We start from the raw sequence: 72,089 nt of genomic DNA, 5'->3' as shown, positions 1-72,089 counted from the left end.
GAGAGGTTAGTATCTATGTATATTAGGTTTATCCATCCTCATAATCACAAGGATATTGTAGATGCATAATGATAAGCTAAAATTGATCGATGATTCATTATTGAAGTTGATATAGTAGAAGATATCAGAGGTTGGGTGGCAGACATTGGGAATACTAGGAGTAGATGTGAAAACTATTGCAATTAACTGGTAATTATTCTCCTATCATTTTAAAGATAATTTGTCCCAACAAAGTAATTTACTACAAATAATGAATTCCAACACTATTGCAATATTCACCAATTTAATTACACAAGGACTAAGAAAACCACACACATAAAAATAAACACCGAGATTTTTTGAAAAATGTCCATGGAAAAACCTCAATGTGTGGAAAACTAGTTTTGTAGATGAGTTTTATATTATTCTTCAAAAAAATTGTAATTGAATTTTTTTACAATTACTTGCCTTAAACTGGAAAATCTTCAACAAATATATGTCTTCACTTCCACTCACTAAATCGAACCTTTGTAAATAAACTCGAACTCCAACTAGCAATTCCAACTTCCTTCCAAAATTCGCATTAGCCAACTAGAAATTCACACTGTCCTTTCCAGCAACTCGCACTACTTCCTGAAATTTGTTTTGGCCAGTTAGTATACCTACAATAACTCTCACATTCCATTCACACTAGCCCCAACAAATTTCTCTGGCAACTGTCAACACAATCTATAACTTTGGCAACTCGCACCAGCAAACTCGACCTCCCTCTCGAAAAATAATTTGGTTTCCTTTTGATTCTCAGAATTTGGAAATCACTGTGAAGAAATCTCTCCAACAAGCATCTCCTCAGTCACTGTTGAACCCTATGTTGGTGTTAACCCACACTATTGCTATGCCCGTTCTCATTCTCTATGATCTCCAACGTGCCCATCGACTTCCTCTTATAATCTCTTATTGAGAAATCAACGACCAAGCTCTAATCTCGATCGATGTATAATACCATCTTGACTCCATCAAAAACTTTATTAACTTGTCTTAATTAATATTGATTAATTAACATATTTTCCTAAGTTATACTTAGGAAAATAATTAATAATCTAATTAAGATATCTTCCAATAGAAAAATAAATCAGGCTTGGAGACAATTAGTTCTCTTGTGCTCTTAGCCTCATTGACACCTCCTAAGACTAGAACACATGTCCAAACTACAAAATATAACACTCCCTCTTAGCAAGGAAGGTGTTATGCATAACACCCAACTTATCTCTAAGAAGACGAATCTCTCCTTCCCCTGGGCCTTTGTTAGAATGTATACTACATGTTGATCTATAGGCACATATGCAGTTGAACTATCCCACGTTGTACACAATATCTTATGAAATGATATATGATGTCTATATGCTTTGACCCGTCATGAAACACCAGGTTCTTATATATCCTGATGCAACTCTGATTGTAATAGTGTATCACTGTCATATCCACCTTCTGACCAAACAAGGCTACTAACAAATTTCGAAGCCAAATGGTCTTACATGTCTCCATGCCCTCTCCTATATGCTCCATTTTTGTAGAGCTCAGTGCCACAGATTTCTGCTTCCTGTTGTACCAAGAGACAACTCCCAATCCTATGTTGAAGCAACACCATGAAGTGATATTTTTGTCCATTGTACGACCTACCCAGTTTGCATCAGTATAGCCCATCAACCTAACACTATCACCTCTAGTATATCTAATCCCATACTCGATTGTACCTCGTAATAATGCAACACATGATGCATTGTTGTCTAGTGCACCCTCTTCAATTCAATCATGAACTGATTCAGAGAGTTTACTACAAAGGATATATTTGGCTTAGTGTTGACTAAATACATAAGAGATCAAATCAATTGCCTATATAATGTGGGGTCCACATCCTTCTCCTTAGATGTATCTACCTTCCTATAATTGTTTATCATGCATGTAGACATGGACCTGCAATCTTCCATCATGAATCTCCTCAAGATATTGATGAAGTATTTCCCTTGTCCAAAGAAAATCTCCCCATCTATTTGCCACATCTTATGACCTCGAAAGTAGTGAATTAACCCCAAGTATTTCATCTCGAACTCCACTACAAGATCCCTCTTGCATTATTCTATGATCCCTAATGAACTTATCAAGAACAAGTCATCCACATACAGAATTAGAATGAGTACCTCATGCCCAACCATCAAATAATAGAGTTTTGCATTTTCCTGACTCTTAACAAATCCCATTCCCTTCAAGTATCTATCGATGCATTCATACCACATGTGGGTCTCATTGTTATGTGCTACAAATCCTTTTGGTTGTTCAATTTACACATCCTCTTCCAACTCACCATTAAGGAACTTCGTCTTGAAATCCATGTGGTGGATATTTCATCCCATTTGTGTTGTAAGTGAGATCATGGCCCTGATGGAAGTATATCTGGGCATGGTAGCAAATGTCTCCTCATATTCTATTTCTTCCTTCTTAGAGAACCCCTTGGCTACAAATCTTTCCTTGTATTTCTCGAAGCTACCATCTATGCCATGCTTGATCTTATAGATCCAACATGATCCAACCACTACCCTATCTGTCAGTCTAGGTACCACCTACCAAACATCGTTATGTATGATTGAGGTCTACTCCTCAAACATAACATCCTGCCTCCTGATAACTGGAGGGCTTGCTATCCATGATTTGAATCACCAATGCCATGTTGCTAGTGTACCTGTCTGGTTCTCTCCGCTATCTCATGCCTATCCTAGGAGTCCCCACAAATTCCCAAGAATCCTTGAGTGTCTTTTGAACCTATTGGTTCCTCCTACCAACTGTATATGGTGGAATTTGAACTTCCACATCCTCTTGATCCATCTCATGTATCTGTTGCATTTGCTACTCCATGCTTTGTGAACTATTTGGAACATCTGTACCTGAGCCTATGCTCATACTAGTAATAATAATCGTACTATCTTGTCGCTAATTTTTCTATTCCACCCTTGGAGCTTCTGTTGGTTGCTCATTATGATCAATTGCCACTGGAAAATCTATGACCTACGATATGCCTTGTCATTCATGAATAAAAAATCTCTCTTGACAATTATCCTCCTGATCCATGGAATAAATATCATATATGCGTCATAAGTCTTATTATACTTGACAAAGTATCCCCTCTTTGTAGTCTGATCCAACTTGGAACATGTTTCTATGGAATGTGGCAATAATCCAAGATGCCAAATATCTTGAAGTTGTTGACATCTATCTTTTTCCCTGTAAACACTTCCTTTGGTGTCATCTTTCCCAACGCCTTATGCGGGACCTTTTTCTAACTATATACCACAATGTTGCATGCCTCTGCCCATTAGTATCTCAACATATCCTGATCATACAACATATCCATTGTTGCCTCTGATATGGCATGATTCTCTCTCAATAATCACATTCTCCCGAGGGTTGTAAGGAACCATCCACTCTCTATCAATACCCTCCTTGGTACATAACTCTTGGAATTCTTTCCCCGTGCACTCATCTCCATTATCTAACCGAAGAATCCTTATCTTCCTACATGCCGAATTCTCCACAAGAGCTTTGAACTCTTGGAAGCAAGTGAAAACCTCATCCTTAGTCTTCAGAAAGTAAATTCAAGTCTCCCTGGAGTGATCATCAATACAAGTAGCAAACTATCCATACTTTATGAGAGACTGAGTCGACATCGAACCACATAATACAAAATTAATCAAATCAAGAATACCTTTGGATATGGTGTCACTGCTTGGAAAAGTTTCCCTAGCAAACTTCCCTAATATACATCTCTCACACACATCATTGTGTTATCTGCTCACCTATGGAACACTGTCATTATCTCCCTAAGCAACTTAAGTGCCCCATGATGGATGTGGCTCATCCTCCTATGCCAAAGTTCTCACTGATCTCTTGGATTGTAGTTGCTTATTAGTGCCTTTCGAGTATCCATCTATAACCTATAAATTTTGTCGCTCCTAACTCTAATTACTATCGGTGACTTCCACTCATGGCACTTAATCAATACCTTCTACCCTCTAAATAGTACATTATACCCCTTATCCCGAAGAATAGAAATGGAAATAAAATTCATCCCCATTCCTGGCACATGCAACACAACCTAGATTCAAATAGGCGTGCTAAACTCCCTCTGAAATAAGTCTGTACCCCTCCTAACTGGATTACACTTGAACTTATTACCCATCTCAATATGGAATCTTATTTACTCCTCCTTGTAGCTAGACAAGTACTCTCTAACTCTTTTCATATGTAATGACGCCCCACTATCTATATACCGTACACTCTGTGAGGTTGAGCTAGTCAGGAAAGCTATGAGTGTGAACTTATATTCCATCCTACTTGAAAACTCATTTTCATTCATTGAAGATTTTGTCTGCTTCTTTCCCTTCTTTTCACCATTATTTATTTGCAGGTAATTGCTGACATAGTGGGAAAATTCTTGATAGCCATAGCACTTAACCTTTGAAAGGTCCTTCTTACTATCTCCTTTGGAGTTGGACCCTTGGTTGGATCCCTTTTTCACTTTTTTCTTTATTCCAAGAGCCACGTTCTTCTGTTCTCCCTCACCCTTCTAGTGGCTACTATTGGTGCCACTGATGAGACTCTTCCTAAGTTCTTCTTGGGTAAAATATAACCATAGTCTTTCCTAATTTGGAATATCCTTCCTTTCTATAATAACTTGTACGAAGATATCCCACTCCTTAGTAGACCCATTTAGGGCTATCGTGACGAGTTCATTGTCATCAATTTTCTCACCAACACTTGCCAATTCTTCCTTGACACATTTCATGCTGGCAAGGTAAGATACAATAGTTTTTCCCTTGTTTTGTTTCATACTTAAAAGTTTCTACCTCAGGATCAACTTCATGTTTACACTGTAATATTGATAGAGTTTACAAACTTCATCCCGCACCTTCTTCCCTATATCTTCGTCTGTTATATGAGGAAAGATGTGATCCTTGACCCCATCCAAAATAATGCATTTAGTTTCAGCATCTTCCTTCCTATAAGTGAGGAGATGTGATGCATCTGCCAGTATGGCTAAAACATTAGTCACATATTCCTTTAGACCATTCTCCTCCAATATTAATAGGGTTTTGCATTTCCATATCCCAAAATTAGATGCTCCCAATGATCTATCCTAATCCTGTAAACCAACTAAAGCCATTTTTCTGAAACCCTCATAATAATATAAGAAATATCTAAGTAAATCTAGAACAAATCGATATGGGTTTTACAAAGCCTCGGCTTTCTCTCCTACACCGTGCATTGAGATTCTCAAATAATCTTATGTGCTTTAGATATGCTCTGATACCATGTGAAAACTATTGTAGTTAATTGATAATTGTTCTCATATCCTTTTAAATATTATTTTTCCCAGCAAATTAATTTACTACACATACTGAATAAAAACACTACTACAATATTCACCAATTAAAATACACTGGAACTAAGAAAACCACACATACAAAAATAGACACCAAGAATTTTGGACAAATATCCTTGGAAAATCCCTAATGTGGGGAAAACCATTTATGTAGATGAGTGTTTATATTATTCTTCTACAAATCGATAATTGAAAATTATTACAATTTCTTTCCTTAAACTAAAAATAATCTGGAAAATATTTTTCTTCACTTCTACTGACCAAATTTAACCACTACAAATAAACTCAGCCTCTAACTAGAAATTCCAACTTCCTTCCAGAATTTGCACTGGCTAACTGGAAATGTACATTGTCCTTTCCACAACTCATAGTGCCTCTATAAATTCATTCTGGCAAGTTATTCTTCATCCAATAACTTGCACAGGCCACTCACACTACCTCCAGTGAATCACTCTAGCAAATGGAAAATCGATCTATTCCTTCAACAACTTGCACTGATAAATTGAACTTGCACGAGAAAACTCAACCTCCCTCTGCAAAAATAATTCAACCTCCTTTTGTCTCTTAGGAACTGGAAATCACTATGAAGAAATCTATCTGGAAAATCTCTCCTTAATAATTTTTGAACCCTTTAATGGTGTCAAGCCACGTTATCACTATGCCTTTTCTCATTTTTTATGATCTTTAAGATTTCCATCGTCTTCCTCTTATAATCTCTCGTTGAAAAATCAATGGCCAAGATCTAATCCTGATCGATGGCTAAGATAATTTTAACTCCATCAAACACTTTTTCTAGAAGTCACTAGAGAGAAATCAACTTGTCTCAATTAACACTAATTAATTAACCTATTTCCCTAAGTTAGACTTAGGAAAATCTTTAAAAAATGGTTAATAATATAACTAAGACATATTTTCTTAGAAAAATAAACTGGGCTTGAAGATAATTAATTCTCTTATGCTCTTAGCCTCATCGACACATCCTAATACTAAAACACCTGTCTGAGCTACAAAATCTAATAGTATACATACAAGATAGATGCACACTATGGACATTTAGTGGTAGCTAAAAGCCATTATGGGAATTTTTTTAGTATAGTGTTCAAAAACCTAATAGGAAATCCTCTTGTGCATTGATGAAATGAAAAAGTAACAACCCTAGTTAAAAATCTATGTAATAAAGTTAATAAAGGAAAAATAATAACCAAGGTCATGGGACACATATTCCAAGCTGAATGTTGGGCAAAACATCCTAGTGGGTGTTCATTTGGTTTATTATGGCTAAAGGAAATTGGCAAAGGCATTGGAAAAGGCAACAACAAAGGAAAAGTGGTATTAATTAAAAATTATTTATGAAAATAATGGACATTAGGAGAAAAGGAAGGTGAAAGGTCATAGGTTGCATGTGAGGAGGAAAATGAAGGAAAATAATGGAAATAGAAGAAAATAGAGGCCTCACTAATAAAAAGGCTTATGAGGTAACAAAATTTTCACTTCAGTTTTGGATCTCTCTCTCTATTCTCTCTCTCATACTCTTGGACACAATATTCTTGGAGAACTCTAGCATTGGAGGAAGGAAGGCAAAGGAAGGAAAACAAATAAGAAGCGAAGCAAAGATCAAGCAAGGAAGAGTTGGATCAAGCAACTACAACGGGATTACTTGTAGGTATTGAGTTGCATGTATGATTTACTTGCTAGTTTTTGCATGCATGGTACATGCATGTGTGTTTTTGGTCCTCTTGTTGTCATTGGCATGGGTTTTGCCAGATGTGACAATGGTTTTCAGCGTTGCCTTACTATTTCTAGATAGCCATGGTGTGATGGGGTTTCTCTTATTTGGTTGAGCTGGATTGCTGGATGGTTTCAAATCGAGTGGGGTGGTCTCAGTGGAGAAACAAAAGACCTAGGAATCCCTGGACCAGTGAAGGTGGGATTGTGGTAAATTCTAATTGTGTATGCCCTTGTTAGGCCTAGGAATCCTCAACCAGTGAATGGCGGGATATACGACAAAGCCTAGATGGTGAAGCCTCGTTGGGCCTAGGAATCCTCAACTGGTGAATGATGAGATATACGATAAAGCCTGGAGGTGGAGATAGACAAATTCCTCACATTTTAGGTTGAGGGATCCAGAGGCATCCATGCTCGTATAGGCATAGTGATCCCTGGACAATGGGATTGTGGTAAAGCTTGGTTGTATAGATGATGATTTTGGGCCTAGGAATCACTTGGTTGGATATACGGTAAAGCCTGAGGAAGCCTTGATTGGTTTTTTTGTAAGTCCCACATTCATGCTTGGAATATGGCATGGGGGTGATTGGCTGAAAGAAATATTTGGTTCAACCCAATCTATGGTTGGGTGGTATGTGGAAGTCCCTGAATTGGTTGGCTTTTTCATATATTAATAAGATATATTTTCTTCTTGTGTTCTATTTGCAAACATACTTGTTATTATGTGGTTTTAATGGTTGTTCTATCATTGTTATTCTGTTGGTTATATGTTGGTTATGAACATGGTTTCATGATAGATTTTAGTTATGGCTCTTATCATGTTTGATTAGTAAACGAATGACTATTGAATGAATGACCTAATAGATGTTATTTCAACTATTATGAGAAGGAACTAGACCTTCTTGGTGACTTTCATATAAGTATTAGACCCTTATGTTGAGATATGCATTTATAGCCCATAGATTACATGTTCATAATGTGTTCAACGAAATGTCTGTCATGGTTAGGTTTGGTAATCAGGTTAAGTTCTTGATCAATTTTTTTACTAGAGGCTTGTCTTGGTGTCCTTTATTGTCTTGGAAAGTTTCGTCAAGTTTTGGGCATTGGTTTGAAGACTAGCCTTGAAAAAGTGCCTTAAATCTCGCAGTCTCTGGCACATAACTGGCTGAAAAAGACTGCAGTCTCTCCCTTACAGGCTTGTGGGAGAAACTGGAGCGTTTCAGTCACATGGAGGCCTTGTCATGGGAGCATCTAGGGGTTTAGTTGAGTTATAAACTAGGTTAACTCAGGGGTTGGGAACTTGGGGTGGTGGATTAGCTCATGGGGGTCATGTAGCACCCAAGGGAGGTATGCAAAGTGTTTGTTCGTTGGTTCCACTTCCTTAACTGCACTTAGGGAGTTGAACCATATCATAGTAACTATTCATCACATGTTTACTTTGGTGGACCGATTAGCTTGGGTAAATGTGGGAGGAGGGAGTTACAAAGTGGTATCAGAGCATGATTCAACCCTTGGACTTGATGGGCAGAATTTGTTTGTCATGCATGCGTGAAGCTTGTATATGTGCTTGATGTGTATGCATGGTGGTGATCATTGTTACAGTTGTGTAGACCTGTAGAAGTCGATGTTGTTGTTGTTGGGATGTCTTTGTTGTGAATACATGTCAATTGTATATGAATGTTAGTTGTCTATGTGATTGTTATGCATGCATTGTCACAATTATGGTTATGCATGTATAGTAGGTCAAAGATGCACCGTGAGGTCATTGTATGAAATTTAGGTCATCATGATGCTATTGGTATGTTATGATGCTGGCCGAGATAGAGTAGGAGATGCAGACCATTAGAGTGAGGTTGCGGCACTAGACTTCGGGTAAGAGGAGATCATCATATATGTATTGTATATTTGGAATGCAAGTATGTTAGTTAATGGATTGTTATATGCATTAGGGTTATATACGTGTCTACCATTGTATTGTTGTTGTGGTTACATGCATGATAGACGCTAGTTGATTAGTGTAGCCATATGCACATGTGTTGGATAGTCATGAATGATAGTAACCTATTGTTGTATGCATTGTGGTCATATTCCTGATGATTATGGTCATTGCAGTTGAGGTATTGATGTTATTATGTTTTGTGCTAATTTGGATTGACATATGTAGATGATTATAGTTATGAAATTCAGGTATGAGTTAATATATTGTGATATTATGTCATACTAATCTAGACTAATTTGTGTAGATGTGATAGCCTCCCCTAATACATTAAGGTATGAATTTTATTATGTTGTCTATTTGGTGTTTTAGTGTTGATTATGTTGTCTATTTGGTGTTTGAGTGTTTGATTATGACATCTATTTGGTTATTAAGAGTTTGGTGTCTATTATGTCGTCTATCTGTTGTTTGAATTTTTGATTAATTGCATGATATGAGTATGTGTCTATAAGATTGCATGAAGGAATGATCTTGTTTTAAGATGCTTGTACTAACATAATATGTTCTGAGACAATTGATATGTACTTTAGTTTAAGTGGGTGATAGTTGTAGTATTATGACTAGAGACTATGAGTTGACTGTTGATTATGACATGGTTGTTAGTCTTAGTAAAGGTTGATTTCAAATTCATAGACATGATGCCTTGATTTTTGGAACATGTGACTGACATGTGTGAATAGTTGCAAGGAAACATGCTTGGTATTAGCATGACAAGGTAATAGTTGATGTGTTTATATAACTAACAATTTGGTGATGTGACAATACATAGTAAGACTCGATTGAAACAAGGTAAAAGGTAAAAGAATAGAATTGAGTGAGAATTCCTCTAGCTATGTTTGGAGACCACAATTCCAAACGAATGCGTGATTTTCATACAGGAAGTATTCTTAACCTTGATTTTGTCTGACATTATGTGGATATGTGCTATAACCATGAATAAGTATTTGATAGGTATATTAGCTAGTTTCTAGTTGTAGTTGGATTTGTCAAGGGAATTGGAGTCCCTTAAGAGATGACATGGATGTGTTTAGTTATAAGGCAGTGTGCTTGGCAATGTGACTGGTATATTGCTATGTTTATTTATTCACTGACAACTATGTGTTTATGACAACATGATGCAGGGGATTGCACGACAAAGAGACTTCCATGGAATTTTGGAGAAGGCTTAGGTTGAGATTTCCCTTGGAAGCATTGGGAACACATGGGGATTGATTCATGGTTTCTGTTAAGAGTTTTGTGTTTTCGATTCTTTGTGATTTATTTGCGCTTGATTGTAGTTTTGTTTATGTCTGGTGCAAGGCCCTGCCAATTTATTTTTGGTGTTGTTTTGTTGTTGGTTTTTCATGGTTTTTTTCTTGTTGTTTCTTGATCTTGCCTTTTATGTTTTGAGTCTCGGGAATTGCTTTTGGAAAGAGGAAAGTTAATGGAGCTTGGGGAGAGTTGCGTGGAACCTAACAAGTAATGTAAGACTCGGATGAAGCTCGGTGCATGTATAAGAGTAGTTGAAGGCAAGAATATGATAGCCAGTTGGATTGGATTCGGTCCATTGGGGTAAATGGACGGTGGAAGGATAATGATGAGAAAGGTAACATGAAAGGTAAAGTGAATGGATTTGAGGCATCAGATGCCTTGGCTATGTTGGGAATTGTTTTTCTCAATGTTGTGCATGTTGTGCATGGATAAAGGGAGTTCTCTTAACCTTGAATTTATGATATATGGTAATTATGTTATGATCATGATTATGTTGATGTATATATATGTATATAAATGTATGTATGAATGTCATTGTCTAACAGGGTTTTCAAGGATCATGATTGTTTTATGCAGATGTTTATATGTATATATGTATGTATGTATGTCGTTGTCTGACAGGGTCGTTAGGAATCATTCTTGTGGAGGAATGATTGCTTATGTAGGTGAATGGCATGAAGGGGTTCCTGGTTTATGAGAATCAAGTGGGAAGAGTAGCCTTGACAGATCTATGAGGTTAGTATCATGTGGATATGAATTAATATTATGTGTTTATACTATGCCTATGTTTATGTTATGGACATCCTATGTTGAGGGATACATCAGCTGAATGAAAGTAGTCCCATCTATGGCATGTTGTGACAAACACAGATAGTGGAAAGACACTAGAAGTAAGGTTGCTTAGTCGAGACAATGCAGTTATGGATGTGTAGTACTATTGTTGTGTATATGTTGTACATGTTGTACCTGTGATGTTGTGTACATTTGGTGTTTTGTATATATGATGATGTCTACATGTTGTTTATGTAGTTTTGGTATTAGATGGTGTTGTGTATATGTTGTTTATGTAGTCCCGTGTACAAATGGTGTTGTGGGCATATTGGATATGCAGTGTTGTGTACATATTTTGTTGTGCACATGCTGGATATGCTGTGTTGTGTACATATGGTGCTTTGTGCATGTTTAATATGTGGTGTTGTGTACATATGGCATGGTGTGCATGTTGTACATATGGTGCTATGTACATGTGGTATTGTGTGCATGATTGTACATGTGGTGTTGAGTGCATGCAATGTTGTGTACATGTTGTACATGGGGTGTTATGTGCAGGTGGTGTTGTATACATGTCGTGCATGTGGTGTTGTGTACACGTCGTGCATGTAGTTTTGTGTACATGTGGTCTTGTGTACACATTGTGCAGGTGGTGTCATGTACATGTGGTGTTGTGTACATGTTGTGCAGGTGGGGTTGTGTACACGTTGTGTAGGTGGTGTCATGTACATGTGGTGTTGTGTGCATGTTGTGCATGTGGTGTCATGTACATGTGGTGTTGTGTACACGTTGTGCAGGTGGTGTTGTGTACATGTTGTACACGAGGTGTTGTTGTACATATGGTATTGTGTACATATCATACACGATTGTGTTGTATACATGTGGTATTATGTTATGTGTAGTCCTTGTATCGTGACGTGTGTATTCATTGTATTTTACTATGTGTATGTATATGTATTGTGTTGTAAACCGGGTGTAGGTGTATGTATTGTGTGGTGTCGTACACCGAGTGTAGGTGTATTTGTTGCATTGTACACTAGGTGTAGGTGTATGTATGTGTTGTGTTGTACAACGAGTGTAGGTGTCTGTATTGTATTGTGCTATACACTAGGTGTAGGTACATGTGTTGTGTTTCCGATCGGGTGTAGGTCTATGTATTGTCTTGTGTTATACATCAGATGTAGGTGCATGTGTTGTGTTGCCCATTGGGTGTAGGTGTATGTATTGTGTGGTAAAATTGTGTGTGGATGTATACATGTGATTTACACTGTGTGTATGTGTATGTGGTTGAAGAGAATAAAAGGCATTGGGTGTTTGCTGGGTGTGGCAACTGATTCGGTGTTTACATGAAAAGAAGAAAGGTAGAAGAAAGGACCAATTAAAGGATAAGTGTAAATATTTTATTTCAATTTTATTATGCATGTGAGCTATGATTCTGATTTATGATGGTTACAATGATCTATGTTTCTGTTTTATGATGATTGCATGCGATTCATGATTTTGATCTATGATGGTTGTGTTTTGAGCTAACTAGATGTGATGTGTTTATACATTATGATTTGATCAAAGAGTTAGTTTGTCTTGTTGTGACAAGAAGTAAATAAGATTGTAGGTGTACCTTGTTGTCGAGATACCAATGAGGTATGATTTGAATTTATTTTGAATCTAAAGGAAGTTATGTGATTGGTACAAGAAATCATGTAATAGTCAATTTGGGGTGGTTGAAACTGACTGCAAGAATTAGCAGCAACAACAAAAGGAATTGGAACAAGTAATATTACGATGGTAAAGCACTCCAGGAGTAGGGCCATTGTGGGACACTAGTACCCAATAGTGTCCATTGATTTCCATGAGCATGTTATGACCAATATGATGGTTTTGGGGAAGGGATATGTCTTGGTTTTTAGGTCTTCCTATGCGAGGAAGCCTTGCCAAGGGATGGATCGCCCAGTTTAGGGGATGTTGGGGAACTTGAAAGGTGAGAGACTACGTGAAAGGGGGTGACCAGATTGCCCGAGGGGCTGTGAAACAGAGAAGGGAAAGCTGAGGAGTACATTTTTTTTGGTCATTAGCATTTACAGATGGAATCAGATACACATTGGGATTGTGTCCTGAAACAATGAGACGATAGCTATTCACTGAGAGGACAAGTGGCGCAAGATTGTAGCATTGGAAATTGGATGCAACTGTGAATTTGGTAGTGGATTCTAGACTTCCTGGGAAGGAGGTGAATCTTGGTACTACTTTTGAGGGTGGAGGTGTGAGCCTCTGGATTCCCTTGTTACAGATGCAGGCATTGTATAATTTTATTTGTCGATTGAGCAAATGTGCATATGTGTATATTATTGAAAATATTGTATCGCGATGGATTTGTAAAGCTCCATGAACAATATGGTTATTTGATGGTTGAAGCAAATGTGCATAAGTATATGTGGTTGTTATTGTAAATACAGTAATGAGTTGTGTTATAAAGCTCCAGCAAACGACATGTTTGTCATTTTTTCCAGCAGTGATTCATTGTAAATATTGCAACGAGCTATGTTATAAAGCTCCATGGCAAGTATGTTTTGTTTTTAGCAGTTTTCGAGTTTATAGATTTCATTGAAAAACGAGGATGGTGTTCCCCCAAGGGGGAGGGTTCTATAACAACCCTGGTTAAAAATCCATGTAATAAAGTTAATAAAGGCGAAATAATAACCAAGGTCATGGGACACGTATTCCAAGTTGAATGTTGGGCAAAACATCATAGTGGGTGTTCATTTGGTTTATTATGGCTAAAGGAAATTGGAAAAGGCATTGGCAAAGGCAACAAAAAAGGAAAAGTGGCATTAATTGGGATTTTATTTATGAAAATAATGGAAATTAGGAGAAAATGAAGGAGAAAGGTCACATGTTGCATGTGAGGAGGAAAATGAAGGAAAATATTGGAAATTGAAGAAAATAGAGTCCTCATTGATAAAAAGGCTTCTGAGAATTAGTTCACAGACTTTTGTTGGTTCAATTTTGAAGCTCTCTCCATTATCTCTCTCTCATGCTCTTGGACAATTAGAGTATTCTTGGAGGACTCTAGCATTGGAGGAAGGAAGGAAAAGGAAGGACAAGAAAGCAAAAGGGAAGCAAAAATCAAGCAAGGAAGAGTTGGATCAAGTGGCTACAATGGCATTACTTGCAGGTATCAAGTTGCATGTATGATTTCCTTGCTAGTATTGGGATGCATGGTACATGCATGTGTGTTTTTGGTCCTCTTTCTATCATTGGCATGGGTTTTGCCATATGTGACAGTGGTTTTCAACCTTGCCTTGCCATTTCCAAATAGCCATGGTGTGATGGGGTTTCTCTTATTTGGTTGAGATGGATTGCCAGACAGTTTCAAAATTGAGTGGGGTGGTCTCATGGGAGAGAAAGAAGGCCTAGGAATCCCTGTACCAGTGAAGGTGGGATTACAAAAAGGTCTGGTTGTGTATGCCCTCATTAGGCCTAGGAATCCTCGACCAGTGAATGGCGGGATATACAGTAAAGCCTAGAGGGTGGAGCCTCATTGGGCCTAGGAATTCTCGGTCTGTGAATGGTAGGATATATGGTAAAGCCTAGAGGTGCAGTCAAACGAATTCCTCACAGTTTAGGTGGAGAGATCCAGAGGCATCCATGCTTGTATAAGCCTAGTGATCCCTGGACGGTGGGATTATGGTAAAACCTGGTAGTGTATGTTTCTTGTTTGGGCCTAAGAATCCCTTGGCAGGATTGCAGTAAAGCCTGGTTATATAGATGAGGGTTTTGGGCCTAGGAATCCCTAGGACATACATTAAAGACTAAGGAAGCCCTGGTTGGGTTTGTTGTAAGCCCTGCATTCATGCTTGGAATATGGCATGTGGGTGATTGGCCGAAAGAAATATTTGGTTCAACCCAATCTATGGTCGGGCGGTACGTTGAAGTCCTTGACTTGGCTAGATTTTGCATATGTTAATAAGAGCTCTTTTCCTCTTATGTTATATGTGTAAATGTGCTTTTTTTTGGCTTAATGGTTGTCAAGGATAATTTTAAGGATGGAAAATTTTCTTGAAGTTTAAAAACATTGGCGAATCTCACTAATCCCTAATATGCAAACTATAAAATGTGTATTGATATATTTGTGAAAGTATTCAAATCTATAGTGATTTTATATATAGTCTCTATATAATGTTGGCGATTTTTAAGGTAAAATAATTTTATATTCTAAAATTTGGGCGAATCATATTTTATAAAAATTGGTAATTGGCGAATCTTTTTTTGGAAAAATCAACGAAAATTAGCCCACTGGGCGAACATTAGCCCCTAAAATTTTCCATGATGGTTGTTCTACCCTTGTTATTCTGTTGGTTATATGTTGGTTATAAGCATGGTTTCATGAAAAATTTTAATTATGGCTCTTATCATGTTTGATTGGTAAATGAATGGCTATTGAATACATGAACTAATAGATGTTATTGCAGCTATTATGAGAAGGCACTAGACCTTCTTGGTGACTTTCAGATAAGTATCAGACCCTTATGTTCAGATATGCATTTATAACCTGTAGATTACATGTTCATAATGTGTTTGACGAAATGTCTGTCATGGTTAGGTCAAGTCCTTGATCAATTTTTGTATTAGAGGCTTTGTCTTGGTGTCATTTATTGTCTTGGAAAGTATCATCAAGTTCTGGGCATTGATCTGGAGACTAGCCCTAAAAAAGTGGCTTAAATCTCGCAATATCTGGCATAGAAATGGCTAAAAAAGATTGCAGTCTCTGCCTTGCAGGCTTGTGGGAGTGACTAGAGGGTTTCAATCACATGGAGGCCTTGTCATGGGAGCGACTAGGGGTTTAGTTGAATGATAGTTAAGTTAACTCAGGGGTTGGGCACCTAGAGTGTTGGATTAGCTCCTGGGGGTCTTGTAGCACCCGTGGGAGGTCTGCAAAGTGTTTGTTCATCAATTCCACTTCCTTAACTGCATTTAGGGAGTTGAAGCATATCATAGTAACTCTTCATCACATTTTTACCTTTGTGGACTGGTTAGCTTGGATAAATGTGGGAGGAAAGTGTTACAACAAAGGCATATAAGGAAGTTGATTGGCAAGGTATTGATCCTAACTAAGAAGTTGGTATACCTTGAGTTCTCCACCTCTAAGGAGGAGGGTGATATACCTGACACTATTCAGGTCAATTCTACATCTAAATAGATGCTCTTATGCTTTGTTTTGATATACATGTTAGTAGCATCTTGGTTGCAATCACATGTGTTGATAAATGTACTTAATTTAAAAATTTGTGGTTATACTATTTAGACTATATTATCTTTTGGTTTTGTTTTCCAATTTAAACTATTTATATGGAAAAAAGCTATATTATTATGCTACTTATCTGATTTCCCTAGTGGTATACCAACAATCATAGCATATGATGTATGCATTACATTGAAGGATTAATATAATCACTAATTGATTTACCAAAAGAAAAGAAAAAATGTGCCAATACTTCTTTAAATGCCTACGTTGACATAAGGATCATGGATGTATATTGGGGAATTTGTTACATCATAGAAGAATCCTCACAATTAATGTGGCATATGAGAGAAGAAGATTTTATTAAAAGTCATTACAAGACACCACAACAGAGATATATCCAACTATTATCATTTTTATTATTAATATTCATTATATTATTCACATATTTTGTCTCATCGTGATGTTTGGGAAGTAGTTGGATCATAAGGTAGTATGATGGAGCTCGTGTAGTAGAGAGAGATAATGAAAACTAAGGTTTTTCCTTAGTTGCCTATGTAGGCTAATATCCAACTCATCTTGGCGCACAATATCGCATGGCTAACCAATTCTCCATGGACTACATTACCAGGTATTCTTTAAGTGACATTATGAAGAATGTCTCGCATTCTCTTCATCATTTTTTTCATGGAGCTCTAGTCATAACTATTCCTATAATGAAATACGTTGTAGTATAGGTAGTCTGTTATAGTACGAATGGTATTGTGTGCAAATTCAATGGTCTTTGGCCTCATCTAGTTGATTTGCACAAAGACTCTTAGAAACCTAAGTTAGAACATGATGGCTTTGTCTATGTCTATGCAATGGGGTTCTTCATTTTTTAATTTAACCTTGTAGAAGATAGGGATTTTATTTTACTTAGGACCCTACTTTTGGGGAAATTTTAGATTATGTATGAAACCCTAGACCCCATCCTTCAACCCTATGATAGATATTCTACCCTCAACTCTTATGTGGGTTAGACTTCCAAATATATATATATATATATATATATTAAATTTATTTATTTATTTATTATTATTATTATTATTATTTTTAATGTTTAGACTCCATTCAAGCCATTAAAAAATCTCTTGGAAGATACCATTATAATATTACTTAAAGTAAATCAAAGTAACACAAGATATGCTCATATATATTTGGAAATGGACTTCAACAAAGGGCTTATTGGAAAAAATAATTTTGATTGGTGAAAACTGGACTTGGACATAAAATATTGATTATGAACATGTTTCTTATTGATGTAGAGCTTGTTTTGAAATAGGGTATTTAGTAGCACATTGCACAAAAGCGCCAAGGCAAGTTAGGAAGCATTGACATAAATGAACATGATGGGCAAGAGCTATAGAAGATCATCAATTAATTAACAAAGAAGATCCTTTTGATTTGGACCCACCCATGGAAGAGTGGAAAGTGGTGGCAAAGTGGATCCAGAGGAAATTAGGGACACACCATCAAAAGAATACCTTCCATTATAGTAATTTCCAACACAACAGGGCCTAATGGAAGAAGAATATACTTTTCTCATCCTATAGATCAAGAAGTAGAGGCCCCATTTAGCCCTCAAACTAAGGTGAGCTAGGTAGATATAGTTGAACAAGATGAGATTCTAGAATAGCCAAAACCCCCAAATCAAGACAAATTGGATTTAAAGGAAAAACAATGATTTCATTGAATGAAAAAGAAGCTTGAACAATAACAGTAAAGAAGAAAAAATATTCGTTAATAACTCAACCAATGGTGACAAGAAGTCACACTCATAATCAATTTAGCCATGTTCTACTTTTGTCTTTTGTTATGTAAGCAATTTGTTAGAATTTATTCATATAAGAAATATCTAAAAGTAGTTTTTACAGACTGAAGTATTTTTTGTATTCGGTAAACAAAAGTTAGTAATTTTGCTTGAAATTTAAGGGTAGCAATTTTTGTAATATATTTTTTAGCTTTAGCTACAACCTTTATATATATATATAACACATGGAGGGGGAAGGGGAAGGTTGAGCAGTAAGCATAATTATCACTCTATAACAAATAAATCATTATATTAGTAGGAGGGTCTCTACATTAGTCGGTGCGCTCATCGATGTAAGGATTATAGTATGCTATGTTAAGTTTTTACTATCATGCAATAGTTCCAATCACATTCACAAAAAAAGTGGAACAACATACTATTATCATACGTGAATAATTTTTTTTGTATATAGAGGATATGAAATTTATCCACTATGTGAATGGTTGTTCTTTCAAATAAATATTTATAATCATTGATAGGGCTCAAATAAATATTTATAATCATTGATAGGGCTCAATTAGAATCATGGTCCTAAGTGAGGCTTACTCATTTACATCAATAATTTTACTAGGGATATCATTCATAAATATAGGGATAAAACACCCCTTGAATTTCTACATGAAATTTCTTTGGAAAAAAATATAAATATGTGAGAAATTAAAGATCCATAACTTTAAAAACAGGAAATCATTCACCAAATACAAAATTTAGAAAATATCCCAATAAACTCCAAGAAATAGTACCTCACATAACTAAATGATATTCCTAACAAACTTATAAAAATACATTAATACAACTCATTAAAAAAAATGAATGAAGTAAATAATAAATTAAATACTTATGAGAATATTTTTCGGCGTAAATCACATTATGATATAATTGTCGACACATTTTGAACCAACGAGTGTGGTTCATCATCAGGACAAATTGAATAATCAGATCATGGCTGCATGTTAAATAGGGAGAGCAGATCTTCCAACAGCTAAGCTTGACTAGGAAACGACTATATGGGCCTGGACTAACGACTATATTTGACCATGTAACGGCTAACTTTGACCAGCCAGTCAGACTCGACTGGATTAAGGATATGGACCAAAATTCTATTTAATATTATTTTAATTATAATAATTTTATTTATTCAATGAATTAATATCTATTATTATAATATATTCAGGGTTCTTGAGTGTTAAAATAATAATTTTATGAATATTATAAAATTTTATGATTATGTATACATTAGATAGCTTTAGTTTTATATCTAATTAATAAGCCCTTTTAATAAGTTATACGATACATTAAAATTAATATCATTAAGAATAATACTACTATAAGAACATTATGATAATAAAAATTATAAAATCAATATTAGAGTTATAGTAATAAGTCCATAAGTTTTGGTTTTTGTCTTTTTAATCTTTTTAAGAATTTTCCATCTTATTCGTTCCCTTAAATTTACTAGATGACCCCTTATATAACTAATCTAGAATTTATTAGGCTCTACTTATAAGATATACAACCCTCTAATAACTTAGGATTATTAATTATTAGGTAATAATAATATAATAATATAATTTTAAAGTAATAATTAAATCTATAGTATTAATATTATAGTTATAGGGATATTATAGGTAATATGTACATAATATTATTAATATTAATCATTATTAAACATTTTAACATAAATAGTGTTTCTTTAGTATTACCTAAAACTATTCTTACTACAAGTTTAGTAAATTTTTTTTATAATATTCATAAAATTATTATTTTAACACTCAAGAACCCTTAATATATTATAATAATAGATATTAATTCATTGAATAAATAAAATTATTATAATTAAAATAATATTAAATAGAATTTTGGTCCATATCCTTAATCCAGTCAATTCTGACTCTCTGGTCAATGTTAGCCGTTACATGGTCAAATATAGCCGTTAGTCCAGGCCCATATAGCTGTTTCCTAGTCAAGCTTAGCTATTGGAATATCTGCTCTCCCTATTTAATATGCATCCATGATCTAATTATTCAATTTTCCCTAATGATGAACCACACTCGTTGGTTCGAAACGCGTGGACAATTATATCATAATGTGATTTACACCAAAAAATCTTCTCATAACTTGATATGGAGCACAAAAGTCTTAATTCAACAAATTAGATACTTAATAATACTAAATTAACATATTAATATATATAAACATTCTTAATTAATTAAATTTATTTATTTATTTATTTTTTACAAAAAGTATAAAGCAAATAATTATATTCATTTTCTTTTGAAGATAATCGAAGTTCATAAAAAACAATATGTACTACCTATGCTTTAAGAAGTACAAAGTCATACTTGTACTATGCCTAAACAATTTACAAAAATGTGAATTTTAAAAGTGTGATTTTTACTCTAAATTTAGTAGGAAAATTGTTTTTATAATTTTAAAAGTATATATTAATAAAAAGAATTAAGAATTATGTTAAAGAAAATATATTTTATAATTAAAAAATTATTAACTAATTTAAAAAAATATGACTCCGTGTGTGAGATAAAAGTAACAAATAAGAATCTTGGTTAAATATTAATATAATAAAAATAATTTTTAATAATTAGTTAAATTAAATTTTAATAGTAGTTTTAATGATAATTTTGAGTAATATTTTTTATTTCATGTATTAATATAATTAGTACAATTATATAAATTAAAAGGGTAATAAAGTTGATAGCTATCAAAATATTTATGTGCCATTTAATATGTAATATTGAATATTTGTAAAGCTAGAAGAGGGTGGAGTATTTGTAAAGTTAGAAGAGGGTGGAAGTTCCAAAAACATCACATAAGAATATTCTCAAATTATTAAATCTAGACTATCTAATAGAAATTCTGTAAAACCCTGTCATTTTAAACCCTATTCCAAAATAGACCATCTCTATCAACATAAATATATCAATATGCTACTTTAAACCCTATTCCAAAATAGACCATGGCCAGTGACATAAATATATTAGTACTAGTACGTTAGTTTCTACAATGTAATTGATGTAACAAGTGTATATATATTTCAAATTTGTATTTAAATTAGGGAGTATTTTTAATTAACAAATGGAATCTAACATATAGAAACATAACATAATTGGATGACATATAATTTGATTTGTAAAGGAAATTAAAACGCGTGCATTATGGAAAAATTCTACCATATTTTAATGCCTCACTTACATGATAACTTAATTGGATAACATATAGTTTAACTTGTTAAAAAAAGAGTTTAAAAACATGTATTATGGACAAATTCTACCATATTTTAATGCCTCACTTGCATTTTCATCTAGATCAAGGTGTCTCATTTGATGCACTTCATCTAAACTTCATTTTTTATCTGAACAGATTCAAGGGGAGGAGGTATTAACCATGTAGTTTGGAGGGGGAGGAATGGCAACACCTTTCGAAAGACTGCCCATTCAAAGTACCTCGTCAACCCTAGTTCTTAAGGAAAACCTTATTTTGTTCAACTTGTATTACTTTTGCTATTGAGAATGCATGATGAGCTTCACCTCCACTATACCTTGATCTTTTTCCTTTTGCTCAATTAATCACCTCTCACAACATTTTTGGTTGAGCACCATAATTTAAACTATGGTATAAAGCTTTTCTAATTCATATTTGCACCACTTAAACCCTCTCTCCTTCCTCATAGGGTTGTAGGCCACACAACAATGGTTAGCACAATGATTGTGGGCCATTATATTCCAATGCACATAAAAGGCATAGGTTAAAATTAACAAAATGTTGCGCATGATATTTATAACCATAATTTGAACCTTGTTAAGGCTACAAACATATGCAGAGCTATTATCAAGGACTACGCTAAAGCAAATGGGTCAAACCCTTGGGATAGGCAGAACGTATCATGAGCTACCACCATAAACTACTCTATAATGAATGGGTAGAACATTTCAGGGTGAAAATAATCCACATGCATACAAATGTGCCAACATATAACTTTTAGTTTCTTGAGTTAATGGAGTAATGTTGTGGGTGTGGCATTTAATTCCCTTGCCATTCCTTCTACATGCATTGGCATATTCTTGGAATTAGGTGCTATAAATTGTTTGATTAACTAGGTCATGGAATTAATTTATATGTAGGTACTTCTTTTTTTATATTGGTTAAGGTCATAAGAATTCAAACATTGGTTTGGTTTATTTATTTTGTGACCTAACTATGTGAAAGAACTCAATGTTTTGAAAATATTTGGAAAAGTCTAATAGTTTGAAGATTAGTGTAGCTAGACTTATATTTCTTGGCCAATTTGAGTAAAAAAATGCTTTAATAATAATAAAGGAATGTTCGACAACTATTAAATCCACAACATTATATTCTCTTAACACAACTTTGACAATGATAAATTAATCCTCCACAACTATTGTATCAATGATATTCTATTCTTTTAATATATACACATTTTGATAAACTATTATCATCTCACTTTCATTGTTGGTAGAAAATATACGTTTTCCAGGGAAGGTTGATAATTATTAGCTTACCCTTTTTTTTCTTTCATACCAACCTTATTATGGCAATGACATCTAGTATCGTCGTTTGTCTTTTAGTATAAATCGTATTGTTAAGCTAACCAATGGTTTTGATATTCTTATAACTAGTGACATCAGCACGCTATCGCATCCCTGACTATTGTTTTTTAGGATGAACATCATACTGATCTAGGTGGCTCTAGAAATAGAAGTGGCCTTGAAAAATCTCAAAAATCAAAGTCGTGATATTGAAGAGAAGCTAGGATCAAATCGTAGTACTCATCGTCTTGATTCCGACGATGTGAACGAAACTCAAATATGAGTTCGTATGCTCAAGATATAGCCATTCAAAGTTCTGGTCAAACTAGGCCCAATGGCAGACACTAACGAAGCAACAATTTGGAAAAAGTTCAGCGCACAGAATCCGACAGTCAGAACAGGAGAATTTGTCGTCTCTTTAATTTGCCTAGTGACCCTTAAAAACTTCCATCGAAATTTGGACTATATTATTATAAAAAAAAATTAAAAATATATAAATCTAGGGTGGCAGGTTGCCACCCTTACCATCCCCCAACAACAATGGTTATTATAATCAAAACATTAAACATATGGTCGGGCCATCGAAGACCTGGGCCCACCCGACCCATGTGGGCCGACTCGCCAATAGGCGGCCCCATTTTCAAATAAAAATCATTATCAAATCATTGTTGAAACGATATGTCGTCCGCTCCAAAATTAACACGCGGAGGTGCAAAAAATGGGAGTTTTGTTGTTTAGAACCCATGACCTCCCAACCAAAAACTTCTTATTCCAATGATGCCAACCAATAGGTTGTTAGGCCTTTGTTGGAAGGTTCGTCACCCAACTATTATAAAAACCTCAGCATTCCATTTGACCGGGGAGGAGTCGCAGAACCGAGAAGCAGTGGAACGAGTTTGTAGGTGGGACTAGGAACGACCAGGCCATAAATGCACCCAAGAAGACACGAAATTCAAGAAATATTCCTAGGGAATTTTGGAAGAATCTTTTTGCAAGGAATATTGAGGTAATCTAAAGATTCCTTGGAGCTCCAGAAGTCACTTGCTCAGAATATGGTCAAGTTTACAATCATTTGACATGATTTCACGGCACGAATCCAATGGTGGTGTCTGTTTCTCCATTTGAGCTTTGAATTTTTCATCCATGATAGAATATGGAGGTATAAGAGTCATTTATGTAAAGGTGATTGTAATTAATTTTTGTTGCCATTTAATGAAAGAGGCCTCCCCATTTTGAGCAGGGCCCGGAGATGTAACCCACACTAGGTGAAATCCATAATCAAATCATTTTGTGCCTTTGATCTCATGGTTGCTTTATTATTTCCACTTCTTTTTCATGTGTTTAAGTTACTTGGTTACATTCTCTTTTATATGCAATTATGTATGCATCCTTGAAGTAAAAGATCTGGATCAAGTTTGGTATCAGAGTAGGTCTTCTTGATGCGAGTTGCATGAGTGAATGCTAACCAAGAACAAGCTCCAAAGAGGAGAAGGAAAACTTAAATTCTTTGATCCCGAAGTGGGGTGTGCACCACGAAGACGAAACATGGCAGATGAAGAAGCTAGAATGGAGGAAGAGCGAAATTATCACAACATCTTCTTCACCATGGCAAAGAAAGTTGACAAGTTGTTTGTAGAATACGAGAAGACCATCAAACATGAGAAGAAAGAAATAGATGACCATGCCTCGATAAATCATGAAGGTGGAAGAGGAGAGCCTCCTGAACTTCCCTCTCCATCCTCTAGTGAAAATTCTTCTTCTTCTTCTTCTTCTTCTTCTCATCACTCTAACAGGCATCACAAGAATACATCTAAGAAGCCAGTTTTCAAGCTAGATATAAAGTTTGATTTGCCCATATATAATGGAGAATGTAATGCATAGAAACTAAACAATTGGATTAGGCAGATCGAGGAAGATGATGCCAAGATCCAATTAGCATCTCTTCAGTTGAGTGGAACCGCTCTCATTTGGTGGGAGAGCAAGTTGCAGAAAGGCAACAAAAACTTGGGTAATCTCCTTTCTTCTTGGTCCAATTTTGTTTATGCATTAAAAGATCAGTTTTATACTTTAGGTTATCGACAAAAGGATTTAATGGAATGGCAATATTTAAGAAAAGGAAAGGGTCAAAATGTACAAAACTTCACAGAAGAGTTTAGAAAACAAGCTTTGAATTTGGGAATTTCACGTGATTCACCAGAAACTGTGACAAAGTATATTTGTGCTTTACACAGTTACATAAGGCAATCTTTGTTGTTATTTGAGCCTACTACTATTGATGCGGCCAATGTGAAGGCCATTCACCCTAAAAGCAGGGTCAAGAATGATAAAGAAAAAAAACCAAAGAAATCATATTTCAAACCTCATCATGGCAAGTTCAAAGGAAAAGGAAAGGGAAATGACAAGAAGGCAACTACAACCAAAAATGAGGAAGGATCAAATCCATCTTGTACACATTGCAAGAAGGAAGGCCATGATGATGAAAATTGTTGGAAGTTGCATCTGAAGTTGAAGCAAAAGAGATTTGGTGGGAAGAACAAAATAAAGGCGGTGGAAACCATACAATAGGACCTTGGATCTGATTCTAGTGACGAGACACAAATCACAGCAGTGGGAATACAAGGTACTCTTTCTCTTCATGCTAATGAAAATTCTGAATTGCATGCAAGTACAAGTTCTTCAAATGAGTCTCTTGTTAATGAATGAAAGAGGACTGAATTATTCCACATTAGAGTCATAATGAAACATACTAAAGTGGAAACCTTGTTTGATCTGGGCTCACAAGCAAATTTGATTTTAGAATCCTTGGTTAAGAATTTAGGGTTAGAAACCAAGCCTCATCTGAAACCCTACCCTCTTGGTTGGGTGTGTGATAAAGCCAAATTACATGTAACCAAGCAGTGTAGAGCTAGATTTGTGATTGCATCCAAACTAGTAGATGAGGTTGATCTTGATGTTGTACCCTTAGATATCTGTGGTATTGTATTGGGGATTCCATACTTGTATGATAGGAAAGCAATTTTCTTTTTCCATGAAAACAAGTATCATCTCACGAAAGATTAGGTGGAATACATTGTTAGAGCTCATCGCGCCAAAATCAATGCCAGTATTGTAAGTGCAGGTCAAATGAAGAGATTGATCAATTCCAACAAAGGGTGCATGCTCATGGTTGTGAGAGAAAAAGATGTGGAGACATCTGAAACTTTCCAAGGTTGTGATCCCACTCATAAAAAGGATTTGTATGAAATTGTTTCTAACTATAATGGCCTTTTTCAGGAACCAAGTGGGTTGCCTACAAAGCGTGAGATCCAACATGAGATTCACTTGTAGCAGGATGCTCCTTTACCCAACATTGGTATGTATAGGTTGTCAGCCATTGAGATGGAGGAGATAAAGAAGCAGGTGCGGGGAACCAAGGGGTCATAAGGTCAAGTTCTTCTCTATGTGGCTCACCCATCATGTTGGTGCCAAAGAAGGATTGCACATGGAGGATGTGCATGGATTGTAGAGCACTCAAAAAAATAATGGTGAAGAATCGGTACCCTCTCCCTCACATTGATGATTTATTAGATCAATTGAAAAATGTTGTCTATTTCACAAAACTGGACTTGCGCAGTGGCTATCATCAAGTCAGGATTGCAGAATAGGATGTATGGAAGATTGCATTCAAGATGAAACATGGGTTGTTTGAATGGCTGGTGATGCCATTCAGACTATGCAATGCTCCGACCACATTCATGAGGGTGATGAATGATATTTTCAAACCTTTTCTTGATGATTTTGTACTTGTGTATCTTGATGACATTCTTGTTTTCAGTAGGACATGGGAAGATCATGTGAGTCATGTTAAAAAGGTGCTTGATGTTTTGCAAAAATAAAAATTGTATGTCAAAATGTCTAAGTGTGAATTTGGTAAGACCTCTTTGGTTTACTTGGGTCACATTGTCGGAGGTGGACAATTAAAAATAGATCCTTCTAAAATTGATGTGATTGTAAAGTGGCCTAAACCCACCAATGTTACAGAGGTTTGTAGCTTTTTAGGTGCAATACAATACTGGAGAAGGTTCATTTCTAACTTCTCCATCATTGCACCCCCCTTACATGAATTGACAAGTGTGAAGAAAATGTTTCAGTAGGGAGGAAAGTAGTAGAAAGCCTTTGATACACTGAAAGAGAATATCATTACCACACCAGTTTTGGCCTTACTTGACCTCCAACATACTTTTGAGATTGAGATAGATGCTAGTGGGTACGCCATGGGAGTAGTGTTGATGTAGTGGAGGAAACCTGTATGTTACCATTCAGAGACATTGTCCCAAGTTGTTGTGAAATATCCCACATATGGAAAGGAGTTGCATGCCTTGGTTCAAAGCGTGAAGAAGTGGAAGCATTATTTGATTGGCAATGAGACCATCATTCATACAGATCACCAGCCCTTACAGTACCTCCAGTCGCAAACCAAGCTTCAACAAGCACGTCATTTCAGATGGATGGGATTCCTCCAACAATTTCACTTGGCAAAAAAAATACAAGAAGGGAACGAACAATAAAGTGGCAGATATGTTTTCTCGCCCTCCGATTTCTGCATCTATAGTTTTTCAAAATGCTTCCTTATCTTTTGAAAGTTATGTTGAACAATATGTCGATGACGATGATTTTAAGGAGATTTATGAAAAGCTAACTCATGGATCGCAGGTGGGAAATTACCATTTGCAGGGAAATTTGTTGTACCACCTTGGCAAACTTTGTCTCCCCACCAATGAGAAAACACATGTAATCAGAGAGGCACATACCTCTCTTTTGTCAGGTCATTTTGGTGTAGGGAAAACTTTGTGTCATTTACATAGGTTTTTTTATTGGCCTCACATGAAAATTATTGTGACTCGATATGTAAATGGATGTGTGTTGTGTTCAGTTAGCAAGCCCACTAATAGAAAATTAGGGCTCTACACACCACTCCCTGTTCTGAGTCGTCCATTGAAAAGTGTGTCAATGGATTTTGTAGGTGGTTTGCCCTTGTCTAGGAGAGGTCATGACTATTTGTATGTCGTTGTGGATCGATTTAGAAACATGTGTGTCTTAATGACTTGTAAAAAGTAGGTCACTGCAAAGGAGACTGCTCATCTCTTCTTTCAATTTGTATGGGTCTACTTTGGGCTGCCCACATCCATTGTGTTTGATCGAGACTCTCTCTTTCTTAGAGAGTTTTGGATGAATTTGTGGAGTATGATGGACACCAAGATGAACAAGAGCACAACATTTCATCTACAGACCGAAGAACAAACAGATGTTGTCAACCACACAGTGATACATTTACTCCGAGCCTATTGTGGCAAGCATCCCAAGTAGTGGGATGAACAACTTCCCTATGTACAACATGCATACAACCGAGCAGTGCATTCATCCATTCATAGCTCACCATTTGAGACATGCTTTGGATATTTTCCAGAGGATCCCTTAGACATGGTCTTTGGGAGAGATGAATATTTCAGTGGGCAAGATGATAGGGACAAAGCAAGGAAGTTCATTCCATGAATTCAAATGATTCACTAGGAAGTGCAGGAACAGTTGGAGAAAAGTCAAGCTCAATACAAATCTTGACATGACAAGCACTGAGTTGATCACCAATTCCATGTTGGGAACAAAGTGTGGCTCCACATCAACAAATATAGAATGAAAGGGGAAGGAAAGAAGTTGAGACCAATCTGATATGAACCATTCACCATATTGGAAAAGATTGGAGACAATGTTTTTTGTTTCGATTTGCCAGCATACATGCAGATGTACTCAGTGGTGAACATTGAAAACTTGTAGCCTTATGAGCCTACGTTGATCCTGGAAGCCGAAGAGGTTAGACAGGTTTCTATAGTGGACAAATTTGCACCCAAATACTTGGAAAAGCTACCTGAGGATATCATTCTTGACAAGAAGACTAGGACTTCATGATGGGGAGACGTGGAGTACCTTTGTATTGGTTTCAAGGGATTGCATCCAAGTAAGGCTTGATGGATTGAAAAGGAGAAAGTGATGGAACAATTCCCTCACTTTCCAATTGACTGGTAAAGCTTTTGGCGGCCTAAATGCTCATTAGTGGGGAGAAATTATCCAGGTGGCTCCAGAAATAGAAGTGGCTTAAAAAAGCTTTAAAAAAAAAATCAAAGTCATTGGATTGAAGAGAGACTAGGACCAAATCATAGTGCTCATCGTCCTGATTCCAACGACATGAACAAAACTCAAATCCGAGATCGTATGCTCAAGATATAGCCAGTCAAAGTTCTGGTCAAACTAGGCCTAGTGGCAGTTACTAATGAGGCAAAAATTTGGCAAAGGGTCGACGCATGGAATCCGATGGTCAGAATGGGTGAATTTGTCACCTCTTTAATTTTCCCAGTGACCCTTAAAAACTGCCATCGAAATTTGGACTAGATGTTATAAAAAAAAAAAAAAAAGATTAAAAAAAATATAAATTTAGGGTGGCGGCCACCACCCCCCAATGACAATGGTTATTCTAATAAAAACATTAAACATATGGGTTGGTCCACCAGAGACCCGGGCCTTCCCAACCATACGACAACGACACATGGAGGAGGTTGGCGACCCAATTTTCAAATAAAAACCGTTATCAAATCACTGCCAAAACGATATGTCGTTGCCCGCTCCTAAATTAACACGCATAGGTGCCAAAAATAGGAGACCCGTGGTTTGGAACCCATGACCTCCCAACCGACAATTGTTGAAAATGGAAACAAGAAATGCTAAAAATAGAAGTGCTAAAAATATCACTGCTATAAATAGCAGTTCGGGTACTAGTGTTGGACATAGCAACAAGGAATGAAAAATGGAAGTGCTAAAAATAGCATTGCTATAAATAGCATTTCGGGATACCTTCCTATTTTAGTTAGTCCCTGAACTAAAATAGAGAAGTAAAAATTTGAATTTGATCTTAGCAGTTGTTTGTAAAATAATTAATTAATTCATCTTGAGTTAATTAGTTGTAGAAAATCAAACATGAAGTCTATGTGGGGACATGCAATAGTTTCTCCATTGATTGAGGAATTTATCCATCAGTTAAAGAGATAAGGATGAGTTGTAATTAGTTGGCTCAGTTAACTGAGTCAAGTCCAGTTAGATTAGTTCAAATAGTTTGTTGAATTAATTGTGAGTTCAGTTAGTTAATGCTTGCATGCATGTAATTGCTGCTCTCCAGATAACTGAATATTCTCTCATAAATAACTCATGCATGTCAGTTCAGTCAGAGACCCAGTTGAGATTAGAGGATGGGACAGTGTACTATCAGTTGGAGGATTTTTCCTATATAGGAAACTCATCCATGCAAAAGGAATTATCTCCTTCAGGTTTGTGCAGTTATTTCTGAGCCAAGTGAGCAGTGTGAGGTGGGAATTCACACAAGTGGAAGCACTGGACCCCAGGAAAAATTGTGCAAGGAAATAGGAGGCTTGGAGGGTAGAGGAGAAGGTTGTGAGAGCCTTTGACTATCTATGAGAAGCATTATTTGATTGAAGAGAGAGCAGGATAGCTTGAGAGCTGAATCTTTTTGTAACTTGAACATATTTCCACTTGTATGATAATACAGAGATTGGGGTTTTTAGCTGAGGCTTTCCCTAGAGTATTCTTCTGTGTTTCATGTGTATGATTTCTTCTTCTCTGTTATATGTGTTCTATTTGATCTTGCTCAAAATTGATTAAGCTTCCGCAAGTTTGTTTGTAGAAGTAGATCAAATGTTTTGCTTTAGTATATTGCATTATCAGGTGATCTATAGTGGGAAATTCTACATGGTATCAGAGCAAAGGTGATAAAAGTAGAGAACAGTATACAAGAAGGGAGAAGTTCAAAGTTTGAGGTTCCTGAATATAGAAATCGAGTTCTTATCACATCTCAATTTCACCAATGGCGTTCAACGGTTTAAAACTCGAGTATTCCCTTGATGGCAACTCGAATTATATAGCCTGGAAGGATTGCATGGAAGCAGTATTAGAGGATAACGGTCTAAAGGACTTCATTGATCAAGAAGTCCCCAAGCTGGTAGTGGCTAATGCTATAGAATTAGCGGAATGGAAGAAATGTGTGGCTAGAGTAAGGAGAATCCTCCTAGAGGGAGTTCGAGACCACATGGTCTCAAGTCTCCATGGGAAGGAGACATCGTTTTCGATGTGGAAAACATTGAAATATCTATATCAGAACAACAACGATCAGAGGAAGATGGCGCTGAAAGACAAGCTTCGGAAAATCAAGTGTGAAAAGGGCGACATGATCTCTACATATCTGACCAAGCTCACCACCTGCAGGGATGAGCTTGGAAGTGTAGGGATCATGACCGCTGATGATGACATGGTGAGTCTTGCACTCCTCTACCTTCCTAAGAGCTGGCATAGCTACCAAGACTCAGTTAATGGAAGAGAAAAACTGCCAGATTGGGAACGACTTTGGTCAGATATGATGCAGGAGGAAATAAGAAGAAGCACCAGAGATGGATCCTCATCGAACCAAGATGATGAGGAAAATCTAGCCTTAGCAAGTAAGGCGAGGAAAGGGAAAGGGAAGGAATCCCATCCCAAATCTGGTTCTTCCCATGGTGGGAAGAAGTTTGACAAATCGAAAGTGCGATGCTTTCATTGTCATGAAGTGGGCCATTATGCAACAAATTGTCCATTGAAGAAATCCAAGATGGGATCCAAGGAAGGATCTGAAGGTGAGGCATTGGCCTCATAGTTCGAGTTGGATTTCACCCTCTTCGCATGCATAGTTTCATCCATGGTGGGATGTGGTTGGTTTCTTGACAGTGGAGATTCTTTCCACATGACCGGTGACAAGAGTTTGTTCAGTACCTTGGAGGAGAAAGATCTCCAGATACTCATAGTGATGGGTAATGATGAAAAGTATAGTGTCTCAGGTGTATGCACGATTATTTTTCAGAGGGAGCATGGAGCTCGCATTACCTTGATTGATGTCAAGTATGTACTAGGATTGAAGAAAAATTTGGTGTCGATCGCAATGCTGGAAGACAAAGGCCATGATGTAGTCTTTAGTAAGGGAAATGTTTTCCTTCGACACATCACCACTAGACAGGTGAAGCAGATCGGTTCACAAGTCAAGAACCTATATTCTCTTGAGGTTCAAGATGCATGCAAAGCCTTGAGGAGCAAGGAAACTGTTGGAGACTTCGTGGTTGAGAGGGAAAGTACATTACCTCTCAACATGCAATGTCAGAATAAGTCTCAGACAATTGTGAAGGAGGCACAATTGGTGAAGCAGCTTCAGGAGGTTGTGGAGCAGCCATAACTAAAGAAGCCTAGAGGAGATCGAGTGGAGGCATCCATTCATGCAAAGACCTCCAGTAGGGGGAAATTTCGAGCCAAGTGGGTAGAGAGATCACATGCATCCATACCTCTAGGTCAGAGGTGGGACGATGTGGAGTGACAGTCCCAAGAAGGCTGAAATAGGGGTAGGATCTTTGAGGTACCCAGCCTCTTTGATTAGACCTTGCTACGGGAGCCCTGACGAGGAGTAGTAGGACTGACTGAGTGGGTAAATACAGATGTGGATGGAGCAGCAGAGAGAGCTACAGTGCAGGAATCCCAAGACAGTGCAGAGCTAGCAGGTTATAACAATGCGAGAGGCACGGGAGTGTTGCACCAGTGCAGGATGGCACTGAAAGGTGTGCAACAGTGCGAGATACATGGAGTGTTGCAACAACTCAGAGGTCAGAGAGGGAGCACTTGTTAGCGGCAGAGGGAGCTTCAACATCAGAGGGTGTTTCTAGCCCAACATGGAGGTCAGTTGGGAGATTTTTTGTTTCTAGAGTTGCTGGAGCAACAACATTTCGGAGAAGTGTTGCATGTAGAACATTCCAAAGGTTCAGGATTGGGTTTGAGTTGAAAGCCTTTCTTGTTGAGAGGGAGTGTTGAAAATGGCAACAAGAAATGCTAAAAATAGAAGTGCTAAAAATAGCACTGCTATAAATAGTAGTTCGGGTATCAGTGTTGGACATAGCAACAAGGAATGAAAAATGGAAGTGCTAAAAATAACATTACTATAAATAGCATTTCGGGATACCTTCCTATTTTAGTTAGTCCCTGAACTAAAATAGAGAAGTAAAAATTCGAATTTGATCTTAGCATCTGTTTGTAAAATAATTAATTAATTCATCTTGAGTTAATTAGTTGTAGAAAATAAAAAATGAAGTCTATGTGGGGACATGCAACAATTTCTCCATTGATTGAGGAATTTATCCATCAGTTAAAGAGATAACGATGAGTTGTAATATTGAGTTGTAATTAGTTGGCTCAATTAACTGAGTCAAGTCCAGTTAGATTAGTCCAAATAGTTTTTTGAACTAATTGTGAGTTTAGTTAGTTAATGCTTGCATGCATGTAACTGTTACTCTCCAGATAACTGAATATTATCTCATAAATAACTCATGCATGTCAGTTCAGTCAAAGACCTAGTTGAGATCAGAGGATGGAACAATGTACTATCAGTTGGAGGATTTTTCTTATATAGGAAACTCATCCATGCAGAAGGAATTATCTCCTTCAGGTTTGTGCAGTTATTTTTGAGCCAAGTGAGCAGTGTGAGGTGGGAGTTCACACAAGTGGAAGCACTCGACCCCATGAAAAACTGCAAGGAAATATGAGTTTTGGAGGGCAGAGGAGAAGGTTGTGAGAGCCTTTGACTGTCTATGAGAAGCATTGTTTAATTGCAGAGAGAGCAGGATATCTTGAGAGCTAATTATTTTTGTAACTTGAACATATTTCCACTTGTATGATAATACAGAGATCGGGGTTTTTAGCTGAGGCTTTCCCTAAAGTATTCTTCTGTGTTTCATGTGTATGATTTCTTCTTCTCTGTTATATGTGTTCTATTTGATCTTGCTCAAAATCGATTAAGCTTCTGCAAGTTTGTTTGTAGAAGTATATCAAGTATTTTGCTTTAGTATATTGCATTATTAGGTGATCTACAGTGGGAAATTCTACAACAACGTCTTATTCCAATGTCACCAGCCAACAGGTTGTTAGTCCTTTGTGGGAAGGTTCGTCATTCAACTATTATAAAAGCCTTAGCATTCGATTCGACCGGGGAGGAGTTGCGGAACTGAGAAATAGCGGGATGAGTTTGCAAGTGGAACTAGGAGTGCCCATGCCGGAACCGTACCTAGGCAGGCACAAAATTCAAAAAATATTCGTAGGGAATCTTGGGAGAATCTTTTTGCAGGGAATCTAAAGATTCCTTAGAGCTCCAGAGGTCACTTGCTCAAAATATGGTCAAATTTATGGCCATTTGACATGATTTTGCACCACGAATCCGATGGTGATGTCCATTTCTGCGTCTGAGCTTTGCATTTTTCTTCCATGATAGAATATGGAGGTATAAGGGTCATTTATGTAAAGTATATTGTAATTCATTTTTGTTGCCATTTAATAAAAAAGAGGCCTCCCCACTTTGATCAGGGCTCGGAGACGTAACCCACACTGGGTGAACTCCATAATCAAATCATTTTGTGCATTTGATCTCATGGTTGTTTTATGACTTTCGCTTCTTTTCATGTGTTTAAGTTACATGGTTACATGCTCTTTTATATGCAATTCTGTATGCATCCTTGAATACATGCTCTTTTATATGCAATTCTGTATGCATTCTTGAAGTACAAGATCTGGATCACATACCCATGCGACAACGAGTTGTTTTATATTTATTTTGTACTGTGCTTGGTAAATGCTACATTTACAGACCTCGACGTGCCAGAACTGACATAACGGTATTCATGTGAGTTGGATGAAGTGACTCTAAAGATGTGCCCACCAAACAATAGATTTGAAATCACACAAAGTATAACAATGATCTCTAAACATGTCTCTGCTTAGTTTGGTTCACATATTTTTTGTTTTGAAGTATGAAAGGTATATGTGAGCTGTAAATTATAACATATTTAAAGTTTAAACATTTTAATAATTAATCATTATTTGTGGAAATATAATAGAAGCCTCTATCTCTTCAACCCAGTATGGAAGATGTTGTAAGGTTAGGTTATGTTATGTACACATTTTTACTTTGTCAAATTACATACCAATAAAAATAACAATAAAATACATCTTATCTTTTAAGGTGCAAACCTTTTGTGATGTCTTGTTATGTTATGTAAACATTTTATTTGGTCAAATAAAATAAAATAATAAAATTAACACTTTTATTTATTAATAAAGATATAAATAACCCTACCCTAAACATTTTTACTTGATCCAAATTAAAATTAAGAAAAATAAAAATAAATTTATATTAAAACAAAAATAACTTTAAACTAAAATAATAAGGTAAATTAAAATAAAGAAAAATAAAAATAATTTTACATTAAAAATAATTTTAAACTAAAATAATAAGGTAAACTTGCATGGTGGTTTTTGAGCTCTAGGTTTAAGAGAACCCATGATATTCATTTGAGATATAGCATGTTGAAAAGAAGAAATTAAACCAACATAGATCCATCTTAATTCCAGATCTACCAAGGGCCAAGAAGATCAAATCTCTTTTTACTCTAAAGAGGTATAATTCAGGTATAATTCTCAATAGAGTTGATCCCATCTACCAAGGGCGGAGAGGGATCAAACTCTTTTCACTCTAAAGAGGTATAATTCTCAATAGATTTGATCTTAGGCTTGGTAGATCAAGAGATGAATCTATATCAGTTAATTAATTATTAGGTATAGAAATATGTGCAGATTGGATTATGCTTAGAATATCATTCATCAAATCTCTTTTCACTCTAAAGAGGTATAATTCTCAATAGATTTGATCTAAGGCTTGGTGGATCAAGAGATGAATCTATATCAATTAATTAATTATTAGGTATAGAAATATGTGGAGATTGGATTATGCTTAGAATATCATTCATCATTGGAGTATTGCATTTTTTATTTTAAATAATTTTATTTATTTTTTTTGAATTAAATTTTCTTTTAATTTAAAAAATTAATATTTAATTTTTATACATTTTTATAAAAGTGTAGAAATCTCAAAATTTATAAGATATTTAAATAATTTTAAAATAAAATATAAATATTAATTTTGAAATGTTTTTTTTTGTAATCTTGGTAGGACTACATCTTGATCATGTCTAACTTCTCACCTTGATTTGAGGATAGCACAAGATTTGGAACCAAGACTTGTGGGGTAGCCCAATTGGTAATGGTCGTAGAAATGAAGTCTCGCAAAACCAAAAATCTCGGAGTTCAAATCTTGTGTTATCCCCACATAAGAGTGAGAAGTTGTACATGATGAAGATGTAATTCTACCAAGATTACAATATATATATAGTGAATAATGTAAAGTGAGTGATTAATTATTAAAATAATTTTTTATAATAATTTTTTTATTATAAAATTTTCAAAAATTTAAAGTTTTAGGTTAAAAAATCTAAGACCTATAACTAAGATATAACTAGGATATTTGAGTGTGACTATACAAAAAAGCAATGGCATGCCAGCACTTAGCTCTTATTTCAATTTTGAACATAAAGAAATATAAAAATTAAGAGAGTGTATATTTCAACCATTAACAAAATTCTTTATTGTGTGAAAGAATTTTAATACATTACGTTTCGGCTATGTGAACATGAGTGGAGTGTCCACAAATATTGGATAAAATTCTCAAGTCCCTGCAAATGAGTGTATCCTGGCTACAAATTAGATAAGATTAAAAATCTTTCACACACATTAAGCTAGAAAATTTTCCTATCATTATTTTTTAATATATTTTAACTATAAATTTCCTTATTAATATAAAATAATAATTATAAATTTCAACCATTGAAAATTAAAAAACACTTTTGAAAATATAATTTTACCACACGGACAAAACTTTGCTTTCCAGTGGTTACTGTGACAATATCTGAAATTTTTATGCGATTCGCATAAAATTTGTAAATACTTAAGAAGGTTTCATCAAATAGTTTAATTCTGGGATCATGGTTGACCTAAATATCGACATTATTTTTACAATTTGCAACTGTGCCTCGGTCACGATACTAGTACTCCTCGTATGCAGTACCTTTGTGATTATGTCAACATTGCTCGCTGAAACTACCATTTTCTTATGCTCTAAGCACGAGACAGGTAACGCTAATAAGATTTTAATAGTGGAGAAATACAATAGTTTTTGGTTAATGAATGAAATTGTACCTGAAACAAAGTGAAGAATGTTGTCATGCAGTTACCATCCCCTTTGTCATCCACATGATTTTAAAAGTGTTATGCTGTGTCCACTAGCGAGCTTGTCTGGTGTCCTTTCCTTTGCTAAAGATTCGACCTGTGAAGGAGATAATGGAGATGCCCTGAAAATACCAATCATATTCACACATCACATAATCCGTGTTACTGATAAGACGAGCCGATTCATCTATAAATTCAAAGGGCCATGCCATGTTTTCCTGCACCAGATTTCTGAGTTTCAGGTGCTTTTTTTGGGTCCAGGGAGAAACACCATTTGCATTATCATTGCATTTGCACGATCATTGCAGAGATAGCCTGGTTACTGGGGCCAAAAGGTAAACGTATTATCATCTCCATTTTGGGTTTCAGTTGCATATTTGTAGGATCCATGAATATAGTAGGAAGATAATAAGTGAGTGTAGATTTTTACAGTTATTGTTTATGGTTTGGATTTTTTTGGAAAACACTATGTAAAGGATTTTTTGAAATTGACATCTTACACTTTCGAGTTCCTGACGATGGGTGCCAGAAAAGTTAGACTAATTAGAAATCCTTGCTCTTACCTAAAAAATTCCACAACATAATATGAAGATTTCATTTTAATATCAGGTGTTCAACTCTTAGATTTACGAACCAACAGATTTTGAAAACTTTAAATTTTAATCATGGAAGTTTCTAATCGGTTTTCTATCCCTTCCTCCATTATGATTTAAAGTTTTGATATGGACTTTTTTGTAAATGTTGTTAGTTCTTTTACTTCACTAATTTTACAGTAATATGGTTAACGTTCTTGGGTCAAAATCATCAATTTGTTTCCATTTTATTAGGGTTACATACCTGACATAGACATCTCCATGCATTTATGCCCTAGTTGGTGATTACCATTTTTCAAGGGTTACAGACCTCTCACATAGACATCTCCGTGCATTTATGATCTAGTTTGGGTTGACATTATGATAGTTAAAAATTTAGAAATCACAAATTTTTCTGTTAGGGTTACAGATCTGACATGGAGATCTGCACAACATGTCTAATTTTGCTTCTCTGGGAGCAATTAATTGATATTGTGGATATACAATATCGTTTCATATATTTGGTAGCTGCAGCGCTTGCCAACGGAAGATCTGGGAGCCATTAATTGATATTGTGGATATGCAGTTTTGTTTCAGATATTTTATGGCTGCAGCGTTTGCCAACAAATATCAAGTTGAACAGTGAGGGCAGATTGATTTTTTCTATTACTCCAAATAAGAAAAACAGTTGTTGAGGTGATGTCATGCCAGTTTCTGTACATCGATACTTGTCAGGATTTCAGAAAAAAAAAATGTTGTCATTCATAGCATATAAACTGCATTTTATGGCACTGTTGTGTGTATTCTTACCACGTGTAACTGCATTTCTTTTTGTCTATTGGATGAATAAACAATTTGATTCAGATATTTGACGTGAGATTTAGCAAATCCAAAGCCAAATCTATACATTTTATCACAAGGCAGAGTTTTTTTTCCAGATTAGCCAAGGTTTGTGTCTGATGTTAGAGAATCAGTTATTTCATTAACTAGAATGCTTGCTGCATGATTAGATTTGAAATTCTGTAGGAGTCTAAATTTCAAAACCCTAATAAAATGATTGTCAAGGTGTCAGCTCCTATGATGAATGGCGCTCACATTAATCTTTGCAAGGTGGAGCTGCAGAATGAAATTATTTCTTCAGAGTTTCTGGTGGAACGCATAGTTCAACTTTATGGTCAGATTTGTAGGCTGGAGAGCCTGAAGCCTTCGACTGCTGTGAATTCTCTTTTCACACAGCTTGTCCATGCCTGCACCATGCCCATCTCCATAGATGTCAATAAACTGAACAACGATGTGAAGGAGATCCGTTATAAGCTCATCAGTCTCTGTGCTGAAGCAGAATCCCTGTTGGAAACCCACTTTTCTCAAATAATAGGGCACCTTCCTCAGCCCTTATCCAATCTCCATCTATACCCATATTACTCAAACTACATAAACTTGGCACTAATGGAGTTCAACACTCTATCTGAGAACAGCATTCCTTTGCCCAAGAAACTTGCTTTTGTTGGCTCTGGACCAATGCCTCTTTCATCCATTGTTCTGGCCACACAGCATATGCCTTCCACACAATTTGAAAATTATGACATCGATCCAGAGGCCAGCTCCATGGGCAGCAGACTTGTATCTCGAGATCCAGATCTTTCGCAACGAATGAGTTTCCATACTTCTGATATCAATCATGTGGGAGGGGAGAAGATTGGGGAATATGACATCATTGTTCTTGCTGCCCTGGTTGGGTTGGAAAGGACACAGAAGCTGAAGATCATAGATCACCTTGCAACAAACATGAGACCTGGTGCTGCACTGCTGCTAAGAAGTGCCCATGGTGCCAGAAGCTTTCTGTACCCAGTTGTGGAAGAGGAGGATCTCATCAACAGATTCACTCTTCTCTGTATCACCCATCCTACAAACGATGTCATCAACTCAATCGTCTTGGCCCTCAAGCCTACTGTTGCAACGTCCTGAAGGGTATAGACATATGGCAGTTTGCACTGATCCATTTTAAACGAAGGGTCTGTGATGCACCGATCAGAAGTATCAAAATCATCCAGGTGAAATTTATATATATTGCCTGTTATATTTTTCATTGCCCAATAAATTGATCATTCTCGATTAATGTTCGAATAAGTTGATGATGTTTTATCAACCGCGATTATTAATCATGTCCAACATTTGTTTTGGGTGAATGATCTCTATCTTTGGAAAAAACAGCTGAGTTTTACACAATCAATATATAGTATAATTATTTACATTTACGCACTGTTCACAAAATCCAATACCAAAATAAATTATATTCATAATTTTAAAATATGGTATCAATTTGTCATTTCAAAAATATCTAAATCTACAATGTAATCATTTTTTATTAAATGTTCTCAAACATGGGTTTTCGTATTCCTTGGTGAAGTATTTTTATCTTTATCACAATATAACATTTTATACACATTATTTTCAAATGAAATATATTTTATAAATATTTTTGTTTTATATATGTATAATATTTTGTTTTATATATATAATTTTATGGATTTTCATGCTATCATTCTATATCTATTATTTTATAGATTTTATTTTCGATATATATATGTTTTTTTTTATATTTTTATATAAGATTAAGCATTTTTATCTTTATCACAATATAACATTTTATATACATTATTTTAAAATAAAATATGTTTTTGGGGATATTTTTGTTTTATTTATATATATTTATATTTGTTTAAATAATATTATTTTAGATAAGTAATTATTTGATTTTATTGTTAATTCATTTTTATTAAATTGTTTTAACAAACCATTGTAAAATAATTCAAGGATGGAAAATGTTTGCCATAAAAACCTACACTCTAAGGTAAAGGATAATTGAAGAGAAATTTTGAAATAAAGAAAGTTAATTGTTAGAATTTATTTTATGTTCGTTGGATGTCTAAATTAAGACATTTTGATATAAAGAATTTTTTTTGGTTGAATTTACTTTATCTTTGTTAGAGGCTTGAATTTGGAATGTAGATGAGAACACAAATTATATTTTCTTTCCTATAAATGAAATAATATATATAATAGTTTATTAATTTTAATATTTATCTCTATTTGTTATGATATTATGAAATTTGTAAGGATGCATTTTTTTATTTACAATAAGGGTGTAAATTTCTAATGATGTAATAAGGATGCCAATTTTTAATAATGTCACTTTTTTTTATTATTTTCATCAACCATAAAATTATTATGTCTAAAAATTAAATCACTATAAACTTATTGTTTTGAGGCTTTTGTGATCAGTGTTTTGTGTGTAGTTTTCTTTGGGAGTTCTCCCATCCATAATTGTTTGCATCGAGGTTTCTAGCCATCTACCATTGCTCATCATCATCAGTGATTGTGTGAGATAGATCTCATTGATATGAATAAATAGAGTTAGGGGATGTAAAGGATTAGGAAATGGAAGTCCACTCTGTCATAATTGTTTTATAATATTTGGTTTTAATTTTAAAATATTTAATTATATAATAAGAATTTTAATTATTTATTTGTATCACTATAAACTTATTCAAAATTTTTAAATAAAATTAAGATAAAAAGTCTTAGATGACAAAAACCTTTAAAATAAAGCAAAAATCTAAATCAATAAGGGTGTAAATTTCTAATAATGTAGTAGGGATGCCAATTTTTAAAGACGTCAATTTATTTATTAATTTGATCAATGATAAAATTATTATGCCCAAAAATTAAACCACTATAAACTCATTCAAAATTTTCAAATAAAATTAAGATAAAAAATCTCAGATTATAAAAACTTTTAAAATAAAGCATAAATCTAAATCAATAAGGATATAAATTTCTAATAATGTAATAAGATACCTTTTTTAATAAAGTCATTTTTTTATTAATTTTATGTACCATACAATTATTAGGCCCAAAAATTAAATCTCTATAAACTCATTCAAATTTTTTAAATAAAATTAAGATAAAAAATCTTAGATTACCAAAACCTTTAAAAATAATATTGATGGTCTGCCCAAAACTCCATGAAAATAATAATAGTTCAACTTATAAGAAGTACATCCCTCTCCTACTCACATAGATGTAACAAGTGGAAAACAACAGTGTCATGATAAAATAACCCAAATTGTATAAAAGCAGAAAAATAAAATACACGGTAACAAGCAGGGCTCTATACACATATTCCTGAGCAAATATATGTCTTCCAAGTTTATTTTCATAGCTCAGTGCATTTCCACAAATCAAGTTTCGTCATTGTGTACAGCGAAGAAGTTCGCACAGTTGCATCCGAACTCTCATACTCATGCCGTGTGGGATTCTTTCCGGTTGGTTCACAACTTTACATCTCACGTCCTTCATCAATGACCAAAACACCATATTCCTGCATGTGACGGCATGGAAGATTCTATACTGGGAATGTGTTAAAAACCTGGCTGATTTTTTTGGGAAGCAAAATGCAGAAGGTATATATAACATACTGATTTTCGTACTGAATTAGGATTCAAAATGTGAAAGTCCAGGGATATGTGTGGACTGGTCTTGCAAAGTCCAGCGATACGTATGGACTGATCTTGCATCATTATAAAACAGTAGTTATTGGGATTTTTTTGAATCTAGAGTGTAAAATGTGAAAATCTATGAATAATCGTATTTTATTTGTGTTATTTTTTGAAAGTTTTTTTTGGTATATTTTTACTATAAGTTTTTGGAATCACAAATTTGAGTTGAATTTTTTTTTAGTGTTTTAAAAGTTTTTCAAAATTCTAAATTCATATATATTGTAAAAGTTTTTTAGTATGAATCAATATATTCACTCAAAAATCAATTTTAAATAACAAAAAATAAAATTTCACCAAAAAAATCTAAAACACTCCATAAATTGAAATAATTTTGCATCATAAACCATAAATCTGTAAATGAATTTTTTCTCTGACCAAGAGAAGTGAAATAGATATTGTGACTGTGAACAAATATCTTCTTGGTACGTAGCATTGTTAAAAATTTAGATTATGAAATTATGTAAGAGTTAATGTTTAACTAATTAGATTACGAAATTATGTTGTAGCTAATATCAGTAGAATAAAATGCAAGAATGGGAAGTCCAAAACATATTTATAATTTTATATTGAGTCACATGAAGACTTAATATGAAAATTTTATGAGATTGGTAAAGTTGGAAGAAAAATTTGATAGGGTTGATTGCAAGTTGATCATTTTAATGGAGAGATTAGCCAACATCACCTTTTTCTCAGATGAAAGTAGTGACTAGCAAGCCCAATAGTTGTTATGACTCACTTGTTTTTTTGCTTGCAGCACTAGTAGTCTTTTTTTCTTCTCATGTGGATGTATGTCAAGCTGGTACAACCAGCCTCTTTCTATATGTCAAGTTGGATCAACTAAAGTGTTTTTATAAATTTCTATTTACAAAATATTTTAGTTAGACAAGTTCTTAGCAACCTCAAAACTCTGTTGATGTTATTAATCTCATTTTTATTAGAACATATCAATAACAAAAAAAAATTAAAATATATAATTTCCATTAATACAAAATGTGTAACTTAAATTAATAATAAAAAAATGATTATTATAAAATTATATAAAAATTAAAACTTAACTTAATTAAATTATGAAATTAATGGTAAGAATGGGAAGTGTAAAATATCATTGTAATTAAATTAAAGTTTTAAATTTTATTTTGAAAATTCATTAATTCTAAATCATAAAAATAATAACCATTTATAATATGTAATGAATAAAAATTACTCTAAATTGTTTTTAGATTAATAGAAAAATAAAAATAATATTTTTATTATTTATTAATATTAAAAAATAAAATTAATAAATTAAACAAAATTATGTAACATACCATTCATATATAGATTAATTTTACATTAATGTATATTTGAAATTGAGCATTTAAATTTTACATTGCAAAATGGAGAAGTTTAAAAATATAAATGGAGAAGTTTAAAAATATAAATGAATTAATTTTAAGTAGTAAAAAATATTAAAATTATATAATTAAAAAAAAAAAAATTAAATTAAAGTTATGTTGTTGATAATGATGAGTAATAATTAAAAAAAAAAAATGATTTATTAAACTTTATTAAAATAAAATAAAATATTTGATATATTTTTTAGTTTCTATTAAATTTTAATAAAATAAAATATTATTTGGAATTTTTCAAAAATTTAATTTAATGTTTAATATATATCTATATATATATATATAACATGCTTCAAGATTATTAGTTTTATCTAAAATTAGTAATGTAATAAATATTTTAAAATTTAAATGTAATGTGAGCTTATAATTATTTAGGAAAATGCTTTCTATTTCTAATTTTTAAAAAATGATTTATTAAACTTTAGTAAAATAAAATAAAAAATATTGAATTTTTTTTAAAAAATTTTTTCTAAGTTTTTATCAAATTTTAATAAAATAAAATTTATTTGATTAAAATATTATTTTGAATTTTTTAAAGTTTTAATTTTAGGTTTAAAAATATAGAAAAGCATGTTTCAAGATTATCATAGTTTTATCTAAAATTAGTAATGTGATAAATATTTTAAAATTAAAATTTAATGTGAGCATATAATTATTTAAGAAAATGCTTTTTATCTTTAATTTTCACAAAATTGATTCATCTCCCAAAAAAAATAAAAATTAATCAAAGTCAATTTAAGAAATTTATTCTTATTCTAACAATATGTGTTTTTCTATTTTTGATTTTCTAAATTTAATTTAGTTATATCCTTTAAAACTTTAGTTACTCCGGTTATCTTATATGGATGTGAGGTTTGGGGTTGTAGCATCTCTAGAGAATCCTAGAGAAAGATTGAGCAAATCCAGAAGCACCTCAAAATTAAAAGCAACACACCCTATCCTATTCTCCTTATAGAAGTGGGTCTTTCCCCTATCAAGAGGCTAGCTATGACTAGGCTTTTGTTGTACAAGCACAAACTCAATAACATAGGAGACCATAGACTTCCTAAACTAGCTTTAAATTCTAGCCAAAACCACCTAAGGCTCAAGCGAGGCTGGTATAAAGACATGAGGGCCTAATTAAACTATTGGGAGATCGGCGAGAATGTTGCATTGCAAAACATTAATAACTTTAAAAATATTGTTACTTCTAAGTTCAAAGAAAAAATGTGGTGTCAGAAAGATTTAACAGCTAAAAGAAAATTAAGATATTATAAGGAGGTCATCAACCCCACCCTGAAAGAAGAAAATTAATATAGCCAAGATTAGAACGAACTCTCTTGAGCTCCATAGTGAAACGGGTCGTTAGGCAGTTCCTAAAACACCATTGATGGAAAGGTTCTATCATCTCTATGAGAATACGAACATCGAGGATGAAAATCACTTCCTCTTAGAGTGCCTCACGTACAACCACATTAGATCTCAGTTTCAAAATCTTTGTTTCAATACTGACCTTCCTAGCCTTTTATAATGTCAAAATTATAGTGAGCTCGGAAGGCTTCTCTCCAAGCTTTTTGAGCATAGGAATAAAATCTTAAATCAAACTAAATAATTCATTTCTTTAGGTCCAATAGACAAAAGTTTGGTCTCAATGGACATTAACCATCATCATCATCATAATATTAAAAAATAATTATTAAATGCAAAAAAGAGAATTTGAAGAGTAGACATAGTACACATAAATACACTTGAAATTATATTCTCTATTGCACTCTTGCATTCATTTACAATACAATTATATAGTTGAACTTAGATCCAACTACTTCTAACCTTAGAGATAGGATTTGAGAAAATCTACCTCCTATAAATCTCAAACCAATTCCAAATTCAACAAGGAAGCCATGGATGCATTGTCTCCAAGTCCCTCCCTTAATGCTTACATGGTAAACATAGAAAAACACACATTACAACAATGAGGATGATCTTTGTCTGACTTGTCTTCATCAACACTTAGATCCATTCTGGAATCTCGTGAACATCACTCTTTCTTCACCACCACATCTTTGACCTATCACTTTAATCTCTATTTAAAACATAATTGCCTCTGACTGTTGTGGATGAACTTTGCAAGATTAACAATATTGACATCTCAACTCGTCGGCCTTCTACGATAAGAGTTGTTAAGTGATGAACCACTCTATGGAATTACTACCATCTATAGGATATTTCGCTTTTGACTATCCAGCAGTTGCTAGGATGGAGGTCTATATTGGGTGTGAAGCCTAATTATCTTCTTGATTCAGAGGTCTCGTTTTAGCTGCATTGGATCATTTTTCCTAACAGGGTGGCAACACCGCCTGTATGATTGCTATCAGGGGACAACGATAATTTTATGCCCCCACACCCCCCCCCCTTGGCGGGGGTTTGGGACAGTGCCCCTGAGTGAAAAATAAATGAAAATTTGCCATGTAAAATATCGTATTTTCGTAGTCAATCTCAGGTTTTCATTAGGCGAATTATCTGAATAGAAGTCACCTTAATTAGGGTTTTTTTTCCCTCAAAGGCAACCCTCGGTTTATATGAGGGAATTGTATTATAGTTTGCACTATTATTTTGTGCGAGAAAGAGAGAGGAGATTGTGTGAGAGCGAAGAGGAAATTACAACAGATTTGTTGTAGGTTACAATATCTCTTCATTTGCTAGATAATGTAAAGGAAGGACTAGTTGTTTCTTCGTGGACATAGTCCAAATTAGGTGAACCACATATATTTGTGTCTCTCTTATTTTATGTGTTTCTGTGTTTTTGTTTCCGCAATATTTTATTCATTCCATAGTTGTGTTAATTAATTTCTAACAACTCGTATTAAAGTCAAAGGTTTATTTGCATGAAAAAATCGCAGGGAAGAAGGGTTCCTGGTTCGAGTGGGAGCAATGGGAGAAGATGGTAGGTTTAAGGTTGTGAAATTCAATGACCAAAAATACCAGGTACGAAAGATGCAAATGGAGGACTATTTGTATCAGAAAGATCTTTATCAACCATTGAGCAGAAAATCAAAGAAGCCAACAAGTATAACGAACGTAGAATGGGAGATTCTCGACAGAAAGGCACAGTCTTGGAATAATATTTTTATGTTTGGCAATGTCAGTGGCATTCAACGTTTCAAAGGAAACGTCAACAGAGGGTTTAATGTTGACATTGGCCAAACTATACGAAAATCCCTCAGGCTCAAACAATGTATTTCGTATCAAGTGTTTATTTAATATGAAGATGTCAAAAGGTGGATCTGTTGTTGATCATTTAAAATAATTTAATACGGTTACCAGTCAGTGAAGTTCTATAGGGGTAAATTTTGATGATGAAGTTAGGGCTCTATTATTTCTGTGCTCATTGCCAAAAAGTTGGAATAGCTTAGTGATGGCTATTAGTAACTATGTCTCTGGATCTAGTGCTTTAAAGTTGAATGATGTTGTTGGTGCCATCCTTAGTGAGTAAATGCGACAGAAAATCTTTGGTGAGACATAAAATAATGCTTTGATTGTAGAGACTAGGGGAAGAAAAATGGAAAGAGGAAGGAACCTAGGAAAATCACAATAAGTCAAGAAAAGGCAGATCTAAATCCATATCATGGATAGTGTGATGGAAATGTGGGAAGAAAGGACACCTAAAGAAATACTATAAATCTCAAAAGGAAAAAGAAGGAGATGGACAACAAGAGAACAATCATGAAGAAAATGTAATATGTGATGTGTTGCAAGATGCACTGATTCTTTCATTATAAAATATTATTGATGCCTGGGTAGTAGATTCAGGGGCCTCATTCCATGCCACATAGAAACATTTTCATGATTATGTTCTAGGAGATTTTGGACAGGTTCGTTTGGGTGATGATAAACCCTGTAATATTATTGGAAAAGGCAAAGTACTTACAAAGCAACAGAATGGAAAACATTGGATATTAAAGGAGGTAAGGCATGATATATATTTGAAGAAAAATCTAATTTCAACATGACAGTTGGGAGGTGAAGGATGTGTTACTACATTTACAGACAAAACCTGGAAGGTCTCTAAAGGAGCCTTGGTAATAGCAAAAGGACAAAAGTTTGTTACATTGTATTTATTCAATGTTATTTCTAATTTTGTTAATTATTTACCCTCTACAAGAGAAGATACAACACTCTCGCATCATAGGCTCAAGAATATGAGTTAGAAGGGGATGTAGATCCTTCACTCAAGAAAATTGTTGCCAGGTTTGAAACATGTTGATTTGGATTTCTGTGAAAATTGTGTTTATGGAAAACAAAAGAGAGTCATATTTCTCAGAGTTTGGAAAGAAAAGAAGAACGAACAATTAGAGCTTCTGCATATAAATGTATGGGGAACTGCTCAAGTATCATCACTCAGTGGCTCTCACTATTATGTTACTTTTATAGATTATTCAACTAGGAAAACTTGGATTTATTGTATTCAGAATAAATCTGATGTCTTTGATACTTTTAAGAAATGGAAAGCTTTGGTTGAGAATGAGATAGAAAAAAAGTTGAAGTGTCTTAGATCAGATAATGGAGGTGAATACTGCGACAAGGAGTTTGAAAAATATTATTTAGAGCAAGGCATGCGTAGAGATAGTTCTAGGAACACCACAAGAAAATGGTGTGTCAAAAAGGATGAAAAGGACAATAATGGAGCGTGCAAGGCATATGAGATTGCATGCAAGATTGCCTTTACAATTTTGCATAGATGTTGTAGATAATGTTGTTTATCTAATAAATAAAGGGCCTTCAAGTTTCTTGGATGGTGATATTCCAGAGGAGGCATGGGCAGGTAAAAAGGTGAACTACTAATTTCTAAAGACTTTCGGTTATGAAGCTTTTGTCCACATTAATAAAGAAAATAGAGCAAATCTTGAGGAAAAATCAAAGAAATGTATCTTTATTGGATATGGTGTTAATGAATCTGGTTATCTCTTATATGATTATGAAAATCACAAAATCATTAGGAGTAGAGATGTCATATTCAATGAAAACGTCTTGTATAAGGATCAGATTCAGGGAAAGAAACAGGAAAAGGAAAACAAAGAATACACAATGCTTGATGAGATCATAGAAAAAGTAAAGGTTCCTTAAAATCATAATAATCACTAGCCACAACAATAAAAGTAACCACAACAACAACAGACACCTCAAACACCTAAAAGTGGTGTTAAAATATATATCGGGATAAATATACCCCTTGAACGATACTCTCCTTCATTATATTATGTATTGTTAATTGATTCTGGTGAAGCAGAAGGATATGAAGAAGTAATACAAGTAGAAACTAGGAAGAAGTGGCAGCAAGGCATGGAAGAAGAGATGGACTCCTTGATGCATAACCATACTTGGGACTTGGTCAAGTTTCCAACAGGAAAAACAACATTGTAGATTAAATGGGTTTACATGTTGAAAGAAAAAGATGGAGGTAAAAAGAGGTACAAGGATAAACTTGTTGTGAAGGGATTTGCACAAAATAAAGTTATAGACTTTGATGAAATTTTTTCTCTTGTTGTTAAAGTGACTTCAATTAGAGCAATTTTAAGCTTAGTGGAAATAAAAGATTTGCATCTTGAACAATTAGATGTAAATACAACCTTTCTCCATGGGGATTTGGAGGAAGAGATTTATATGAAGCAACCACAAGGATTTGAGGTCAAAGGGAAGGAAAAATTAGTATGTCAGTTTAAGAAGAGCTTACATGGCTTAAAACAAGCTCCAAGGCAGTGGTATTTGAAATTTGACAAGTTTATGTCTGAACAAGGTTATACTAGATGTCATTCTAACCACTGTGTTTATCTCAAGAAACAAAATGATGGCAACTCTATTATATTGTTATTGTATGTAGATGGCATGCTCGTTGCAAGATCTAACACGCGGGAAATAAATATTCTCAAAGTAAAATTGGCTAATTCATTTGCAATGAAGGATTTGGGTGCTCCAAACCAAATCCTTGGTATGAGAATAACTAGAGACGGAAAAAATCACAAATTAACATTATCTCAAAGTGAGTACATAGAAAAGATGTTCGAAAGATTTAATATACAGAATGCAAAAACAGTTAATACACCTTTGGCTAGCCATTTCAAACTAAGGAGATGTGTCCTAATACCCATGAAGAGATTGATTATATGTCTAAAATTCCATACGCATCAGCTGTTGGAAGCCTAATGTATGCAATGGTGTGCACAAGGTTGGATATTGCACATGCAGTGGGAGTTGTGAGCAGGAATATGAACAATCTAGGAAAAGAGATTGGATAGTAGTGAAGTGGATTCTTAGGTATTTGAGAGGTACCACAAATCAAGAATTATGTTTTGGAGGCTCAAACACTATTTTATGGTGATATGTTGATGCAGATATGCAGGTGATAGAGATAACAAAAGGAGAACCATAGGGTATGTGTTCACTATTAGTGGAACAATTGTCAATTAGGCTTGAAAATTGTAAAACATTGTTGCAATTTCTACAATGGAAGCAGAGTATGTTTCTACTACAGAGGCCAACAAATAAATGATTTGGTTACAGAGGTTTATGGATGAATTGGGTAAGAATCAAGAGGTGAATAGATTATATAGTGATAGTCATAGTGTCATTCCTATTGCAAAGAATTCAACCTTTCATTCTAAGAGTAAACATATACAACTTAGGTATCATTTCATACGGTTAGTTTTGGATGATGGAAAATTGAAGCTAGAAAAGATACACACTAGCCAAAATCCTGCATAAATGTTAACAAAGGTTGTAACCAAGGATAAATTGAGCTTCTGCTAAATCTTAACTAGCCTTCAAGAATAATGATGAAGATTAGAAACAATCAGGTCCAAGTGGGAGCATTGTCACAGTAGGTGAATCATTGGTGGAGTTTCTATAATTAGTCTCCAAGTGGGAGATTACTGGGTGTGGAGCATGATTATTCTTGATTCATAGGTTTTGTTTTAGCTGTGTTATATCCATATTCCTAACGTGGAGGAAACACCACCTGTATGATCATCATCAGGAGGGTCTAGGAGGGGAAATGACGATTTTATGAGCCCCCCCCCCCCCCTCCCCTTGACGAAGATTGGGGGATAACGCCCCCGAAGCAAAAAATAGATGAAAATTTTCTTCGTAAAATAATGTAATTCTGTAGTTAATCTAGGTCATCCATTAGGCGAATGATCTAATGGTAGAAGTTATGTTAATTTAGGGTTTTTTGCCCTAGAAGGAAACCCTCAGTTTATATAAGGGAATTGTATTGCGGATATGCATTATTATTCTGTGCGAGAAAAAGAGAGGAGATTGTGTGAGAGCGAAGAGGAAATTATAATAGATTTCTTGTAAGTTGCATTTCTTCATTTTGTTGGATAATATAAAGGACGGATTGGTTGTTTCTCAGTGGACGTAGCCCAAATTGGGTGAACCACATATATCCATGTCTCTCTTGTTTTATGTGTTTATGTGTTTGTGTTTCCGCAATATTTTATTCGTTCCATTGCTCTTTTAATTAATTTCTAATAGTCTGGATACTGAATATGTTCAAAATTTGATCAAAAAACTTAACCTTACTAATAAACAAGAATTGATGTTCCTAAAACTCGGGCTTCTAGTTTAAGAACCACCAATCATTTTTACAACTATAATTAAAAGAAATAGAAAATTAACAAAGATATCTCACAACAACAAACTCAATAATCATGAAACTATCAGTTGTTATCCAGGCATAGACAAGTCACCATCCAGGCATAGACAAGTCACCACGCCCCTCCTTGGCAAGTCAAGGGTTGTTCATCTAGTTCAATCTTTATCTTGGAGTTTTCTTCTTCATGAGGCAATTGTTAGAGAGGCAAATTCTAACAAAATTGTAGTCACATATTGAGTTGACCAAAATCAATATGTTTAAAACACAAACTCCAACTAAATTTAAAACATGTTTCATTTCACCTTGACTAAGGATTTTGATGAGCTCTGATACCAAAAAGATAATTTGAGTAGACATAGTACAATAAATACCCTCAAAATTATATTCTTTGTTGCACTCATGAATTCATTTGTAATCCAATTATATAATTGACCTTAGATCCAACTACTTCTAACCTTAGAGACAGGAGCTGAGAAAATCTCTTAACTAGCTCCTACAAATATCAAACCAATTCCAAATTCAACATGGAATCCATGGAAACATTATCTCCAAGTTATAATTATTTCAATTGTGTAATTTATTTATTTTATTTTTTATTTTTTTTGTAAGCAAGCAGAGAATTTAATATTACCAATTTTTTTACATACAATACACTAAGGTAAGTTGTAGAAACTAGTTTTCAGACAAAGATATGTTTGCAAAGTGCTAAATCTGTTGGGTGTGGAGCCTGATTATCTTCTGTATTCAAAGGTCTCGGCTGGATGTATACCCTAGGAAGATTGTACACCCCTCCACGGGGGGGGGTGCGGGGGGGACTTGTCCCCCCCGCGGGTGTTCGGGGGGGTCGATCCCCCCTGGATGGGGGGTCCAGGGGCCATTGGTCCTGTTAGTGTCAGTCTTTACAGCCTTCCTCCAGTGATCAAATATGCTCTTTCAAAGTGATTTTAAAGTGTCAAGGTCAAATTTTGTCATTTCAAAGAGTTTTCAAGCAAAATTTGGTCACTAGGCATTAGGTCTAGGGTTTGCCCAAATGTCAGTCCATGTCATCATTCAGCTGAGCCTATCATCATTCAGAGGGTTGTCATTATCATGTCAGTGTCTAATGAGTCATTTCACACCTTTTTCATGCTTCAGTTGCACCTAGGCAAGGTCATTTCCCTCTCCTAGGGTTTTGAAGGCAATTTCACTTGGATGGTCAAATCACCGGCAAAACTTGTTTCCTGATGTTCATACACCTTTCCCTATCCTTAAAGTACCTTATCAAACACTTCCCATCCCTTAGATCCGCCAAATTCCTCATTTTTGCACAAACCCTAGTTTCTAGCTACAACATGGCAATTTTCTAGGTTTGGCCTGTGTTTTGTCCTTTTCGACCCCTTCCCCTCACTCAATCTCTGAGATTCCACTTTCCCCTGCTTTCTAACATCCCTCCCCACTCCCAAAAATTTCCCCAAGAATTTAGAAGCCCTCTATCCCCTTCATTTCGCTCCATTTCGACAAAATCCCTTGTTTCACACATCGGGACAAGTTTCACTCAAAAGCTGTTTCTGAGCAATCAAAGATGAATTTTGCAAAACTGAGAGAGGTTTTTGTCCATAACATGCCAAGGAAGAAAAACCTCTTTCACTTTTTACACAGGTGTCATGGTTTGAGAGAAATGTCAAAAATACCGGCGAGAACGAAGGTGCTCCAAGGACGGTTGGCCAAAGCACAAAAACGAAGGAAAACGCCCGATCCACTCCAAATTTTGGCCAAAGCCTCTTTGACTGAGCGTGGTACTTGATTGGGGACTCCCAGCCCAAATTTCAAGAAATTTGGAGAAAATTTTGTCATTTGTGAATTTTTTGTGCCAATTACAGGTTTTTCCCAAGCACTGGTCTCACCCCGGATGAGACCAGTTTGAAGGGCTGCTCGGAATTTTGCAAACTTGGCATTTTTGGAAAGGGCATTCAAAAATAAAAATTACCAATACTTGGGAGAAGCCTGATTTTGAGTTTTGAGCCTCCAAAAGCTCAAAATACACCTAAAAAATGACTTTCTGCCCACTTTTTGAGTTGCAGAAAGTGACCTTGGGAGAAATGGTTTTTGAGGGGTCAAATCAACACCAAATTCAGAAATTTCACTTGGGATGGAAAGTAGACAGGCCAAGCTTTCCAATGAGCCATCTTGCACCTGATTTGGACCAGTGGAACCCACTCAAAAACAGCTGTGAAGGGGCGCGACCAGAACTTCCAGGGGCGCGACCAGAACTTCTAGATTTGCCAGAATTCACATTTTTGGTCAAAAAACACTGTTTTGACTATGGTTGACCATTTTTACTTGTAGATGATGGATAAATGTAATATTTTCATGGCACTTTGATAGATTTTATCTCTCTTTACCCTTCTAGAAGCTTCCATGATGTAAAAAGTGAAAAATTAATGCATGGATGAGTTAGCTAAGTAATAGAGGCAAGTTGTTTGGCTGCCTATTTTCTAGTTCTTAGTTTAGAATTAGTTCAAACTGCTCCTAGGAAGCTGAGCTCGACCTCTAGAGGTGGGGAAAGGAGTTAGATGGTCTAGATGGTCTATATTATGCTCTCTCCTTCTCATTTTCATGGTTGGACTCTTGTGTAAGGAAGCTTTATTATATATTGTGCATCTATTTCTGCAATTGAAGGCAAGGAAAGCCAGGGTTTTACAGACATCTTTGAGGATTCTTGTGGATCTGATTGTTGATGGTGTGTTCTCTACATGTTCTTGTAAGTTTGTTTATGTGTTTCACATCTCTCTTATGCTTCTAAATTGGACAGATGAAGTGGTAAAGTTTGAACTCATGTTTTGACATGCTCAGCTTTTTAGTTTGTTCAATTTTAATGTTTTCTACTGTCTAGAGAGGATTCGAATTGTGTGTTTTCCCTCTTTAGCTTCTCCTCTATCATCTCTGATCATCCATCTCAGATTAAGGCATCAGCACTCATTCCTACCTTGCCCCTTAGATCCCCCTGTGAAAACTGTGCTCAATCCCCGCACCTTGAATTGCACTTCCACCAATTGCCACCAAAAACCCCAAAAAATCATTAAATCAACCCCCTTATCAATTTACTAGCCTAAAATATTTATTATTAATTGGTCAGCCTAATCATATTGAAAGATCTATCGAATCTGACCCGAGAGAGCCTTCTCATACCTCGTAGGGCTAGCTACGAGGTGAAATGGTTTGATGTAGCCTTGAGAGTTTGTCTATCTCAGCCTAGGTGAATTCCAAGCGCTAACATATTGGCGACCATACTGGGGAGAACAAATTTGTAATTTGCTCATTGTAGTGTGATTTCTTAAGTCTTAGACGGAGCCTGAAGTTACGCCAGAAGCCTTCGAAAACGCTCTTGTTTTACATCAGCGCAAGTAGATAAACGCTGCTTCAGTCTATCTCCGTGGTATTTGTGAACATAGCGCTTCATTGACACTTTACCCCAGTACATGTATCAAGTTCAGATCTGATTGTTGATGGTGAACAACGATCAGACACTTGAAAGGCTGAAATCATTCACTGGCGACTCCTTTCACTGAAGAATCCAGCAACCTGTGCTTCATGGTGACTTCACTGCAGGAAGATCAGTAGCTTTGAGATTTTCAAGATGGATCAGATTGCAAGAAGATATGCTCCCTTGAGCCGAGATCACATTCCTGGTTTTCCAAACAAAATTCCAAAGGTAGATTGGTCAAGGAATTTGCCTACATTTAGTGATGATGGTAAGAAGGATGCTGCTTTACATCTAGTCAGATTTCATATGCATATTCGCAAATTCAAGATCGATTTTCCTGAGGATTGCTTGATGAAGATATTCTTGGCCACTCTGGAAGGTAAAGCCCAAATATGGTATGAAAGTTTGCCGCCTGCTTGTATTTACTGTTTAAAGGATTTTCATGCTATGTTCATTGAAAGATATAAGGACTCTTATCCATCATTAAATTTAGTTCAAGACTGTTGCAAGCATGCCTATAGTTTTATTGAAAGCCTTGAGAAGTTTTATGAAGATGATAATTTTATGGACTATGAGATCATAGAGGCTTTGTATGAGAATCCATTTCAGTAACATGAAGAGAACCTAGTGGATACCCATCAAGATGATCAAGAAATTTTGCAGCAGAATCAAGATCAGCAGGTTGAAGACTTCCATATGGCTGTAATTGATGAAAGAGAAGAGCTTGTTTCAGATCTGCCCACAGAAGACAGCAGCATGCAAGTAAGTCCAGTGTTGATTGCAGAATGTGATAATGTTAGGACAACTACTTCAGAACAACATTTAGATCATGATGACCAAGAATACCTTGTGCCGAATCCTGAAAAAGAGAGCTCTGCTGTTGAGATCATAAACAGAGTTTTGGATTCAGATGTTCATGAACAGCAAGGTGAGATCTTTGTGCAAGTAAGTGATGAATCTCCTTTCAATAAATCAATAATAAATGATAGTTTGAGTGCCCTATCATATGAAGATAATTATTATTTAAGCAGAAGAGAACAAAAGGCATTGTCTCCTTTGTCTGAAGAGGAGATAGATCAGCCCTTGAAAGGTCTTGTTACAGCCCAAGCTATAGCAGATTTTCAATGCTCACATGGTCACGAAAGTGTTGGTGAAACTTCTTCCTCTTTTGAAAATGATGATAGTCTTGTAAGTAGTTTTATAGATCAACAAACAGATAATATTTTCTTTCATGAAGATGATAAGGCTGTCATGTTTGATGATCTTGAGGATTGTTTTCTGTTTGAGAATGACCTACCATATTGTCAGACTACCAAAGATCATAGCATACAGGATTACCTTTCAGATTCTTCATATGTTTCATGTGCCGAAATGTTTTTCCAAGAAGAGGTCTGCTCATCCATTTGTTCAGAGTTTTTTGAAGCCCATGAGCATACTTTCACCGAAGCACATGAGGAAGGCAGATCAGATATTGAAACAAAACACACCTTGATCTTTCAGCAGGAGGTGGCAGCGGCAAATCTTCATGTTTTTCACGATCCTCTAGTAAGTTTGTTGCAGCCAGCAGTGATAGTGTTTATTGCAGTGTTCAGTGATGAAGGAGATCATGGTCAGCTATGTTTTTGGATGCTCAGTTATAGGTTTATATTGTTGACCAGAAGATCTGATAGAAAGAATCAATCAAGAAGGCATCTGCTTGATTGGTTGCATTGGCATTTTGATATAGTTTGATGGTATTTTGTCTTGTAAGAAACACAGGTGGTTGTCATCATGATTTCACATCTTGATGGACTGCTGCCCTTCTCTTGTTTTAGTTAAGTTAGTCATGAGTCATTTGTGTTTGGTCTGTTGAGTGAGTTTTTTCAAGTTTTTTCAGTTTGCCATCGAGTCGGTTTGAGTCAAGTTTCAGTTAAGTTTCAGTTAAGTTTCAGTCAGTTTTCAGTCAAGTTTTCATTCAATAAATGTGTCAAAGTTTTGTGTCAAAGGTGTAAATAATGACTCCATCGCCCAATGGTTGCAAGCACTGGTCTGCTCTCCCAGAGGTCTGAGGTTCTTGGCACCTCCAAGGAGCTACCATCCCCATTGGAGCCAATGTTAGTGTCAGTCTTTACAGCCTTCCTCCAGTGATCAAATATGCTCTTTCAAAGTGATTTTAAAGTGTCAAGGTCAAATTTTGTCATTTCAAAGAGTTTTCAAGCAAAATTTGGTCACTAGGCATTAGGTCTAGGGTTTGCCCAAATGTCAGTCCATGTCATCATTCAGCTGAGCCTATCATCATTCAGAGGGTTGTCATTATCATGTCAGTGTCTAATGAGTCATTTCACACCTTTTTCATGCTTCAGTTGCACCTAGGCAAGGTCATTTCCCTCTCCTAGGGTTTTGAAGGCAATTTCACTTGGATGGTCAAATCACCGGCAAAACTTGTTTCCTGATGTTCATACACCTTTCCCTATCCTTAAAGTACCTTATCAAACACTTCCCATCCCTTAGATCTGCCAAATTCCTCATTTTTGCACAAACCCTAGTTTCTAGCTACAACATGGCAATTTTCTAGGTTTGGCCTGTGTTTTGTCCTTTTCGACCCCTTCCCCTCACTCAATCTCTGAGATTCCACTTTCCCTGCTTCCTAACATCCCTCCCCACTCCCAAAAATTTCCCCAATAATTTAGAATCCCTCTATCCCCTTCATTTCGCTCCATTTCGACAAAATCCCTTGTTTCACACATCGGGACAAGTTTCACTCAAAAGCTGTTTCTGAGCAATCAAAGATGAATTTTGCAAAACTGAGAGAGGTTTTTGTCCAAAACATGCCAAGGAAGAAAAACCTCTTTCACTTTTTACACAGGTGTCATGGTTTGAGAGAAATGTCAAAAATACCGGCGAGAACGAAGGTGCTCCAAGGACGGTTGGCCAAAGCACAAAAACGAAGGAAAACGCTCGATCCACTCCAAATTTTGGCCAAAGCCTCTTTGACTGAGCATGGTACTTGATTGGGGACTCCCAGCCCAAATTTCAAGAAATTTGGAGAAAATTTTGTCATTTGTGAATTTTTTGTGCCAATTACAGGTTTTTCCCAAGAACTGGTCTCACCCCGGGTGAGACCAGTTTGAAGGGCTGCTCGGAATTTTGCAAACTTGGCATTTTTGGAAAGGGCATTCAAAAATAAAAATTACCAATACTTGGGAGAAGCCTGATTTTGAGTTTTGAGCCTCCAAAAGCTCAAAATACACCTAAAAAATGACTTTCTGCCCACTTTTGAGTTGCAGAAAGTGACCTTGGGAGAAATGGTTTTTGAGGGGTCAAATCAACACCAAATTCAGAAATTCCACTTGGGATGGAAAGTAGACAGGCCAAGCTTTCCAATGAGCCATCTTTCACCTGATTTGGACCAGTGGAACCCACTCAAAAACAGCTGTTAAGGGGCGCGACCAGAACTTCCAGGGGCGCGACCAGAACTTCCAGATTTGCCAGAATTCACATTTTTGGTCAAAAAACATTGTTTTGACTATGGTTGACCATTTTTACTTGTAGATGATGGATAAATGTAATATTTTCATGGCACTTTGATAGATTTTATCTCTCTTTACCCTTCTAGAAGCTTCCATGATGTAAAAAGTGAAAAATTAATGCATGGATGAGTTAGCTAAGTAATAGAGGCAAGTTGTTTGGCTGCCTATTTTCTAGTTCTTAGTTTAGAATTAGTTCAAACTGCTCCTAGAAAGCTGAGCTCGACCTCTAGAGGTGGGGAAAGGAGTTAGATGGTCTAGATGGTCTATATTATGCTCTCTCCTTCTCATTTTCATGGTTGGACTCTTGTGTAAGGAAGCTTTATTGTATATTGTGCATCTATTTCTGCAATTGAAGGCAAGGAAAGCCAGGGTTTTACAGACATCTTTGAGGATTCTTGTGGATCTGATTGTTGATGGTGTGTTCTCTACATGTTCTTGTAAGTTTGTTTATGTGTTTCACATCTCTCTTATGCTTCTAAATTGGACAGATGAAGTGGTAAAGTTTGAACTCATGTTTTGACATGCTCAGCTTTTTAGTTTGTTCAATTTTAATGTTTTCTACTGTCTAGAGAGGATTCGAATTGTGTGTTTGCACTCTTTAGCTTCTCCTCTATCATCTCTGATCATCCATCTCAGATTAAGGCATCAGCACTCATTCCTACCTTGCCCCTTAGATCCCCCTGTGAAAACTGTGCTCAATCCCCGCACCTTGAATTGCACTTCCACCAATTGCCACCAAAAACCCCAAAAAATCATTAAATCAACCCCCTTATCAATTTACTAGCCTAAAATCTTTATTATTAATTGGTCAGCCTAATCATATTGAAAGATCTATCGAATCTGACCCGAGAGAGCCTTCTCATACCTCGTAGGGCTAGCTACGAGGTGAAATGGTTTGATGTAGCCTTGAGAGTTTGTCTATCTCAGCCTAGGTGAATTCCAAGCGCTAACAGGTCCCCCGGCGGGGGTTCAGGGGCAGCTTCCCCGAAGCTAAAAATAGATGTAAAATTGCCTTGTAAAAGTCTAGTAATTTCTAGTAAATTTGGGTCGTTCATTAAGCGAATGATCTGATGGTAGAAGTTATGTTTAATTTAGGGTTGTTTTCCCTAGAAGGAAACCCCTCGCTATATATGAGGGAATTGTATTGCGTCTATGTAGATCTGTATTTTGAGTGAGGAAAAGAGAGGAGATTGAGAGCGAAGAGGGTGTTACAGCGGATCTGTTGTAGGTTGTATCTCTTCAGTTTGCTGGATAATAATAAAAGGATTGGTTGTTTCTCCGTGGACATAGCCCAAACTGGGTAAACCACGTATATCTATATCTCTCTTGTTTTATGCATTCTCTGTGTTTATATTTCTGCAATATTTTATGTGTTCCATTGCTCTGTAATATATAATTTTCTAACAACTGGTATCAAAGCCGAAGGTCTATTTGGCTGATAAACTCACAGGAGAGAATGGTTCCTGGTTCGAGTGGGAGTAATGGCGGAAGATGGTAGGTTTAGGGTCGAAAAATTCAACAGCCAAAACTACCAGCTGTGGAAGATGCAAATGGAAGATTAGCTGTATCAGAGAGATCTATACCTACCATTGAGCTGAAAGAAAAAGAAGCCGACGAGTATGACATACACTGAATGGAATATTCTCGATAGAAAGGCACTTGGAACAATACGGCTGTGCCTAGTGGCATCGGTAGCGTTTAATATTTAAAAGGAAACGACAATAGAGGGTTTAATGTCGACATTGACCAAACTATATGAAAAAACCTCGGCCTCAAATAAGGTATTTCTTATGAAGCGTTTATTTAATATGAAGATGTCAGAAGGTGGATCTGTTGCTGATCATTTAAATGATTTTAATACAGTTACAAGTCAGTTAAGTTCTGTAGGGGTAAATTTTGATGATGAAGTTAGGGCTCTGTTATTTCTGTGCTCATTGCCAGAAAGTTGGAATGGTTTAGTTATGGCCATTAGTAACTCTGTCTCTGGATCTAGTACTTTAAAGTTTGATGATGTTGTCGGTGCAATCCTTAGCGAGGAAATGCGATGGAAAAGCTCCGGTGAGACATCAGGTAATGCTTTGACTGCAGAGACTAGGGGAAGAAAAATGGAAAGAGGAAAGAGCCCAGGATATCACAGTAAGTCAAGAAAAGGCAGATCCAAGTCCAAATTGAGGATAGTGTGCTGGAAATGCGGGAAGAAAGGACACCTGAAGAAAGACTGCAAGTCTTGGAAGGGAAAAGAAGGAGACGCGCAACAAGAAACTAATCATGAAGCGAATATAATAGGTGATGTGTTACAAGATGCTTTGATTCTTTCACTAGAAAATATTATTGATGCCTAGGTGGTAGATTCAGGGGCCTCATTCCATGCCACACCTGATAAGAAACATTTTCATGATTATGTTCAAGGAGATTTTGGACAGGTTCGATTGGGTGATGATAAACCCTGTAAAATCGTTGGAATGGGTACAGTTTTCATAAAACAACAGAATGGAAATCAATGGCTATTGAAGGAGGTAAGGCATGTTCCAGATCTGAATAAAAATCTGATTTCAACAGGGCAGTTGAGAGGTGAAGGTTGCGTAACTACTTTCACGGATAAAACCTGGAAGTTCACTAAAGGATCCCTAGTAATAGCGAAAGGAGAAAAGGTTGGTACATTGTACTTATGCAATGGTATTTCTAATTCTGTTAATGCTTTAACCTTTATAGGAGAAGATACGGCATTGTGGCATCATAGGCTCGGGCACATGAGTGAGAAGGGGATGCAGATTCTTCACTCAAGAAATTGTTGCTAGGTTTGAAGCATGTTGATTTAAAATTCTATGAGAATTGTGTTTATGGAAAATAGAAGAGAGTCAGATTCCTTAGAGTTGGGAAAGAAAAGAAGAGCAAAAAATTAGAGCTTGTGCATACAAATGTATGGGGACTTGCTCAGGTATCATCTCTTGGTGGTTGTCGTTATTATGTTACTTTTATTGATGATGCAACCAGAAAAACCTGGATTTATTATATTCGAAATAAATCTGATGTATTTGATACTTTCAAGAAATGGAAAGCTTTGGTTGTGTTAGCGCTTGAAATTTCACCTCAGGCTGAGAAAGGCAAACTCCAAGGCAACATCAAACCACTTAGCCTCGTAGCTAGCCCTACGGGGCAGGAGAGGGCTCTCTCCGGTCTATCTCGGCAAAGATCTTCAACGGGCGAGATAACCAATAAGGAAACACTGATTTTAGGCTAGTAAACTGATAAAAAGGTTTGAATTGCGATTTTTAGGGTTTTGGTGGAAAGTTGGGGAAAGGCAATTTTGTGTGCAGGGATTGGACACAGTTTTTGCAGGGGGTTCTTTGGGGCAAGGTAGGAGACTGTACTGATGCCTTTGAAAGAGTCAGATGGGCAAGAATGACTGGTGAGGAGCTAAGGAGAGCAAGTAAACACCTTGAATTCTCCTTAAACAGATGAAAACATTGATATTAAGCAAACTTAAAGGCAGAGCATAGCAACCATGAATTCTACCTTAACACTTCATTTGCCTAATTTGCAGAAGGAAAAGTAAGAAGATGATTCACATAACAAAATTACAAGTACAAAGAGAAACACACCATCAATACATGTAACCACAGGAATCCCAAAAAGGACTGCAAAACCCTGGTCTTTCTTCCTTTGCCAAAATTGCAGAGATACAATGAGTAATACAATAGAGCTTTCTCCCTCAAGAGTCCAACCATGAAAATGACCAAGAAAGTACATAATATAGGCAATCTAACATCTTTCCTTGCCTCTAGGGGTCGAGCTCACTATCCTAGGAGCTGTTTCAACCAATTCTAAACTGAGCACTAAAATCTAGGCAGTCAAAACAACTTGCCTCTATAAGCTAGGAAACCAATTCATTCATTAAATTTTTGCCTATCACATGAATGAATCTTCTAGAAGAGATAAATAAGTGTCAAAATATCATAAAATTACATCATTTACAACAAGAAAGATCAAAATCTACTCCAAAAAGTCAAATCCAGTCAAAACTGCGTTTTGCTGAGCTGTAGGTGAATTTCTGTGAAAATTGCCCAACACGTCGCGCGCAGGTCTTGACAAGTCGCGCACAGGCTCTGTCTGCAATTTCACTCAATTTCTCTCCAAATCGCTTTTCACTAGTGGTTTGAGGCAAATGATGATCAAATGGAGGGAGAGAGGGGCTTTATAGGCTTGATTTAAATTAATTTCCCCTCAAACCCTCTTTCTAATGTTTACAACTTGACACTTTTTTAAAATTCAAATGTTGCTGACTTTATGGTTTCTTTTTGTCCTGAAATTGGTTGAACTGATGCTTTTTCTTGAAAATTTTTGCAGGGATAGCTTCTGAGGAATCTTGGCAAAGGGGACCAGGGCTGCATGCTAACTTTCGAAGAATTTTTAATTTTTACAACTTTTTACAAAAATGAGAAAATGACCTTGTCTTTAAAAACGGGGTTTTTAAATCCAAGGTAAAAATTAGCTGTACAAGATAAAATCTTTTGAAGAAATACTTTGATAGTCATCCCTCTGGCCTGCTGGGCATTTATTGACTCTTAAAGACATGACCTCAAAGACAAATTGGACCTAAACCCTAGACCTAGGACTTTTGACCTCAAGACAAGACAAGTAACCTTGAAAGAGTTTATTGACTGAAACAACTTGATCCAGCAGTGCCAAGAGGGGAATAAAGACACCAGCTCCTCCATCAGGGTTATGGCATGCCTAATGGAATGCAATGAGATGACACTGATGAGACACCTACTTATGCAAATGCAAAGAGCTTTGATCACTGATGGAGGGCTACTAGACCGACTCTAACATTGGCTCCAATGGGGATGGTAGCTCCTTGGAGGTACCAAGAACCTTAGACCTCTGGGAGAGAAGACTAGTGCCTTCATCCATTAGGCAATGGAGTCCATTATTTCAACAAATCAACACAACTGAAGACTCAACTTATTAACTGGAAACTGACTGAATTGATTGAAACACTAACTCGGCAAACTTCAAACTAGCACAACTGAATTGATTGAAACTGGAACAAAATGTTGCCTTTTGGCTGCTTATTTATTTACAAAATCTACCCTACTTTGCTGTAAAAAACAGTAGATCAGGTAATACTAAAATGCCAGATCAACCATTCCAGTAAACCTGAAAATGATGTCGCTCGAGAATGCTTCCACGAGGACACAGATGTAATTGCTGGCAGCCCTTCATGCACGTAATGAACCTGGTCACGGAAAAGATAGCCTGATCTATCAATCAAACTGAAAAACGTGTCCATGTAAGTTGTCATTGGATCACGGAAGCTGAACTCTGTTAGCTGCCCCAACTCTGCAATACACACTTCCAGCTGCACATTGTCAATGTAAACATCTGTAGGCAATTCTATGAGTTCTTGTTGCGAAGGAGGAAGGATTTCCAAAAACTTTTTAGGGTCTTGGAAATCATATGACTGGATTTGCTCATCTAATTCTTGAATCTCCTTTTCGATTCTTTCAACAATTAACTCACAGGTACCAATTTTAGTTTCAAGATGAAACTTCGGAGATTTCAAACATTGAAAGAAGGCACTGAAAAATTCTTCATTAATTTCAATATCCACCAACCACTCTCTAACTTCGTTTAGGGCTTCACAAAGTGCAGGGTTTGCCACATACCCCATCATTGCATGAATGGATAAAAAAGCACTGGAATGTCTGGATCGAATTGGAGTCGCCAAGTGAATAGTTCAGCCTGCATATGTGTCTGACTGCTGTCCACCATCAGCATCAGATCTGCAATTTGATTTTATGTACTGGGACAAGACAATCAACAAGTCGAATGTTCTCCCCAGTATGGTCACCAATATGTTAGCGCTTGAAATTTCACCTCAGGCTGAGAAAGGCAAACTCCAAGGCAACATCAAACCACTTAGCCTCGTAGCTAGCCCTACGGGGCAGGAGAGGGCTCTCTCCGGTCTATCTCGGCAAAGATCTTCAACGGGCGAGATAACCAATAAGGAAACACTGATTTTAGGCTAGTAAACTGATAAAAAGGTTTGAATTGCGATTTTTAGGGTTTTGGTGGAAAGTTGGGGAAAGGCAATTTTGGGTGCGGGGATTGGACACAGTTTTTGCAGGGGGTTCTTTGGGGCAAGGTAGGAGACTGTACTGATGCCTTTGAAAGAGTCATATGGGCAAGAATGACTGGTGAGGAGCTAAGGAGAGCAAGTAAACACCTTGAATTCTCCTTAAACAGATGAAAACATTGATATTAAGCAAACTTAAAGGCAGAGCATAGCAACCATGAATTCTACCTTAACACTTCATTTGCCTAATTTGCAGAAGGAAAAGTAAGAAGATGATTCACATAGCAAAATTACAAGTACAAAGAGAAACACACCATCAATACATGTAACCACAGGAATCCCAAAAAGGACTGCAAAACCCTGGTCTTTCTTCCTTTGCCAAAATTGCAGAGATATAATGAGTAATATAATAGAGCTTTCTCCCTCAAGAGTCCAACCATGAAAATGACCAAGAAAGTACATAATATAGGCAATCTAACATCTTTCCTTGCCTCTAGGGGTCGAGCTCACTATCCTAGGAGCTGTTTCAACCAATTCTAAACTGAGCACTAAAATCTAGGCAGTCGAAACAACTTGCCTCTATAAGCTAGGAAACCAATTCATTCATTAAATTTTTGCCTATCACATGAATGAATCTTCTAGAAGAGATAAATAAGTGTCAAAATATCATAAAATTACATCATTTACAACAAGAAAGATCAAAATCTACTCCAAAAAGTCAAATCCAGTCAAAACTGCGTTTTGCTGAGCTGTAGGTGAATTTCTGTGAAAACTGCCCAACACGTCGCGCACAGGTCTTGACAGGTCGCGCGCGGGCTCTGTCTGCAATTTCACTCAATTTCTCTCCAAATCACTTTTCACTAGTGCTTTGAGGCAAATGATGATCAAATGGAGGGAGAGAGGGGCTTTATAGGCTTGATTTAAATTAATTTCCCCTCAAACCCTCTTTCTAATGTTTACAACTTGACACTTTTTTAAAATTCAAATGCTCCTGACTTTATGGTTTCTTTTTGTCCTGAAATTGGTTGAACTGATGCTTTTTCTTGAAAATTTTTGTAGGGATAGCTTCTGAGGAATCTTGGCAAAGGGGACCAGGGCTGCATGCTGACTTTCGAAGAATTTTTAATTTTTACAACTTTTTACAAAAATGAGAAAAAGACCTTGTCTTTAAAAATAGGGTTTTTAAATCCAAGGTAAAAATTAGCTGTACAAGATAAAATCTTTTGAAGAAATACTTTGATAGTCATCCCTCTGGCCTACTGGGCATTTATTGACTCTTAAAGACATGACCTCAAAGACAAATTGGACCTAAACCCTAGACCTAGGACTTTTGACCTCAAGACAAGACAAGTAACCTTGAAAGAGTTTATTGACTGAAACAACTTGATCCAGCAGTGCCAAGAGGGGAATAAAGACACCAGCTCCTCCATCAGGGTTATGGCATGCCTAATGGAATGCAATGAGATGACACTGATGAGACACCTACTTATGCAAATGCAAAGAGCTTTGATCACTGATGGAGGGCTACTAGACCGACTCTAACAGGTTGAAAATGAGACACAAAAAAGGTTGAAGTGATTCAGATCAGATAATGGAGGTGAATATTGCAGCAAAGAGTTTGATAGGTACTATTCATAGAATGGAATTCGTAGAGAGAAGATAGTTCCAGGAACATCACAAGAAAATGGTGTGTCAGAAAGGATGAACAGGACAATCATGGAGCATGCAAGGTGCATGAGATTGCATGCAGGATTGCCTTTACAATTTTGGGCAAATGTTGTAGATACTGTTGTTTATCTAATAAACAGAGAGCCTTCAAGTTCCTTGGATGGTGGTATTCCAGAGGAGGCATGGACAGGTAAAAAGGTAAACTACTCTTTTTTAAAAACTTTTGGTTGTGAAGCCTTTGTCCACATTAACAAAGAAAATAGAACAAATCTTGAGGCAAAATCAAAGAAATTTACCTTTATTGGATATGGTGTTAATGATTTTGGTTATCGCTTTTATGATTATGAAAAACATAAAATCATTAGGAGCAGAGATGTCATATTCAATGAAAAGGTTTTGTATAAGGACTAGCTACAGGAAAAGAAATAGGAAAAAGAAAATAGAGAATACACAGTGCTTGACGATATCACAGGAAAAGTGATGGTGCATGAAAATCATAATGATCAACAGCCATAACAACAACCATAATCGCAACAAGCACTTCAATCACCTAAAAGTGGTGTTAGAAGATCTACCAGGATAAGTAGACCCCCTAAATGATACTCTCCTTCATTATATTATGTATTGTTCATTGATTCTAGTGAAACAGAATGTTATGAAGAAGCAGTGCAGGTAGAAACCAGGAAGAAGTGGGAGCAAGCCATGAAAGAAGAGATGGACTCCTTAGCACATAACCAGACTTGGGACTTAGTCAGGTTTCCTGCAGGTAAAACAACATTGCAGAATAAATGGGTTTACAAGTTGAAGGAAGAAGATGGAGGTAGAAAAAGGTATAAAGCTAGACTTGTGGTGAAAGGGTTTGCACAGAAAAAGGGTATAGACTTTGATAAGATATTTTCTCCTGTTGTGAAAATGACTTCAATCAAAACTATTCTAAGTCTAGTAGCAGCTGAAGATTTGCATCTTGAGCAGTTAGATGTAAAGACATCCTTTCTCCATGGGGATTTGGAGGAAGAGATAAATATGCAGCAGCCACAAGGATATGAGGTAAATGGAAGGAGAAACTAGTGTGCAGGTTGAAGAAGAGCTTGTATGGCTTAAAACAGGCGCCAAGGCAGTGGTATCTAAAATTTGACAGGTTTATGTCTGAACAAGGTTATACTAGGTGTCACTCTAATCATTGTGTTTATCTCAAAAGGCAAAATGATGGCAGCTATATTATATTGTTATTGTATGTAGATGAAATGCTTGTTGTAGGTTCTAACATGCAAGAAATAAATGTGCTCAAAAGGAAATTGGCAAACTCATTTGCAATGAAGGATTTGGGTGCTGCAAAACAAATTCTTGGTATGAGAATAACTAGAGACAAGAAGAATCGCAAATTAACATTATCTCAAAGTGAGTACATAGAAAAGGTGTTGAAAAGGTTTAATATGCATAATGCAAAACCAATTATTATACTTTTGGCTAGCCATTTCAAATTAAACAAGGAGGTGTGTCCCAAGACCCGGGAAGAAATGGCTCATATGTCTAAAGTTCCATATGCATCAGTAGTTGGAAGCTTAATGTATGTAATGGTTTGCACAAGGCCTGATATTGCACATGCAATGGGAGTTGTAAGCAGGTACATGAACAATCTAGGAAAAGAACATTGGATGGTTGTGAAGTGGATTCTCAGGTATTTGAGAGGTACCACAAATCAAGCATTATGCTTTGGTGGTTCAAACATTGTTCTACAGGGATATGTTGATGCAGATATGGCAGGTGACAGAGATAACAGGAGGAGCACTACAGGATATGTATTTACTATAGGTGGAACAGTTTTTAGTTGGGTTTCAAAAATCCAAAGTGTTGTTCAACTTTCAACAATATAAGCAGAGCATGTTGCTGCTATAGAGGCTAGTAAAGAAATGATTTGGTTACAAAGATTTCTGGATGAATTGGGTAAGAAGCAGGAGTTGGGCAGGTTATACAATGACAACCAAAGTGCTATACATCTTGCAAATAAATCTGCATTTCATTCCAAGACTAAGCATATACAACTCAAGTACCATTTCATACGGTCAGCATTGGAAGATGGACAGTTGAAGTTGGAAAAGATACACACTAGCCAGAATCCTGCAGATATGTTAACAAAAGTTGTAACCAGGGAGATACTGAGAATCTGCTCAGTTTCAATTGGTCTTCAAGTATGATGAATAAGATGGGAAACAACGAGGTCCAAAGTGGAGTCATTGTCTAGCAAATGAAGCAGCGGTGGAGTTGCTATAATCAGTCTCTAAGTGGGAGATTGTTGGGTGTGGAGCCTGATTATCTTCTGTATTCAAAGGTCCCAGCCAGATGTATACCCCAGGAAGATTATACACTCCTCCACGCGGGGGGTGCGGGGGGAACTTGTCCCCCCCCCATGGAGGTCCGGGGGGGCCGATCCCCCCTAGTTGGGGGGTCCAAGGGCCAGCGGTCCCCCGGCGGGGGTTCAGGTGCAGCGCCCCCGAAGCTAAAAATAGATGTAAAATTGACTTGTAAAAGTCTAGTAATTTCTAGTAAATCTGGGCCGTTCATTAGGCGGATGATCTGACAGTAGAAGTTATGTTTAATTTAGGGTTTTTTGCCCTAGAAGGCAACCCCTCGCTATATATGAGGGAATTGTATTGCATCTATGTAGATCTGTAGTCTGAGTGAGGAAAAGAGAGGAGATTGAGAGAGAAGAGGGTGTTACAGTGGATTTGATGTAGGTTGTATCGCTTCAGTTTGCTGGATAATAATAAAAGAAGGACTGACTGTTTCTCTGTGGACGTCGCCCAACCTAGTTGAACCACGTATATCTGTGTCTCTCTTGTTTTATGCGTTTTCTGTGTTTATATTTCTACGATATTTTATGTTTTCCATTACTTTGTAATATATAATTTTCTAATAAAATCTAGTCTAAAATGAACTAGAGATGAACCATTTTCCCATGAAAGGGAAACCACATAGTCCTTTGGAAAATGCGGAAGATAGTTTAAGACAAAATGAACATAGACCATACAAAAACAGTGTCTTCTAGTTTGACTAGAAAAACTGAAACAACTATCTAGTCTGAAAGAAGACAAAGGCATATATTGCCTAGTAACTGATGATCATATTGTTTACTTGGCTCTGGATCTTCTTAGGGTTGGAATTGCTTAGATTTAGTCTTATTTTATTTATCCATCATGTCCATATAGGCAAATGGATCATCATATCCTTCTGGAAACAAGGGAGGACAATCCCATTCAATCAAACAACCATAAGAGCTTGTGCCTTATTGTGAGGATTCACCTTTGGATATCTAGGCCATGCTGGTGGGAAGCTTTCATTGACTATCGACTTTTGTCTTAGGATTCTTGCTAGAGGGGGAATCGCAAACCTCTAGGCATTTTTCCTTTTCTTGTGCCACTAGAAGGCCAGGGTGTGGAGGTGTGCCAATCTGGTGTGAGGAATCCATATCTGCAGAGCTTTCCTTGGAACTGGAGGATGTTGGAGTTAGGGGATGGGAGGGAACTTAATGTTAATTGACCAAGAGAGATTTCATAGTGAGAGACGAGTATTGTTGAGATGGACACCAACCTCTACCATTCTGTTTTTGGCTACTCCCTTAGCTTCTTCCATGTTCCAGATGTGGTGCACTAACAAGTTCCTCATTGCCTATAGCCTGTCACCCAAATTCCTTCACTTCTTGACCTCCATTATCGCAACCAAACGATGGATGTGAGCTGGAATATCCTAGTTGAAAAGATCCTTTTCTTGACCATGTCAAGGATGGAGGGGCCGCCACCTTCATCCTCTTCCATCACGTCTAGCTCTGTCATGTTCTCGAACCATGTATGCTTGCCTGGTGTGATGGTGTTTGGAGCGATGAAGTCTAGACGTTCTGGATACAAATACGTTGCCCCTCTTTTCAGATCTTATTACCTGCATGATAGAATGAAGGAGGGGAGGAAGGTGCAGTAGCATAAACCTGAGCAAAAGCATGAATGCTAATGTAAGGCAGATCTCAAGCCAAATCCCAAGTGAATGTTCTAGACAACCAAATATAATTGTGATTGAGCCCCATTTATTGAGCTCTGTGGTGCATGACCGCCACCCTGAATGTGAGCATGATGTTTTTCATGTGTTTCCTCACTCGATGTTACACCCAAGTTCGGGAGAAAATCATATAATATTTAACATAAAGTTTAGAAATATTTTAATTTAATCTTATACTATTAAAAACATGAGAATTCACACTCTATGCGGAAAAATGTGAAAGTTCAAAATATATATTTGAGTTAATTTTGCAATATGTAAAAAAATATATATTGCTATAATCATTGAAATTATGTAATAATTAATATAAATTAATATAAAATTTATAAATATATTTTGATTGAAATAATTACTAACTTTAAGAAACTATTATTCTTATAATTGTTAGTCATAAAAAAAGATGTTTAAAAAATTATAAATTTTGACATTTCCTTGTTGTAATTAATTGAATATAAATTTTTGACATTTTCTTGATGTGTGGGGGGACATGTTGTAATGTTTAACATTTTGACTTAGTCAAAATATAGCAAAAGTAAATTTAATTAAAAATAAATAAAATGAAAAACCAGGAAATTCACCAACACGTGGTTTTTTCCCATTGTATCCTTAACCCATGGTTTTTTTCCATGGTGTTCTTCTCTAATGTGGCCTATTAAATGCTAATAATTAAACAAACCTAGATATATCTTAACTCTCGATCTACCAACTGCCAAGAAGGATCAATGACTTTAGGGTTGGTATTTTCTTAAGAAGAGGCATTGTCAATAAGAAACAAGAAAACATTAACAACCTTTTCTCCTTCTTCTTGGACAAAAAAATTTGGATTCTTGTTGGGCGGTGCATCCCAAGCCATAATCACCATGAATAGTTCAACATCCTCAAAAGAATCATAAGGCACACTAGGGAACTTTGAAATATTTTAACTTGTTAGTGCTCAATATAGGAAAATCAAATGCATTAATCAAGCATGCCTTCTTCTCTGTACAAGAAACTTCATGGGATTTTATACCATAGTATTGATCTTCCAACTAAATGATAATTTTAACTTCTAAGAAAATTCAATTGATATGGCATATTCATTATGGTCAAGGCTTTATAGAGGACTATCTCTTATATAAATGCCTCCTATATCATCAATGCCATCTTGTGGTAACAATTCTTCAACTACATATTCAACCACATTTATTGTTAATTGTAGTGAAAATAATCTCATAATTTTCAAGATACATATAAGATCACAAGTTATAATGTCTCTTATTAACACATGAATATAGATTATAATGCCAAGAAAAGAACCCTTTAGACCACTATAATTTTTCTACTTGTAATATTTGTCAATGGCTATTGTCCTTTTAGCTCATTGGCATTGGCCTTCTAGCCCCTAAACTAGTTGGCCTTCCTAACTGGCTTTCTAACCTTACATAATTTTGTGTCTTCAACCTCATGTTGACAATAAGGACATTATTTAATTCAAAATATTTAAAATTACACAATTTTGCTTCACTTCATATAAACTTTCAACCAACAATGCCTATAAGCCAAATAAAGGTTCGTGACTTGGGGTAACATTTCTACTAACTTACCTTGTCCATTACACTCAAGGTTTGGGACTTGCAAATCTAGCCCTTCTACCCTCATCAAATTCAAAATGTATATCGAATTGAAAATCATTTTCCATCCATTCTCCCTTTTCCTAGTCTTGTTTGAAGAGGACTACTTGACATTTTCCTTGTTATGAAACCAGCTCACAAAATATAGAAAAGATAGATAAACGCCTTAGAATTTAGCCTCTTCGAGGGGGCAACCTCCTTTACATTACACAAATGAACAATTCTTGGATGATACAAATGACAAGACCTCCTTTCTATATATAGGAGTCTAAGGGGTCATAATATAATCAGAGTCGACATAACAATAATAATGTAAGGGCGCAATAATAACAGTAGTGGGCTTCTATGGGGCACAATAATAACAATATGGGGACTACATGGGCACAACAATATAATAAGGGGGTTGTACTAATAACAATAAGGGGTTACACTAGTAGTATAGGGACCTAACATGCCCCTCTCATTCAAAAAGTTTTTTCCTCAACGCTTGAGTAGTTCTTCATGCTTCTGTATAAAATTCTTGTCCTCCCAT

At 35.8% G+C, this 72,089-nt stretch overlaps 1 protein-coding gene across 4 annotated transcripts; it reads left to right on the top strand.

Annotated features, from left to right (window-relative positions):
- The first annotated feature begins 37,120 nt into the window (after nt 1-37,120).
- LOC149155560 (nicotianamine synthase-like) lies at nt 37,121-39,858 on the top strand. Of its 4 annotated transcripts, none has more exons than XM_089440932.1 (4): nt 37,121-37,367; nt 38,202-38,300; nt 38,469-38,552; nt 38,677-39,858. In XM_089440932.1, the coding sequence occupies exon 4, from the start codon at nt 38,682-38,684 to the stop codon at nt 39,567-39,569; it is 888 nt and encodes a 295-aa protein (XP_089297058.1). In that variant the 5' UTR covers nt 37,121-37,367; nt 38,202-38,300; nt 38,469-38,552; nt 38,677-38,681; the 3' UTR covers nt 39,570-39,858. The 4 variants fall into 4 exon arrangements, with proteins under 4 accessions (XP_089297058.1, XP_089297059.1, XP_089297060.1 ...); XM_089440933.1 differs by having other exon boundaries at nt 38,670-39,858; XM_089440934.1 differs by having other exon boundaries at nt 38,191-38,300.
- Nucleotides 39,859-72,089: the final 32,231 nt, after the last annotated feature.

The sequence above is a fragment of the Pinus tabuliformis genome, chromosome 9 (genome assembly GCF_031772625.1).
Source record: "Pinus tabuliformis cultivar Carrire ecotype Pingquan chromosome 9, CPIR1, whole genome shotgun sequence".
Taxonomy (NCBI): domain Eukaryota; kingdom Viridiplantae; phylum Streptophyta; class Pinopsida; order Pinales; family Pinaceae; genus Pinus; species Pinus tabuliformis.
The sequence above is the reverse complement of the archived record's forward strand: the minus strand, read 5'-3'. Positions and strand labels throughout refer to the sequence as shown.

What these genes read in the sequence shown, in the direction of transcription:
- LOC149155560 (XM_089440932.1), top strand. Translation starts at nt 38,682, where the DNA reads ATGATGAATGGCGCTCACATTAATCTTTGCAAGGTGGAGCTGCAGAAT.